At 35.1% G+C, this 72,089-nt stretch overlaps 4 protein-coding genes and 1 pseudogene across 7 annotated transcripts; 3 read left to right on the top strand and 2 right to left on the bottom strand.

Moving 5' to 3' along the window:
- The first annotated feature begins 3,002 nt into the window (after window positions 1-3,002).
- On the top strand, window positions 3,003-5,610 carry LOC142522667 (uncharacterized). Of its 2 annotated transcripts, none has more exons than XM_075626188.1 (4): window positions 3,003-3,167; window positions 3,382-3,549; window positions 3,640-5,247; window positions 5,350-5,610. In XM_075626188.1, the coding sequence occupies exons 2-4, from the start codon at window positions 3,485-3,487 to the stop codon at window positions 5,456-5,458; spliced, it is 1,782 nt and encodes a 593-aa protein (XP_075482303.1). In that variant the 5' UTR covers window positions 3,003-3,167; window positions 3,382-3,484; the 3' UTR covers window positions 5,459-5,610. The 2 variants fall into 2 exon arrangements, with proteins under 2 accessions (XP_075482303.1, XP_075482302.1); XM_075626187.1 differs by having other exon boundaries at window positions 3,634-5,247.
- Window positions 5,611-15,998: 10,388 nt separating this feature from the next.
- Window positions 15,999-17,169, bottom strand: LOC142522832 (uncharacterized). Its single transcript, XM_075626389.1, has 2 exons — window positions 16,684-17,169; window positions 15,999-16,608 (listed from the first exon to the last, which is right to left on the bottom strand). Exons 1-2 carry the CDS (start codon window positions 17,023-17,025, stop codon window positions 16,135-16,137), a joined length of 816 nt encoding a protein of 271 aa, XP_075482504.1. The 5' UTR covers window positions 17,026-17,169; the 3' UTR covers window positions 15,999-16,134.
- Window positions 17,170-33,729: 16,560 nt separating this feature from the next.
- On the top strand, window positions 33,730-35,862 carry LOC142523293 (cinnamyl alcohol dehydrogenase 2-like; annotated as a pseudogene).
- Window positions 35,863-56,172: 20,310 nt separating this feature from the next.
- On the top strand, window positions 56,173-59,825 carry LOC142522603 (WPP domain-interacting tail-anchored protein 2). The gene is made up of 5 exons (XM_075626097.1): window positions 56,173-56,397; window positions 57,090-57,643; window positions 57,719-58,851; window positions 58,979-59,167; window positions 59,445-59,825. The coding sequence occupies exons 2-5, from the start codon at window positions 57,106-57,108 to the stop codon at window positions 59,691-59,693; spliced, it is 2,109 nt and encodes a 702-aa protein (XP_075482212.1). The 5' UTR covers window positions 56,173-56,397; window positions 57,090-57,105; the 3' UTR covers window positions 59,694-59,825.
- Window positions 59,826-63,609: 3,784 nt separating this feature from the next.
- LOC142522175 (S-adenosylmethionine decarboxylase proenzyme-like) lies at window positions 63,610-66,279 on the bottom strand. Of its 3 annotated transcripts, none has more exons than XM_075625330.1 (4): window positions 66,148-66,279; window positions 65,995-66,065; window positions 65,065-65,212; window positions 63,610-64,966 (listed from the first exon to the last, which is right to left on the bottom strand). In XM_075625330.1, exon 4 carries the CDS (start codon window positions 64,788-64,790, stop codon window positions 63,708-63,710), a length of 1,083 nt encoding a protein of 360 aa, XP_075481445.1. In that variant the 5' UTR covers window positions 64,791-64,966; window positions 65,065-65,212; window positions 65,995-66,065; window positions 66,148-66,279; the 3' UTR covers window positions 63,610-63,707. The 3 variants fall into 3 exon arrangements, with proteins under 3 accessions (XP_075481445.1, XP_075481444.1, XP_075481446.1); XM_075625329.1 differs by having other exon boundaries at window positions 65,065-65,217; window positions 65,999-66,065; XM_075625331.1 differs by having other exon boundaries at window positions 65,065-65,217; window positions 65,999-66,050; window positions 66,148-66,271.
- Window positions 66,280-72,089: the final 5,810 nt, after the last annotated feature.

Genomic DNA, 72,089 nt, shown 5'->3' with positions numbered 1-72,089 from the left:
AATTTGTCTGCAGTTTGTGTAGAACAAAGAACAAACTATGATCCATCTTGTCCAACAGATTTTGATGATATCGAAGTGATAAATCAACTAGATACGGATCACGTGTCATTGCAATTGAAAGTAAATTTTTGGGAGAATGACAATCGACTGTTTGAGCCCACTGATTCTCATGAAAAAACAAGAAGGAAGTTGGATCATCTTCTAAGTCAGCCTCTGAGAACTCAACTGAACCAACCGTTCAAGATATTGTTCAAAAAGCCTCACTGAAAGCAAGTACTGAGCCTTTTCTCAGTCAACCTGCAAAAAATATAATTTCTCAATATATCTCACTTCCAGTAGAAGTGTATTCTCCATCAGTTGAAGAGATTCGCTTGCAAACACTGAAGAAGTTGTGTAATCCATTGCACGACAACAACTTGAGAAATCATCTATGATTGATCAGCTTGATATTATTCAAATTCCAGAAGCAGAAACCATCCTATCTAAGGATGTACTTTATGAAAGGAGCTGATGTTGAGACAAGAGTCTGATGAAGCAGTTTTTGTCCAATCTATTGAAGAAGAAGTGGTTGAGATATCAAATGCTGATCAAGTTAATCTTGTAGTGTTGTCTAAGTTTGTGAAGGCCATACCAGAAGCTGTTGAGGATATATCAGTAATCCCATAGAGAGAAACTAATATTTTTGCATAATTAATTGAGGCAATCAGTCAGGTCTGAAGTCCAAATTGAGAATTTTTTAGTCAGATTGACTGCGAGATATTGATGATAGAGCAGGCTGGTCCTTCAAACAGTCAGGTTTCTGATATGAATCTTGCCATTTCCAAAGAACTTCTTAGGATCGAGCCTTCCTGGCCAGATTTAGATCTTTGAGATGGAAATACCTTGGAAAAAATTCACTCCAATTAAACACACATCTCCTCAACCGTTAGCAATATGAAAGAAGCAACTTGAATACTGAGGAAGCTCTAAACTTTTTTAAGGATAAAATGCTCAAGGAAGTATCTAACTTGTCCAGAAGCATGACTTATATCTTCAGTCGCTTGGATTAGATTAAGAAGAATCAGGCAGCTGCTCTTACCCATCTTGATAGATAAATTCAGAAAAACAACTTTCAGATTTGCACCAAGATTGATGAAGTCCAAACTAATTTCAATGAAAAGATTGATGGAGTAAACAATCAATTATCTACTGTTCTTGCCTACTTGAAAGCACTTTCTGGTGTTGAAAAAAAGAGGAAAGAAAGGACAACTACTGAATTCTCTAGTTTGGCTCACAAGAGAGAACAAGCTAAGCCAATTGATCATTCCAAGAAGCCAACTGACTCTAGTAACAATTATTCTAGATCTCATACTGATTATCACAGAAGATAAGGCCCAGAGAACAATTTATATTTGTTTGTTGAAGAAGTTTAAATTCTCTTCTATCAATGAATTCAATATTTCGAATTAAGTGCTTAATTATGTCAAACACCAAAAGAAGGAAATTGTTAGAATATTTATGTTTTGGTTGATTTAAAAAAGCTGTTGATAAGCATAGCAAAACTGAATTTAAGAAGAAAAATGAATATTCATAAGCAAATATTTTCCGTGCTAATCAGATCCCCACTGTGCCTAGCCAAACTGGTAGTTTATTATTCGAAGGCAAAAAAGTCACTGATAGCCAAATTGATCAAACAATAATTGATTAGAATAATCATCGTCAATGGACCAGTTAGTCTAAAAAACAAACATTCTATGATCATCTGCTAACATTTCTGAAAGAGCATATGCTAGTGAATTATAAGATAAATTTTTCTGTACTAACCATCTTTGAATGTCCGAATCAATGCGCACTACCCGAAGTGTACAATCTGTCAGAAAGGACGATGTTATGACAACAAAGACATCTCAATTTGGAAACAGATATGAGATTCAAAAAGACGGCCATTACAAGTTTAACCTATAAAAATACCAGTAAGGCGAGCTTTAGAAATGCTCCGAGAAATCCTTTCCTCGCAATCAAAGCTTCCCGAGTCCAAAATATTTTTTGAAAGCCCAACTGATCGAAGAAAGCACACGCTGATAGTTTGTAATATGATCATTTAAATATCAATTTTACTTTGATTTCTTTGTGAAATACTTGTAATTAAGATTAAAAAGTTTTGCTGCTCATTAGGTTAAAGAGTGAGTACACAATAAGAGTTTCAGTTAGGGAGTGATAAATCATTATGAAGTATGTGGTTTCAAAGTATTATAATTATCGAAGTCTTCTAGTGTAATCCTTCCGCAAAGAAGAAGGGTGACGTATGAGTGTTGAATTCTCTGAACATCCAGAAACAAACTTATGGGATTTACATTTCAGTCGACGTATTTTGACTTTCCATATGATAGCCCAATTGATTTTTACCTTCAACCATTTTGTGTTCAAACCTTTTTAGTCAGTCTATTTCCGAGCATTAATAAATTGATAGTTTACTGATACTCAACTAACAAGAATTTCATTCTAATATTGCTAATCCAACCAACATGTTTTCATAATTTGTTGAGATTATTCATTCACCTTCTCTAAATCAATCTACGATCCTCACAGTGTATAACAAAAAGTTTGATTGTTTTTTAATATAAGATTTTATATTATATTACATTTTCAAATTTTTAAAAGAGCATCATCGTGTGTGTAAATTGATATTATTATTATTATTATTATCATTATTATATTAGAACTTTAGTCTCAATATTTTTTAACATATTTCCAAAATAATTTTAAATTTTTTATTCATCTAATTAATGAATTATTTTTGAATTTTTGAAAAATATTTATATATTCTTATAAATTTTGATATAAAAAATAATATATAATTCTTTAAAATATATATATTTTTAAATTTTTCTAATTAGTAATATTGATATTAATAGTTATCTGAAATTCCATAAATAAATATTTTTTACGGGTGAAATTCTAGGAAAGAATATAAAAGAGAGTTGACTAGTTTAAAGTGGTGGGATGGCTCGCAAAGAGTTCTTTGAATCCTACTTCCTCCCATTAGCTGTTCTCTCACCATCTCCACAAATCTTTCAGGGCGAAACGTGCATGTATCTGCAGGTCAATACGGCGAGATGACGTTGTATCTTCGTTAGTTGGCTGAGCTTTCTCAACCATAATATTCTCCTCTTTTACCGACAAAAAAGGTATCTTTCTCACAAAAACTGAGCATATATTAGATGAATATTTATTAGTATCATTTAGATTTTGGCTCGATCGATTGTCATGCTTGTACGCATTTTTTTCTGATTTATTTGCTTTTTTTTTTAAATCAGATTAAGCTGGTATTCTTGAATTTTACCATTTCTTGTTGGCCCATTTTGGGCTTCTTTGATCGATGGCCATTCTGGTATATTGCAGTGAAAAGGGTTCTTGCAACTCTGTGAGTTTGGTGAAGGTGGAGTCTTTCTGCGGCCATTGATCAAACAGGTGTAGAAGAAGTATATTTGAGAACTTTCTTAAGATGTTTGCTTCACAGCTTTTGAGAATTCTCCAAACTATGCCGAATGATGTGAAATATGAAACCTGGTATTGCTTTCATCTGCTTTTGATTGCCATGAGAAGTTGTTAAGATTTTGACTCCAAGCAAGATTCTTATCTGTTTGAGTGTAGTGACAGGGCGTTTGATCCGGATGAACGAAGCTCGAGTGTGAAGGGAAGCCGAAATTCGAGGTTTTATGATTCTGAAAGTTTTGGGAGCAAGGCTGAATCTGTTTCCTTTGGAAACAGAGAGATGTACCAGAAACGAGAGTTTGTGGAAAATTGCGGGAATGAGCACTGGAGTGCTAAATCTATGAATGGCTTTTCAAAAGATCATGAAGGTGGAACTAAAGATTTTCCAAGAAAGGAGGATCGGCATGGGCTGTTGTATCATCTAAGCGGTGAAAATGGAGATTCGGATTCCCTATCCTCCGAAACAAAAGAGGAAGACAAGTCCTGGAGAAGTAGGGAGTTCGAATGCTCGCTGATGGTTGAAAAATCGGAACACCGAAACGAGGATGACGTCCAAGATTCTGGGCATATATTAATCTCAGCTTCAAGTTTCCTGGATCCATATCCGGATTCAGATCCTGATAAAATAAAGCTGGACTTTGATTTGCCTGAGTTAGAAGTTTGCTATAAAGAGACTAATTATCACATTGTGAAGGACGCTTGTGCTGATGAAATCATGCCTGAGGAGGACAATATTTTGATTGAAAATGGTAACTGTGGGCACTGTGAGGATCTAGAGGTGCGTGTGGGTGAGGAACCCGTTATTTCGGATGGATCAACCGATTGCTTTCTGGAAAACACGAAAAGGGTCACTGCAGATGAATCTGGGAGCAAAGAAGAAACAAAAGACGTATTACTTGAAGAAGGCAAGCCTAAATCACATGCAGACAGTTCTTTGGAAAAGGATACTGATAAGGATCATGATGCAGACGACTCGATACAGACAGATAAGAATGTGAACGGTGCTTTAGGGGAGGAAACTTTCATCGTCAGCTCCCTTCCAATTCAAGAATTTGGTACTCGGAGTTTCCTCAGATCTTTCCTCAACTCCCTGGACATTGAGGAGAACACCATTGTTCAAACTCGTAATGATAAGCAGGTTTCGTTCGGAGAATCGGTGTCTGAAAGTTTTGCTGTTTCATCAGCAGAACAGAAGGAAGAAATCCAATCTAGAAGCATGTTATACAGGAGTAGGGTGGAACGCAGAAGCATCACGTTTAATTTCAATTCTCCCCTACCGCTGATACCTGGCGACATGATCGAGTCGCAGGATTTGCATGAGCATGAAAATCCGTGGGGAACTAGTAAATACAGTACCGGAAACATCCCTGACCGATCGCTAGATGCATATTACAGTAAATCTTCTTCCACTAGCCCCGTGCATTACATTATCAACGAGGATACGAGTTATGAAAAATGTCAGGAAACATCCACTGACAAACAAGATACAAGATCTTTTGATCTTTCTACCGATGACCATGTTCAGATATTCAGCAGCAAGATTCCAAGTCCACCAAATAACAATGGGCAAGAAATCGAGCTACACTTTTCAAAGCACGAGCGTGGGAACTCTGATAATGTATCAGTTGTTAGCCAAATACAGTATGATGAAGCAGATTCGAGCCATTCCGCAGCCAGTTTTATTATGTTCTCAGGGCCGATAGCGTATTCTGGGAGTTTATCTCTTCGATCTGATGGAAGTGCAACCAGCACCAGATCTTTTGCTTTCCCTGTGTAAATCTTTAGTCCCTTTCCACTATGTTTTCTTACCCTCTCGTTGGACTGTTCATTGATTTCTAACTTAACTAACCTGAAACTTTTCCATTTCATTTGTAGATTACAATCTGAAGGGAATCGGAGTCCAGTGAGGATGGAAAACACAGATTTGAGACATTATCAGAAACACAAATATTGGAGATCAGGCCTTCTTTGCTGCAGATTCTAACCAAGTCTTTCGGTTTAATTTATATTGTGATTTAGGAATCGAGTACTGCAATATATTGCAGCGTTTTTTTTTTACCGAACTAGTGCCATCGCAAGTGCCAAGCATACCTACAGTTTTGCTATCAATTACTACATACTTATACTCTTATATCATCCTACATTGTTTCTGCAATTTAGTATTATTTCAAGTTCCTTTTCTTAGAAGCTCACTGAATGTATAATGCTCTGCATCAGTTCGAGAATGTATTGTGCAGATCTATTAAACATTACATCTAAGTTCGAAATCGTTTAAATGGAACACCGAGTGGAACGAGATAGATGTGTTGATAGATTTTGTGAAGTCCTTTAAAAAAAATGTAAAGCAATGGCAACCTTCTTTCATTTCTTGATTAAATTATCTCCAATTTTCAGGCTCATTTTTTTCTTCAAGCAAGAATTATGTCCTCTCCAAAAAAACAGGCTAAAAATTCCCTTGAATTCGTGGACCCGAAACTGATACTAAACTCTTTAAGTGAAGTCGATACGACGTCATTGGACTACGATAATATTATGATCAAAACCTTAGTATTTCTTGCAGCACCTGAGAGTACCCTTTAGTAAAGAGTTTAAGGTAAAATTAATTCAACTTTTGTCAGTACTAAAACCAACTAAGCATTTCGAGATGCACACTTGACATATGAAAGAGTTGTATTTGTCAAAAAACCAAAACCAGAGCTGTGGTCCAACCACGGTTAGGTAACCAACGATCCATACAAGTTGTGTGAAGGTTCCCAAAAAGGGAAGTATAAAACTATTATTTTCAAAGTGTACTTATTTTGAAATTCTCCATTTTGTGTTTTGTGTATGTTTTCTTGCTCAAGTGAATTGTTTTTTTGTTTTGTGTATGTTTTCTTGCGCAAGTAAATAGTGGGATTTCTTCCTTTTGCTAAACTGCGAAAACCGCAAAGAAAACAATTCATTCCTATGGAACTGCCAACCTTCTTTGCTGCGTTTTGTGTGGCTCTCCTAGCAGTTATGGTTGTACCTTGCGCTTCAGATGAAGTACACAAGCGACTAGCTCTAGGACAAGGTATAGTGAATACATCTTATAGTGTTGTGTATCTATGTTATTCACTCAGTCTTTGCTACTTATGCAGATTATCATTTCAAGTTTGCTGCTATGCCTTTGTTTCCAAGGAAGCTCAAATTAAATGAAGAGCAGATTATGGGAGTATGACAATTTTTTCCTTAGATTTTCTCTCTGTTTTTCGACACGTACGGAGGAGCTTTATGTGACTACAACCTAAGAACCCAAGTAGTGAGTAACTATTTGGTGCTGGTTTTCTTGATTCTGAACAGGTGAAAGGGTTTGCTAATCAAGCTTTTATGCCACACAACAAGCTGAAGGAAGCTCCATCAGGCATGTTTCAATATTCTTGACTACCATTATCCCATTTCTTAACTTACTATTTTCAAAATGAACCCAAGAACTTGAATGAAAATTATCTCAGTATGCTTGAGAGATCAAATTTCGAATTTTCCAAAAAAAATAAAAAAATCATATATTAAATTTCTGAAAAATTTTATTCAAGAAGGCAACTTGCCTAATACTTGGTGCACTTCATGCCTTCATTTTCATTCACAAAATCAACTTGATCACATTCTGGTCTTGTGAAATTTGAGGCCTGTTATTATTTCTTGGGATAATAAGTAAATTCATATATTTTTAAATTTTTTTGAATTCATACTAGAATGCATATATCTATAAATATATAGATATTTATATGTATATATATTGCTTGACATGTCCAGGTACGATATTTGGTAAAAGAGAAGAAAGAGTGAAAGTGCCTAGATCAGAAAACTTGAGCACAATGGACTATAACTGGGTTAGAAGCAGACTCCCTATACACAACTAGCTAGCTTGCAACTTGCTCCCATTGCTCTATAAAACATTAGCTTTTTAAGCAAAACCCAAAATTTTGTTTGTTAAAAACTGAAAGACAGGAGGAAAAACTAGTGTTTCTAGATGTGTATTGAAGGAATATTTTGTATGTTCAGTAGGTAATTTTCGATTTTGTCGTCTTCATTGTGTTTTTGCTTTCTAATGTACCCAAAGTATTTGGAGGGCAAATGAATCGAGCAAACTCGTGAGTTTTGTCAATGCTCGAATTCATCGGATTCAATTGTAGCTCGAAGGTTTTTTATATTATTTTTAATATATGTTGAGCAACTATATATATAAGTATCATGTTTAACATGAACAGTAATAATTGTGTGTATCAGATAAGTGTTGTCTCGAATGTTGTAACACACCGTATGAAAACATGCAACGAAATAATATAACACATAAATAATTAAAATAAAACAGTGATAATTATGCACAAGTGAACACACTTGTACGATGCATTTGGACAAAATAATCATTAGAAAAAAATCAAATTTACCAAAACAATACTGATGAAAAAAATGAAAAACTATCTTCCTTAACAAGTCAAGTAAGTAAATTATAACATAAAATCTCAATAACAAAAATAAACAAAACACAAGAATGCAAATTTGTGTGGCCGAAATTCGGAGCAAGAAAAAATTCTTCGATCAACATTTGTATGTGTGTTGTTTTCATGTGTCCCCAACACTTCATGGCAATGCAGTGACGACGACATAGTGAAAAAATAATACTTCTTTTTTGCGAGTTCTTCATAAAATTGTTTCGTGTATTGCTTGTCTCGCTTCTCTGGCACCTTCGAACCTCGCATCTCTTATGCATAATTTATTTTTCAATATATATAAACTTGTGTTGATCTTGATAGAATTCTTTAAATAGTTTCCTACAAGATAAAGAAAATAGTTTTTCATTAGGAAACAATTTTTTTAAATATCATGGATAGAATCTAAAGTTTATAAAACTCGATATTCTATAAAGAAAAAATCTTATGCAAAATCTTATCAAAAACGAAAAAAATATAGGAGATAAATTGTGTGTTGCGAAGAAAAACACATTTCTTTTCAATCTCCTCCTTTTTGCTTTTATGGACAAAATAAGTACAAACAAGTCTATTCAAAGTGATGTAACTCCAATAAGCTCCCCCTGAATTTGATTATATTAGCTCGGGTCTTGTTAGTAGTGTTGACAAGATGAGTGCAAAAACACTCATCAGTTTAGATTTAACAAGAGCATTAAGAAACGACTAACACCTTAAGCACACAATAATCAATAAAACTAAGCACAACTACAAAGATAAGAAGTAATAAATGATTAATGATCAGTTTCTTCTCTCTTCAGTATCTTCATCCTCCTCCACTTCAGTACCTCCATGAGTGCCAGAGGGTCCATCCTCTGAAGTTCGTGCTGCACTGCTATCTCCCCTTTTTGTCCAGAATGGGCACTCATGTCCAATAAAAGCCTGTAATGAACCACTTGGGCTTCATACTGAACGATCAATTCTTTGGCTTGAACGATTTTCTTAAGTGCAAAGTCAATCTGGGCTTGTAGAACGGTAGGGGAAAGCTGGATATAGTCAGAGGTTGAGTATATGTTTCCAAAACCAAAGAAGATCCAGCTTCCGATTGCCATTGAAGAGGGTGGGGGAAATCTTCAAATCTTCAGTCACCATGGACAGATGCTCATCGATGTCTCGGATGAATCCTTGTGATTCCAGGATCCCATATATAAGCGAAGATAAAGGTAGCTTGGTTAAATTTAGTCATCCATCAGTAAAATGTAGCACAATCTTAAAAATGATCTTCCTAAAGTTAAAAGTACTGCTAGTGCCAATGGAAAACATCACAAATGCTTGTGGCATGGTGACCATAGTCGAATTGGTTGATGGTGTCCAATTGCGCATGACTGTTTTGTGAAGCACATAGTAGAATGAAGATAGGTTGGCAGCAGAGATACGACTTTTATGACCAGGGAATTGGGTCATCAACTGTACAGCGAGTACAACAGTATCCTCATTAATGTCAAGTTGAACCACTTCCTCATCCTCGACGGGGGTGTTGTATAAAGAATTGATGATGTCGGGGTTGAACTGAAAGGCACGATCTTGGACAAAAACTCTGTCAAACTTGGCAGATCTCTCATCAATCATGCTAGATGTGAGGTTGACTAAGAACTCTTAGACGGGCTTGCGGCAGTATGGAGCAACTGCAGAAACAATAGACAGTAGTCCTTTGGTTTTGAAGAATTCAATAAAATTATATCTCCCGTAGACATCCGGATCAATATTCTTCTTATCAACAAGCCCTCTATTACGGACTTCCCTAGGTAGAACTTGTGAGAGAATGCAAAGTGATGGGTATTAGTCTAAAAAATGGTTTATTTTTGTAAGTTAGGCATAATTAATTGTGTAGAGATTGGATTGGGCCATAAATTAAGGATTAGGCCCAATAGAGAGCACAAGATAATCTAAGCTCATGGTTCAACTAGGAAGCCTATAAATAGGAGCCATCCCACCATTTTAAGGGGGAATTCACATTATCTCATTATATGCTCCATAAGTATCTAGCTTTTGAGAGTACATATTTTGGGGTGTTTGCTAATTTGAGAGTGGAGGATTTTTTTTGTTGGGTATCCCTCGATATCTCTAACCTCAATTCGTGACATAGGTGGCGACCCCGAGATTTATTGGTGTGGACGCGAAAGTAGCGGATATTCTCTCATACTAACGTGTTCACCCGGGCACATTTATCACCTGAATTTCGTGTAGCATCAGTTTGGCGCCGTCTGTGGGAAAAACTGCCACTTGATCACTGAGAATGCAAACACGGTCGCGTACGACTCATGACGCTCCAGAGGAGCATGGGCGCCCTCCTCCAGCTCGCCCGCAGCAGGAGGAGTTCCTGATCACGTCCGAGGTTCTGAAGGTGATGATGGAGGAAGCAGCGTCTAGGGCTGCAGCCGAAGCCGTGGCGCGATACCTCGCAACTCGGCAGCAGTACAACGAGAACAGGGGAGCGCACGGTGAAGGAGCCCATTCGCATCGTTCAGAGAGAATCTTACCAGAGAGAGAGGTAGTCGGGACCAACGACGTGCCGCCGACAAACCTAAAGAAAGGGACTGCACTCCAAGATGACGAGGCTCATAGCCAGGCACCTCCTTCTTATCAGAAACTCCACGCCAAGAGAGGAGAAGAGGTTGCAATTGCAATTTCACCTGCACGACGTAGCCCTTTCACCGCAGCTGTACTAGCAGAAATGCTGCCGGTTGGATTAAAGATAGCAAACCTACCTGAGTATAAAGGAGAAGGGGATCCACAAGATCACCTCGACAAATTTTATGCTAAGGCAGACCTTTATGACATCAGCGATGCTGCTTACTGTAAAATCTTTCGAACTACCCTATCAGGACAAGCCCTTACTTGGTTCAACAAGCTACCCCCGGGGACAGTAGGCAGCCTGGATGAACTCACCAGACGTTTTCTTCAACAATTCTCCATTAATAGGAAATATCCCAAGACAGCATCTTATTTGTTCACCATAGTCCAAAGAGAGGGAGAGAGCCTGAGAGAGTTCGTACAGCGATTCACTCAGGTCGTTCATGAGGTCCCGCACGTCAATCACGATTTACTGGCAGGAATCATGCAGCAAAACCTTCGTCACCGGAGATTCAAAGAGTCAATAGCGGGAAAACCCCCTAACACTTTAGAAGAATTACTTGAAAGAGCAGAAAAGTATATTCGCATCGAAGAAGCAGTAGAACCTCGTTATCTTGGGAAAAGAAAGAGAGAGGATGAGAAATTTGGAGACAAGAAAGAAGAAAGGCGGGTAACTCAGAGCCCTCATCTCCAACACATCCCGCTGAACTCACGCTTGACGGACATATTAGTAGTAGCCGAGAAGCAAGGTCTTTTGCAGCCCCCACGCCCTATGAAAGAGAACTCGAAAAGACAGCAATCTGACAAGTATTGTCGTTTTCACAAGGACAAAGGCCATACCACAGAAGACTGTTTTGTCCTACGAGCAGAAATAGAGAAACTCATCAAGCGAGGATACTTGGGTAGTTTCGTGGATAAGTCACGAAATCAGCAGGACAATAAGCGCCCAGAGTTCCAGCGCAAGCCCAGCCATCTGAGAGGGAACAAGGACCAAGGGAAACGATCCGAAAGGATAGAGGAGAACCTGCCTACTGAAGGAGTCATCGCTGTAATTTCTGGAGGCCCGCCATGTGGGGATTCAAACAGGGCGAGAAAAACCTTGGTTCGCGGAACTTCCATCTGCGGTCAATACAATATCGCACACCATGCTCGAGATAGTCCAGTCAAAGAAAGATATGGCGTTCGGTGACAGTGACCTAGAGTTCCCTCGTGGGGAACACAATGACGCCTTAGTCATCTCCGCCACCATTTCCAATTTCTGGGTGAGAAAGATACTAGTAGATTCAGGAAGTTCTGCGGACATCATTTTCTATAGCGCTTTTGTAAAACTTGGAATTGACAATGCCCTACTAGCCCCGGTAAATACCCCTCTAGTTGGATTTGCGGGGGAGGTAGTTGAGGCATTAGGAAAGGTTACGCTTCCCCTTTCCTTGGGGTCTTACCCACTAAGAACCACAAAGATGGTGAGGTTTCTCGTAGTTAAGTCTCCGTCAGCATACAACATTATTTTGGGACGGCCTAGCTTAAATTTGTTTCAGGCAATAGGCTCTACGTATCACATGAAACTTAAGTTCCCCACACCCGAAGGAGTAGGGGAGGCAACCGGTGATAGCCGATTGGCGAGAGAATGTCATGCCATCACCTTGCAGGGGACAACAAGTCACCGAAAGTGGCAGGCTGCCTCAAAGGACTCATCACCCAGAAGTAAGAAGAAGTTGGAGCATCATCCGGAAAACAGCGAGGTTCATGTTGTTGAGAGCGAATCGGGAAGAGACGAGAGACTTAAAGCCGCAAAAATACTGAAAAGTATAGAAATAATACCAGGAAATTCCGAGAGCAAGGTCAAGGTTGGAACGGGCCTGCCAACTAATTTAGAAGAAGCCCTGACAACTTTTCTAAGAAATAACGCAGATGTGTTTGCCTGGAAAGATGAAGCACTGCCCGGAATACCCCAGGAGTATGCACTCCACAAACTCAAAGCAGATCCAAAGATAAAACCAATTAAACAAAAGAAAAGAACGTTCGGTCTCGAGAAGAGCAAACATATCAGTGAAGAAGTAGAGAAGCTGTTAACAGCTAAGTACATCCGCCCTGTCATGTACCCAGAGTGGTTGTCAAATGTCGTGCTCGTTCCGAAGCCAGGAAACAAGTGGCGTTTGTGCATAGACTTCACTGATCTGAATAAAGCATGCCCTAAGGATTCTTTCCCGTTGCCAAGGATTGATTCATTGGTCGACTCCACCGCCGGGTGCGACATGCTCAGCTTCTTGGATGCATATCAAGGCTACAATCAGATTCGGCTAGCACCCGAGGATCAGGAAAAAACAAGCTTTGTAACTGATCGAGGGATTTACTTCTTCGAGGTGATGCCATTCGGATTAAAGAACGCAGGGGCAACTTACCAACGGTTGGTAAACAAGATGTTTGAAAAAACAATCGGGCGCAACATGGAAGTATATATAGACGACATGCTTGTCAAGAGCATACGGGCCTCAACCCACACCAAAGATCTCAGAGAATGCTTTGGCATTCTAAGAAAGTATAAAATGAGGTTGAACCCCGAAAAGTGCACATTCGGGGTCGGAGGAGGGAAATTCCTAGGTTATATGGTCTCAGTTAGAGGGATAGAAGCTAATCCCGAGAAGATCAATGCAATTTTAAACATGTCTCCTCCGAAGACGTTGAAAGGAATACAAGAGTTAAGAGGACGGATCGCCGCTCTTAATCGATTCATCTCTCGGTCGGCAGATAAAGGCCTGCCATTCTTCAAAGTGCTCAGACAAGGAAGTAGATTCGAATGGACGGACGAGTGTCAGCAAGCCTTCGACAGCTTGAAAAAGTACTTAACCACATCACCCTTACTTGTAAAACCATGTGAAGGAGATACGTTGTTCCTTTATCTAGCAGTCTCGTCCGAAGCAGTCAGCGCAGTGCTAACCTTAGAGGAAGGACGCGAGCATAAGCCAGTATATTACGTGAGCAAAACATTGCAGGGAGTAGAACTTCGATACACCAATATCGAGAAATTGGCCCTGGCACTAGTCATTGCAGGAAGGAAACTACGTCCTTACCTCCAATCTCATCAAGTAGTAGTGTTGACCAACCATCCCTTGAAGAAGGTACTCTCCAGCCCTGAGGCATCTCGTAGGATGGTCAAATGGGCGGTGGAGTTGAGCGAGTACGGATTGGAGTACCAACCGCGCCCGGAGGTCAAGGCCCAGGTTCTGGCAGATTTCATAGTAGAAATGGAGATAATAGAGGCAGAATGTTCCAGCCCCACTTGGACACTGTTTGTTGATGGATCTTCCACTGCATCAGGAAGTGGAGCCGGAATATTGTTAGAAAATCCTCATGGAGACAAGCTTCAGTATTCCATAAGGCTTCAATTTTCGGCATCAAATAACGAAGCAGAGTACGAGGCTATTATAGTAGGATTAAAGCTAGCCTTAGCTGCAGGATCAAAGAGGTTGATAGCGCACAGTGACTCCCAGCTTGTGGTTAACCAACTTCAAGGGACTTATGTGGCTAAGGAGGAGAAAATGGCCAGGTATGTGCTCCGGGTTAATGAGCTGCTCTCGCGTCTAGAGAACTATGAGATAAAGCAGATACCCAGGGCCCAGAATGAAGTAGCAGATAGGTTAGCCAAGATGGCAAGTTCTATGACAAATATTGACAGTAGAAGGGTCACTTTTCTAGCCGTTACTAAGGAAGAGGCGGAGGGACCAACTCTTGACATTCTATGCACTGGAGAGGGTGAACCGAGCTGGAAAGATGAAATCATCAGTTTCCTTGTACAAGGAAGCGTACCACAAGATCCTTCTACAGCCCGAAAGCTTCGGATAAGAGCCGCTCGATTTACAATAGTAGATAATGAGTTGTACAAAAGGGGCTACTCCTTACCATACTTGAAGTGTCTTGCTCCCAGTAATGCTAACTACGTACTTCGAGAGATTCACGAAGGAATTTGTGGGAATCATTTAGGAGGAAGGGCATTGGCCCATAAAGCTCTGCGACAAGGGTACTTTTGGCCCACAATGAGGCGTGACGCAGAAAAGTTGGTAAGACACTGTCGTGCATGCCAAGAACACGCGAATATCAATCATCGGCCAGCTACGCTCTTGCAACCCTTAGAAAGCCCTTTGCCTTTTGCACAATGGGGAATGGATATCGTGGGACCATTTCCCATAGCTACTGGGCAGAGAAAGTTCCTTCTTGTGGCCGTCGATTACTTCACAAAGTGGGTAGAAGCTGAACCTTTAGCTAAGATAGCCGAAAGAGACGTAATAAACTTTGTGTGGAAGAATATAATCTGTAGGTTTGGAATACCACAAGCCTTCGTCTCAGATAACGGAGCACAATTCTCAGGTTCCAAATTAAGAAAGTGGTGTGAGGGGTTTTCCATCAAACAATTCTTCACTTCCGTAGGAAACCCCCAAGCGAATGGACAAACGGAAGTTACAAATCGTACTATCTTGCAACACCTCAAAACCCGATTAGGAGCGGCCAAAGGCAAATGGGTGGATGAACTGCCGAGTGCCCTCTGGGCTTATAGGACTACGTCACGCACCTCTACCGGAGAATCACTCTTCAACTTGGTTTATGGGGCAGAAGCAGTGGCTCCCGCAGAAATAGGAGAACCTTCCATGAGAGTCCAGAATTATACTCTAGCGGATAATGAAAGAGCGATGAGGTTATCTTTGGATCTCATAGAAGAGCTTAGGGAAGAGGCATCACTCCGTGCAGAAAGGTACAGAGCGCAAATGGCCAGAGCATACAATAACAAGGTTAAGCATAGGTCATTTCAAGTAGGGGACTTAGTCTTGAGGAGGGCAGAAATCTTGCTGCAGGTAGGTAAACTCGATCCAAAATGGGAAGGCCCGTACAAAGTAATTGAGATAATCAAAGGAGGAGCATATCGTCTTCAGCAACCAGATGGGAAGACCTTACCAAGAACGTGGAACATTGCGAACTTAAAGAAATTTTACGTATAGACTACGTGTTTCTATTTGTTTTTACTTAAAGAGCAGTCAGTGATAGGATGTTATTACCTGAGTTACGTTTATCAATAAATTTAAAAGTTTTCCTTGCAATTATCATCTTTTCGTTTTACTTAATTAAAGAACCAAGAAAAAAAATGTGTGTAACGCGCGCGAAAGTCATCGCGAGACCCAAGATGTCATAGAGAGCCACCCAAGCATAAGAGGCTTGGCCAGCCCAGCGGGAAAGTGCTCAGACACTATAAGAGGTCACCAAAATAGAGTCCCGGGATACCTACGCTAGGGTAATAACTTCCCGTCGAGACCACAGAGGCTTAGTTATGCCCAAATTCATATTTAATTAAGCAGCAAGCATAAAGTATGATAAAAAAAACGAAAATTAATGCCCAGATGACATAGTAAACAAAATAAACTTCGACTAAGCAAAATAGTTATGCAAAAGTACGATCTTAGAATAAAGCTCAGACAGGTCTAGTGGCGAAGGCAAAAATCATCCATCCTCGATAGCCTCGTCAGCAGGGAGCAAGTGCAGCGCACCAATGACCTCGCAGTCAACATCCCCCGCTGGAGGAAACTCTGGCAGAGGGTCAACCTGAGCGGTGTCATCCAACTCTGCCACATGAGGTGAAAATCTTCATAATCACCTCCTCAGGAACCAAACCTGTCAAGCAGAGCTGGAGACGACAGTCTCGCACCACCTCGTCACGGAGACCAAATGCGTGACTGTAAACCTCATCAGCATAAGCCGGAGAAGCACGAAAGGCTGCTAGTGCCTTCTCCTCAACACCCGTCACAAAGGACTTCCCAGTCTTAGAAGCCATGAACATCCCGCCAGTCTTCACCTCGGTATGGTGTTTGTCATAGAGGGAACCGAGCTCTTTACGCAATTCCTCATCATCTCTGGTCTTTTCTTCACATTTCTTTGTCAAGCAAGAAAGATCGTCTTGGAACTTCATGTTCTCCGATCGAAGACGTTCATTTTCTTCCTTTAATTGGGAGAGCTCTCGGCGAAATCGAGCCTCCTCAGCTCGACCTCTCTCCTCTCGAGCCTGATAAGCACAAGCCAGAGACACAGCCTGAAAAGCAAGAGACAGTTGGTTACATCACATAAACGTCCCTACAGAAAAGTCACTGAGGGGCGGGGAAAGCACCTGGCAACCTATCAAGGCTAGGCAGTGGGATAGAGCAGCAGGGGGCTGAGGGACCAAATGAGCCATGTCATGATCACATATCATCTCCCTCCCCTTTCTCCATCCCATATCAGGGTCATCTATATCCCAAAAAGACCCCACTTTCTCCTTAGCATTAACTCCTTCCAAGAATAGAGAGTTCTTCCGAGAGCCTCGAGAAGACGATATCGGATCTCCGCGACCTTTCTTAAAGTTTGGTGGGGTGGCCACTTCGCCCTTCCTCTTGCCATCGTCATGTCCTCTAGTACACTGGTCCTTTCTTTTATCCATAACAGTTCCAGAAGCATGGTTGTCAGTGGACATAGGATGAGGCCCCTGACGAACTTGAGAGCTAGACCCTCCTCCACGACCAGACTAGGGGTGCGACCCCGAAGAAGGGATAGAAGATCGAGGAACGGGAGGGTAGCGCCGGTCATCAACTCTTTTCTTCTCTCCGATAGAAAGAGACCTCCCCATAGTGTCTTCGCGAGCCTGAAGAGTGGCCAAGTTCACGCACAACCCTACAAGAAAAATAGGGGGCAATGAAGCATTAAAATTTCATAACTCAAACGTAAAAGTTAAAAATAGTGAAAATCAACGATGTGCAAAAAGGCAATTAAAGCAACAAAGAGATACCGCGGGTTAACAAACTCTTAGGATCAAATATATAATCAAAAAACCCCAGGGTTTGGCACTGAACTTGCAAATGTCGATGAATCATTCTCATTTTCACAACACTACAACTAGAGCTCCAAGTTGAAGGTACGTCCCAACCACTATCCTTTACAAAAAGAAAGTGGGATCGCCAATCCCCTCGAGTCGAGCGTAGTCTGACCATGAACTTGAAACCAGCACGAGGTTGGAAGTAGACGGAGTAGTCAGGTTTAAGGCATCGTACTGAGAAAAGATAATGGAACAAAGAAGTAGTAGCCTGAATTTGAAACTCGTTTGCTCGATGACAGAATCCCAGAAAATAAGTAAGTGAGTTTGGGGACAATTGACTGAAGCTTACACCTAAGGTACGAGTCACCTCGACTAGTAAGGAATGAGGAGGAATGGAAAACCCGCTATTAAAATGGGCAAGGGTCACGGTAAAATACTCTGCGGGTGGGTTGTGATAAGAATCCCCCAAGCTAGGAGCCTTAAACTCATAGTCACAGGAGATTTCCAGTTTACCACTCAAGCACTTCACATCCTGAGGAGTCAGAAGGCTCCGATCTAGGTCCCCGGGAATAACTTCTTGGTCAGGATTATCACCAAACGAGGAACCACGAGGGCAAGGTAATGGCACTTGAGGGATAGGAGGGAAAGAACTCTCGAGATCATCCATTAAAACATCATCACCCAAAGAACCCAAGTCACCAAGGAGGGTCAGGTCACCCAAAGAACCCAAATCGCTCAAGAGGGACGGAGTGTCAGAGTGATAAGAGTAAGTATCTGAAGCTTCACCCCTACTAAAATCACTCGAAAGGGAAGATTTGTGCATACGACTAGCCATTAGTAAAGAGTACTCCTTACCACGAGGCGCGCACCCTGCAAGAAGTTTAAAAATTTATCAGATAACCCGAGAGAAGTAGCATTAGGTGCACAACCCGTATCATGTTGTAAAGATTAGTCAATACCCCAACCCAAATCAAATCCAATCCACAAATAAACCCAGCCCAATCCCTAGCCCAAATCACCCCAACCCTAAATCCAATCCACAAATAAACCCAGCCCAATCCCTAGCCCAAATCACCCCAACCCAAATCCAATCCACAAATAATCCCAGTCTAATCCCTATCCCAAATGAATCAAACCAGCCCAATACCCTTGCACCAACCCAACCCAATCCCTAGCCCAAACCACCCCAACTCAAACCCATTACATAAATAAAGCCCAGCCCAATACCCTTGCACCAGCCCAGCCCAATACCCTTGCACCAACCCAATACCCTTGCACCAGCCCAGCCCAGCCCAGTACCGTCGCCAGCGTAGCGGCTCTGCTTGAATTCGTGCACCCCGATTGGAGCAGCTCCGTAAGATCGGCTCTACTAGCATCTGCTGGGCTGAGTAGCAGCGAAGATGACTTCTCACCAGTATATACAGAACGAGGCTCACCGATATGCATGGATTGCGTGAGATCTTTTTAAGATTTCCGGTTATTTTAGACCCACTAATGCATAGCACCACCTGGAACCAGGGCCGAAGCCTTGGTCGGACCATCTTGCGACATATAAGTCGCCTGAGTTTTCCCAAAAATGGTGGCTTACTGTACGTATTTCTTTGATCTATGGTGATGTTCACAGAAAAAGAGTCCCCGGGAGCCTCACAAGATTACGAACAGTAAAGCAAATGGAAGGAAGAAGAAAGACTATTATTTCATGGAGCACAAATTCGAATACATAAAGGAAAAGCATTTGTAATATATATTATATAGTATAATATAGTACCAGCACCAAAGACCCATAAAGAAAGGGAATAGAGCAGAGAGGATACCTGACATGACGGCGGAAGATCAGGAGAGGAGTGAGGCGTGTGGGCCCCTTTTATAGGGGAGTAGGGCTCAACCTAATTGCAAAATTAAAGCAAAGGATAGAATAAGTTTTTTAAGTTACTGTATTGTTATTTTATTAGGAGCGTAGGAAGAAGCTTTTTCTTCTAATAAATTGTTACTCTCGATCACCTTCAATAAAATGTAGGTGTTCCAGAGTGGGGGGCTTATGATGGGTATTAGTCTAAAAAATGGTTTATTTTTGTAAGTTAGGCATAATTAATTGTATAGAGATTGGATTGGGCCATAAATTAAGGATTAGGCCCAATAGAGAGCCAAGATAATCTAAGCTCATGGTTCAACTAGGAAGCCTATAAATAGGAGCCATCCCACCATTTTAAGGGGGGATTCACATTATCTCATTATATGCTCCATAAGTATCTAGCTTTTGAGAGTACATATTTTGGGGTGTTTGCTAATTTGAGAGTGGAGGATTTTTTTTGTTGGGTATCCCTCGATACCTCTAACCTCAATTCGTGACATAGGTGGCGACCCCGAGATTTATTGGTGTGGACGCGAAAGTAGCGGATATCCTCTCATACTAACGTGTTCACCCGGGCAGATTTATCACCTGAATTTCGTGTAGCATCACAAAGGAAAGATCATAATCTTCATGTTGTCTTCCGTGTCGACAAAATTTCCCTCAACACCCTCGTTCTCAGCAGTAGTATCATCACTAGCATCAAATTCCTCATCATCAAGGGTGGAAGAGGAGCTATCAGACTGGTCAGACCTGTTGTCAGAAAATTCTCGTTACATTTCAGCATCAGATTCATCTTCATATTCTTCAGCAGCTTGCACAGATGCAGAGCCCTTTTCTTTTTTCAGATTGACCAAAAACTTAGTGAGGGAAACATTCTCCTCGTTAGGAGCAATCTTTCCTCTATCCATAAATTCATAATCAGCGTCCTATGAATCATCAACATAGGTGTACTCTGGGTCAACTAACGACGGTCTAACTGATGATTCACCCTTGTGGCAAAATCTTTTCGAAGGAGTATAATAAGGATTGTATCTTGTTTGGAGTTTCGATCGAAAAACTTGAGGTGGTGGTGGAAACACTTGAATCACCATCGAGAAGTCTGGAAATTCTCCATGTCAATCTCATTTCCAGATTCACCTGGAGCAATTGTTTCAAGAAGAGTAGGAAACTCTATTACAGGAACAATTGGCATAGATGGTGTCTGGGCAGCTTCCTCCGGTGTTGTCACAACTGGTGCAAAACCACCATTGTTGCCCATCTCTCTATAGATATCTTGAGGATCAAAACCTGATTAATAATTTTACAGAAAATCGAGAGGGTACGCAACGAGAGCAATTTTGAATTGTGAAGAACAAAAATCTTAGGTTTAAACAAATCGATGCAAGATATATGTTAACCAATTTATCTGTTGAACGGTAAATAATTACCCGCAAAGCACTCTTTCAATGTTTGGCAGATTATTTACCAACGGTAACAATGAGTTAACGGGCAAAATTTTATTTTTTTTAGGAAAATATTGCAACAATTAAGGAAATAATCCAGCGTAATTTATTTCGAAAATAATATCCTGATTTAAAAATCTACGTCGGTTTAACTCCACTAAAGAGATTCAAATAAATTTTTTCACCAAATGTGGCATGTTGAACACTTATAACCTCCTAAGCAGAAAATATTAACAAACATATGTATATGCATGCCTAATTATTCCAAAACATAGTATGCAATAGAATAGAAACATAATAAGGTGCTTGTGATATGTTCACAAGTGAGATGCTTTTCACTGATGTTCGCAACGTCTCATAACAGCACTTCCAATTTCAAAAAGGATTTTGATTTTCCTGCACACAAAGAGGATATTCAACAATATATATCCAGAAATGGTAGCTCTCACACTAGAAGAACGATCTTTTTTGGACTCCTCTATGAAACTCTTTCTATTTTTTTTTTTTGTTATGATTTCTGTTTTTGATTCAGAAGAGGTAGATGACACACTAAAAGAACACTATTCATTTGGGCTCTCTTAGGTAGCTTTCTCATTCTTTCTTCTGATACAGACTAAATTGCCCTTTTTTTAATTGCTCAATCTTCTCAAGTCACTTTTCGTATGGAACAAGATCATGGAGTACACGAACATCCCTCAACTAATTTGTGACTTAGGCAAAGCAAATCTCACGACCAAATGTGTTGATTGAAATAGAACTGAGAAATTGAAAGCACATCAGAAAATTTTTCAGCATAGTACAAACATCACATATGACAAAATGTGTGAAAAATGCGTAATGCATAATATCCTAAAAATGCACATGCATGCTAAGTGTTGTCTTAGATGTTACAATATATAAGACAACATCCGTGAGTGATCAGAATGCACACATTCTTAGAGATTTACTAAGATTAAAAAATCTATCGAAATCTAATGCTTTTGTGGATATGTCCGCTAATTAGTTATTAGTCTCAAAAAATTCCATACGGATCAAACTTTACATTATTTGTTCGAGAATGTTGTACTGAATTTTTTGAAATGACATTTGCGCTTAAATTATCACAGTACATAATGAGAGTCTCACTTTTAAGACCATAATCTTCAACTATTTAATTCATCCATATAAGTTAAAAGCAACAACTTCCAATTGCCACATATTCAGATTCAGAATTCGAGAGTGACAAATAGTTTTGCTTCCTATTATACCATGAAACTAAGTTATTTCCAAAGTAGAAACAACTTCATGCACTGCTTTTTCTGTCATCTAATTCCCCCAATCGTCATCGCTAAATGCTACTAGATCAGTATTGCTTTCCTAGTATACCATAATCTTATATCCAAAGTTTATGCTATGTACAATAAGATATGTTTCACAACTTTTAAGTGCATAATTTTGGGATTTGATTGGTACTTAGCACACATACACTGAACATGATATCATGACAACTTGAAGTTAAATAGAGTAGACTGCCAATGATGTTGCGATACAAGATGTTGTCAACACATTCAGAAACATCGTCTTTGTATAGTTTCTCACTCGACCCCATTGGAGTTCTCATGCATTTAGTTTTATCATGAAATAATTTATTACTAAATTTGTGTATATTTTATTTGACACAAAAAGATTCCATAATGCATTTGCTTTATTTTAAGGAAAAGGAAGAAATTTAACCCACCTACCATGCTCATTAATTTCGAAGACATACATTCAACAAAATTATCTACAGGCCTTTCTGAAGAAGCACAAAAAATTATATCATCCACCTAAACTTGGCATATGAGTATATCATGAAAAGATTTTTATCGACCCCACCTCGTTTCAAGACAATTTCAAGTAGATAATCAGTTAATCTACTATGCCATGCACGTGGAGCCTGTTTCAGTCGATACAATGTCTTCTTTAGCTTGTAAACATAATCCAAGTTATGTGAATCCTCAGTCCTTTTGGTCTAATGTGACATGCAATGGCAGAAAACTGTCGAATAGATTCAATGCAAGCTACAGGAGCAACGGTTTCATCAAAATCCACCCCCTCAACCTGTGTATATCCTTGAGCAACCAACCGAGCTTTATTTCTAACAAAATCAATTTTGTTCCAATCACGTTAACTTGTTCAGGCTTCGGAACTAAACCCAAAATTCATCTTTTAAGACTTCATTAATGTTTTTTGGCTCAATGTGTGACTCAAAGTATGAGTATCTAACCTAACAATATACGGAACTCATGCATACTAGTACAATCGTCTTTTGGTAGTTGCCTTTTTCCTTTATTCAAGTTTGCATGTCTCCATGTATCTCTCCAATAATTTGTGACAATGGATGATTCTTCTATATTTTGCTTGGAATATATGTTCCATCATTGTTCATACCATCATTAATTTGTGGTTCCTCCTCGGATTCTGTCAATCTTAGAGGTCGTATTGTGCTAAGTGTTACAACATCTGGTATTACACATGTATTATCAAATGGCATAGACACTTCCAGCAAATCATCTACATCATCCTTGATCGCCATTCCTTTGAGATACGAAAAATCATAAAATACAACATTAATGGATTTCATAACCGCCCCTGTTCTTAAATTAAACATTCGATAGACACGACTATTTGTAGGATATCTATGAAACAAGAACTTATTGCTCTTGAGATCAAAATTGGACGGTTGATCTCTATTATTTAAAATATATCATATGCATCCAAATACATGAAAATATTTAATATTTTGTCTCTTTCCCATGATTATCTCATACGATGTCATATTCGAACCATTTCTCAAATATACATGATTAGAAATATGGCATGCAGTGTTTAGAGCCTCAACTGGAAATCATTTTGAGATATTTTTTGAACTCAACATCACCCTAGCCATCTCTTGCAGGGTACAATTTTTCCTATTAGCAATACCATTTTGTTGGGGAGCCTTTGGGACAGATAACTCATGAGTTATATCTTTCTTATCACAAAACGATGAAAAACTAAGAGTTCTCAAGTTTCTAACTATTGTCGATTTTTATTTTGCTTACCTTCAAGTTATGGAGGTTAGTAATCTTTGAAATTGAACTTTTAAATGCAATTAAAGATTCTGATTTTTCCCTAAGGAGACTTACTCACGTGAACAGTGAAAAATCATTGACACAAACAAATGAATATTTTTTACCTCCATAGCTTCCCAATTCCAATATTAGACCCATAATATCCATACGTAGTAGTTCAAGGCAATGTGTTATGCTGAAGTGTTGCAATACGTGACGTGACACCTAAGTTGGCTTACTCTTTTGACACACTCGACAAACATAAGATACTCCTAAAGACAAATGATGACTTTGGCAGCTGCCTGAAATTTATTCCAAAGTCATCATGATAAGTAATGACAAGAAAAGTCATCATAATAAGTAATGACTAGATAAACACATAAAATATATATTTGAAGCCAAGGATTAAAGATGGAATTCATTCAAACACTAGAAATGATTTTCCTTCAAATATAAAAAATGTACAAAGTAGTTAGTTGGAGGAAATATAAAACAGATATATAAGTCATTTTTACAAAATCATAATAACATCTATCATGAATTTCAAATTGACAAATCAACAAGAGAATACCAGAGAAATCTTTTTTTTAGAATACTATGAGAAATTATTGTGAGTACACACACTACATTATTTTTCAAAATAAATAAAATCATATAAATTTGCATAAATCTCGAGCATAATAAAATAGTATTGGGCTAGCAGGGATCACCACAGCCATAGGGCTGGATGTCTGCTTCCTAACATAACATAATTCCTCCAAAGATGTTGGAGAGGTTCCCGAACACGTTCTATGGTGATATAAATCTGGCCGGACATGACGTGTTAAATCTTGTGTTTAGAAGCCTCAAAGAATTCGACATGCATAGCAATGAAGTTAGAAGATATTTCAATGTTATTCAAGTGCTAAATTATGAAGATGAGGCCAAATCGATACCCCGGACCTGAGAGCCCCACGCTAGGGCGGTCAAATATTACCGCCCCAGCGCCAAAAACACTATCTAGAAGGCGAAGTCCAGAGAGCCTTGCACTAGGGCGGCCAAACTATACTGCCCCAACGCGCCCTGTCCAGAATCCTTCGCGCCAGGGCGACCAAACTTTAACTCCCCAGCGCACCGCCTGTGTGGAAAATACCTAGGTACCTAGTTTAGAGTCTTAGATTAGTTGGTAACTTATTTTTGATATGTTAATAATATATACAAGAAAATTTGTGATTGTAAATAATTAGATTATTGAGTTTTATGATATCTTGTGATTTTTTCTCTCAAATTCAAAGCTTGGCTTTGTATATACCTTTGCATGTTTCTCAAATCAAACTTATCAAAGTTTAATACTTTGTAGCGTTTGTCGATTGTTCTTCAATCAGATTGTCAAATACGAGTTCTTTGAAGGTTCGCTTGAATTTCAATTGTTTATCTCGTTAATATTTGTTGCTAAATTCTTCGTAATTTAGAGGCGAATATTACAAACTTACTTGTTCAAAAAGATCGAGACAACACAACTGTTTCTCTGTTTCATTGAATCGAGGGCGTGACTCCGTTTTTGAGCGCGTTTGCTTTTCGTGGTCGAAGAATCACATCATTTGGTATCAGAGCTTTTGGTTCCCTTTGATTCAAGTAAATATATCCTTTTTATTATCATATATGTGTTTATCCTTCGTTTGTTATCAGATCTATTTTACTCTACGTTTTTCGTCTTTCGTGGATCTTTGATTCTCGAAATTTTGTGATTTCTTTTCTTTTTTTTTCTAGTGCTCAAAGAATCCTTGTGTAATTCCACAAAAAAAAAACAGAATACCAAAAATTCGAAATTTTGCCATTGTTTGGTTTTGCTATTTTGTTCTATTCTCTTGTAGGATCCATATTCAAGTGTCTCTCACAATAAAAAAAAAATTCAAATTTCTTGTTTTATGCAGTCCGAGTAAGTCAATTTGCAAGTTTCGTGAAGTTTGAACTTGCGAGTTTGATGCACACAAGCTACAGAGCCAAGAGCGTACCCTACGAGAGAACTCAAAAAAATCGAGTGAAATACTTGAGGGCGAGCGTTTATTTCTTGGAGTGACGTGCGAGGTTTTGTAGTGAGGACAAAAAAAAGATGAGGAAAAAAAAGAAGAGAGTCGAGAGAATTTTCATTGGAGTGACTAGTGAGGATTTTTGGTGAGGAAACTTTATCTTTTATTGTTTTATACTAACATTTTCTCGCAGGTATAATGATTGAAGAATGTCAATTTCAAACAATGTTAAAGGGTTGGATAGAATATGAGAGAAGGAGTTTAAGTATTTACGTGAAAGGTATAGCCGGTGTGAGGGAGAAGTTGGGACGTATGATAGGCAAGATGATGAGGATAGACGGCGTAGAAGATTTGGGGGGAATAGAGCGTTGCATTTGGATCGTGATGATGATAGGTAATGTGAGGAAAATAAAGGAGTAGAAAGAAGAGGTGAAGGTGATGTGCATAGGGAGTTAGTTGGCATCCAATTGGCAGACGAGCTCGGAAGACAAAATTATTCCTAGGCCAATGAAGGAGTCGAAACGTGAAGCTAGTAAGTGTGAATATCAAGGTACATTTAAAACTCAGATTCTCGTACTTGTGATATTATATGTTGTTGGTGTTTTGAGGTCGGGCATGATATCAGCCAATGTCCACCTGAGGAGGTGACCATAACAAAATCTCCAGTTGAGCTTAAATCTCAAGTGGAGGTTGATGGTGTGGTTGAGCTTGAATCTCAAGTGGAGGTTGTGGTTGTTGTTGGACTTGAACATAAAGTTGAGGTTGTAGTGGAACCTGAATTTGAAGTTGTGGTTAATAGAGTTGATGTGATGGTATTGCGCTAGTTGGTGAGTTGAAGTTGTTGAATGATATACAACAGAGAATGAATCATTAGGTGGGAAAAAATTGCCTAATTTATCTATTATGGAGGAGGAGAATAGGAAAGAAGAAACTTTGTTGCTCACATCATTTGAGGAAAAAAAATATTTCTTTTGATCAATTGAAAGTTAATGAAATGAGTGGAAAAAAATGTGATATGGTCGAAAGAAAGATTGAACAAAAAAGTGAGGTGACTATAGAGATAAAAGCAAAAGATAAAAAAGAAAAGGAGGTCAAATAAAAGAAAAAAAATAAATTAAAGGCCCAAAAGAGTCAAAAGAGTGAGATTGAGAGTTATTTGTTCTTGCAAAACCCTATTATGTACCTTTGTACAAAGTGGTTTATTCTCGTTGTAATGAAATAACCGGTTCAATCCCAAGCAATGTTATTTCTTCTTTGCAGGATTTTGGAGTTGTCATGACAAGGGGACAAAGGAGTCTTATTGAAGGGAGAACCCCATGGTTTGAACCGGAAGAATTCAAGTGCAATCGTAATGAGGTAAGGTTAGTTGTGAACGAAACAACCGAGAGGTATGATTTGCTTCCTTACCTTAATTCTTTGATGTATCGTTTTTCAAAGCTTGGAGAAAGTGTTGAAAAATTGGTGGTTAAGTGGCCGAATGTAAGTTTATCCATATTCATTGATTGTTATGGATTTGAGAACATGGATGAATTGCATGTATCTACTATGAATTTTGATTTCTCATGAGTTACTAAGCTAACGGGATTTGTTTGCTACAAGAGTTCATATGCATTAGACTTAGATTCTTGTGTTGAGTTAAAAGGTTGCTTGGATAGTGCATTTAGCGTGTCCTACTTGCATGACATATATTTGATTGGTGATGGTTGTGAAGACTACATGATTGATTATGATAATTCCTTCAGTAATGATGAATATATGTTTAAAGAGAATAATTTTTTTATTCTATATTCATTGCATGAGCTACGTGATTGTGAAGAGTATTGTGGATCTTTTATCTTCGATAAAAAGCACGATTATATGTGTTTGTTGCATATGAAGAGGTATATTGAGTGGGGTTATGAAACATGCATCACATATAAAAGAATGACATTTCGGATAGATTCTTATATCGTGCATGAATTACGTCTTATTCCTAGTGAGCTATGGTCGTACACGTGTATGGATTTCATTTGTGTGTTAACTAGGTCTAAGAAGGGGAGGAATCTGATTTTTGTGATACTTAATAATATCTTATTGTTATTATTTGGTGTCATATGTTATTTGATGTTTGATGTAATTGATGATTACATGGAGAGGGCAACCAAGGAGTTGGGATTCAAAACGTTGATGGCGCATGTGGGCGATGACATCTACAATTTAGTGTTGAAAGGTAAGCGTGTTGATAATTTAATTCTTTTTATTACTAACTTGCTTGTTTTTGCGTAGGTAGCTACGATTTGAGGACAAATCTTTTTTATGAAGGGGAATATGATATGAATATGGCCGGACATGACGTGCTAAATCTTGCGTTTAGAAGCCTAATAGAATTCGGCATGCATAGCAATGAAGTTGGAAGATATTTCAATGTTATTCAAGTGCTAAATTATGAAGAGGAGGCCAATTCGAGAGCCCGGACCCGAGAGTCCCGCGCTAGGGTGGTCAAATATTACTGCCCCAACGCCAAAAACACTGTCCAGAAGGTGAAGTCCAGAGAGCCTCACTCTAGGGCAGACAAATTATACCGCCCCAGCTCGCCCTGTCCAGAATCCTTCGCGCTAAGGCGGCCAAAATTTACTGTCCCAGCGTGCCGCCTATGTGGAAAATACCTAGTTACCTAGTTTAGAGTCCTAGATTAGTTTTATCTTATTTTTGATATCTTTTTGATTTGTTAACAATACACAAAAATTTATAACAAATCACAAAAATTTATGATTGTAAACAATTAGATTATTGAGTTTTATGATATTTTGTAAGTTTTTCTCTCAAATTCAAAGATTGGCTTTGTATACACCATTGCGTGTTTCTCAAATCAAACTTATCAAAGTTTAATACTTTGTGGCGTTTGTCGATTCTTCTTCACTGGGATTGTCAAAGACGAGTTCTTTGAAGGTTCGCTTGAATTTCAATTGTTTATCTCGTTAATATTTGTTGCTAAATTCTTCGTAATTTATAGGCGAATATTTATTATATGAATCTGGCCGGGCATGACGTGTTAAATCTTGCGTTTAGAAGCCTCAAAGAATTCGGCATGCATAGCAATGAAGTTGGGAGATATTTCAATGTTATTCGAGTGCTAAATTATGAAGAGGAAGCCAAATCGAGACCCCGGACCCGAGAGCCCCGCGCTAGGGCGGTCAAATATTACCGCCCCAACGCCAAAAACACTGTCCAGAAGGCGAAGTCCAGAGAGCCTCGTGCTAGGGCGACCAAACTATACGGCCCCAGCGCGCCCTGTCCAGAATCCTTCACGCTAGGGCGGCCAAACTTTACCGCCCCAGCGCGCCTCCTGCGTGGAAAATACCTAGTTACCTAGTTTAGAGTCCTAGATTAGTTTGTAACTTATTTTTGATATCTTTTTGATTTGTTAACAATATATACACGAAAATTTATGATTGTAAACAATTAGATTATTCAGTTTTATGATATTTTGTGAGTTTTTCTCTCAAATTCAAAGCTTGGCTTTATATACACTTTTGTGTGTTTCTCAAATCAAACTTATCAAAGTTTAATATTTTGTGGCGTTTGTCGATTGTTCTGACAATCCGAGTTCTTTGAAGGTTTGCTTGAATTTTAATTGTTTATCTCGTTAATATTTGTTGCTAAATTCTTCGTAATTTATAGGCGAATATTTATGATATGAATATGGTCGGACATGACGTGCTAAATCTTGCGTTTAGAAGGCTCAAAGAATTTGGCATGCATAGCAATGAAGTTGGAAGATATTTCAATGTTATTCAAGTGCTAAATTATGAAGAGGATGCCAAATCGAGACCCCGGACCCGAGAGCCCCGCGCTAGGGCGGTCAAATATTACCGCCCCAGCGCCAAAAATACTATCCAGAAGGCGAAGTCCAGAGAGCCTCCCACTAGGACGGCCAAACTATACGGCCCCAGCACGCCCTGTCCAGAATCCTTCGTGCTGGGGCGGCCAAACTTTACCATCCCAGCGCGCCGCCTGCGTGGAAAATACATAGTTACCTAGTTTAGAGTCCTAGATTAGTTGGTAACTTATTTTTTATATCTTTTTGTTTTGTTAACAATATATACACACAAATTTATGATTGTAAACAATTAGATTATTGAGTTTTATGATATTTTGTGAGTTTTTCTCTCAAATTCAAAGCTTGGCTTTATATACACTTTTGTGTGTTTCTCAAATCAAACTTATCAAAGTTTAATACTTTGTGGCGTTTGTCGATTGTTCTTAACTCGGATTGTCAAATACGAGTTCTTTGAAGGTTCGCTTGAATTTCAATAGAGGCTTCCAAACCCGTAACATAATTTGGCCACAAGATAAATCGCACACCTCAGAAATAATTATTTTGTGTGTCATACATACTTACAAACATCATGAATCTCGTTGGATCATCCTCGGACATGCTGCCCTAACATACTAAAATTTATACCCAAGACAGCTCCTAAGGTGCATTTTGACACATACGACTCCCGAATTAAATAGAACCACTTAGGACGTACCAATCGACTTGAGACTCGACCCATACATAAAGCACATCCTAAGCTACTACCCAAGGCCCTAAACCATCCCCGAACCATAACCTATCCCCGTACCATGCTCAACGAACAATATAGACACAAACTGCCCAAAGAATGACGTTATGGCTCTTATGTGTTTCATACGACTTTCTATCGATTCTAACTCGAACTAACCCCAAACCAAGCCCTAGACTCGAACTTTATACATCACTTAAGCCTCTGATCCAGCCCGTTCCAGCCAACAAGGCACCACAGGCCCTTGAACAACCCAAAGTCGTGGCCCTCCTCGCGAACACCCTCAAGCGCGCCCACTTGCCACTCACGGCACCAACCTATGCTGCTCAATCGGACCCTAACCAACCACTACCAGACCTACCCCAGGACCCTAAGACTCTTCCTATACCCTCACCATGAGCCCTGGTCCAGCCCTATACTGAGCCCGATGCCCCACAGCCGAGATCGCCCATATGTACGGCCATGCACACTATTAATTCTATGTTGTATCAGCAGCCCTTTGCCCCTTCATGGTCCACTTAACGGCATCTAAACAAACTTCAAAACATAAACATATGTAGCAACAATCCATAGAATCGGTTTAGCGAAGACGATGATCAAAACTCGAAGAAAACGTTGAAGTTCATGCAATATATATATCGAAACGAATTTTAGTTCTAGCGTACATATAATCAAACCAACAAGTTTTCATGCATATTTTATATCAAAATATAGTATATAACATGATCGATGCATAAATTAAAGGTTTAGACATGCCTTTCCTTTAAAACACACGAAATATCAACAAACGAATGCGTGAGAAAACGGAGGCCGAACAGAGACGGATTGCTGCGTTTATTGGCTTCAAAATGGCTGAATTAATCAAGGATTGTAGTGTGATGATGGGATAAGCTTGCTGATGGAAGAAAAATTAAAAAAAATTCCAAATCTAAGCCTTAAACTATCGGCCAAGTGTGTGTGAGTTTAGTGCATGTTTTTAGGTGTTTTTGTGTGTGTGTGTCGTGTGATAGGTTATGATTTAGGGTAGGATTCTCTTTCTTATATTTAAATAAATATTATCTAATTTTTTAGTTTAATTAAAATACCATTTAAAATTACTAAATTAAGCCCTCACAATTTAAATTACTAATTAAGCCCTCCAACTTTTGAAATTAAGAGTCTTACAAATTTAAATTCTACCCATAATTAAATAATACCTAATTTAATTAATTAAATCATAAAAATAATTATTAAAATATTTTATTTCGAGTGGACGCATTTAAATCTCCTATTTTTTGAATTTTTCAAAGTAAAATACTTAACATACTCTTATTTCACTCGATAAATTAAATTTAGCTCCAAAATGCTAAAATTTTATAATTCATTTAAAATACTTCGTTTCTTCACTTAAAATGAAATTATAACTTAAAATTTTAACATCTTAATCGTCTCCGATTTTCTTTTCTGATTCGGTATCGAACGTTCGTCTATAAAACTGAAACTCATGAATACATCTTAAATATAATAAAATTGATTTAACAAAAAAAATTATACATTTAAAATAATTTAACATATAGCATGCATTACTTGGATTATTAACTAAATAAATTAATTCGATCATGCATGAGATTTATGTGTACTAGTTTTTAGGCACTACATAATATCTGTGAGAGTTAAAATCGAATTTCTTTCTTTTTCTTTTCTTTTTCCTAATGAGAGAGATGTGATTCTAAATTGGCTGACCTTGCATAGCACATATCCTAAAGTAGGTGTCTTGTGAGACGGTCTCACGAATCTTTATCTGTGAGACGGGTCAACCCTATCGGTATTCACAATAAAAAATAATATTTTTAAATGGATGACCTAAATAAGAGATTCGTCTCACAAAATACGACCCGTGAAACCGTCTGACACAAGTTTTTGCTCATATCCTAATATTCATATAGTAGATATCTTATAACACAGGCTCACAGATCTATTTTTGTGAGATAATCAATGCGATTCATACTTAAATTTAGAAATAATATTTTTAATTAATTGGATCGAGCTAGATATCTTTTTCACAAACATTTACTATTAATACAATCTCATAAAAATTTTGTGATAATGATATCATGTATATCCTAACAAGTATGCCCAAAAAAATCCATGATATTATCACCCGGTGAGAAAAAAACATATTTCTTTCAATAATATAAGATCATCTCCAACCTATTACACCAAATACAAAATACATCTCCAACACATCAATTCTTAACTAAAAAAATTATTCTCGGAATATTGTCTATTATTTTATTCCCAACAATTAATTTATTTTACAAATATTTTCAAACACAATAATTAAAATATCAACAATATCTAAATAATTTAAATATTGATATTCATTATTTTTTAAAAAAAATTACAATTTTATCGAAATAACTATATTATGGAAACTCAAAATCAACACTTTATAATTAAATATTACAACAAATAAATTCTAATAAAAAATTTGACTCTACTGCAATACTGTAGCTTTGACCAAGCACTAAAAATAAAGTCGGGTTGGAGCAAAAAATCCTCCTAACACTGTTTTAGTAAAGAAACTAATCGACTAACATTATGTTTAAAAATTAAATTCAAACACAAGTCAAATTGAATGGGCTGTTGGCACATTTTCATGCAAGTTTCCTTCTAACGTATGCGTAAGTATCATAATGAAATTGAGATGCCATTGAGTATAAAATATCTTAAACAATAATTAAAATTATATATTTTATTATTTATATAGGTTTAAATTCGATTGTAGGTACATATATTCCAAGTAGTAGGTGATGTAGTGGACATATATTAAAATTAATTCAAGAGATTTGTTATGTCTAAATAGCTTTTTTTTATTCAAGATTTTATAAAAAGTATGTCTCTTACATATATTCAGTCTCATATATTTATATAAATATATGAAATCGATCTACCTGATCTATATATAAAGTAAAAAATCAATATTTTTTATGGATCGGATTAGATAAGATATTCGTCTCACAAACTTAACTCGTGAAACAATTTCATATGAGTTTTTGTGTTTTATAAACTCAAGTCAATCCAAAACATAAATCCCTAGAAAATAAATAATTAAATTTAAGAAGTGTTTGCAATCACTAATAAATTTAATTTTTGCCGTTTGAATTAAAATAATAATAATTTTACGTGTTTCTTAAATAAGATTTTAATTTCTGCTCAATTTAATTGAAATCTAAAAGTTAGTGGAATGATGATTATATTTCTACAAAAATGATGATAGTAATAAATTTTTTTATTATAAATATTAATTAAATTGACTGTAATCAAATAGGCATCACATTTTGTTTCGAACTCTGTGCCCCCATTCGTTAATTTACACAAAATTTAATAAGGTAGCCCAGTTTGATTTACATGCAATTTAATAAGGTCGCCGGGTTTGATTTGATTTATATGCAACTTCTGAGCTCACCGCCTACGTCGTTAAAGCTTCCCTCCAAGAAGCTCATTAATTTAGCATAAATACCGTCGTTTGACATCTTCATCTATTGTTCTTGTATTCTTTGACACACTCTTTTCTTGAAATTCGTTTTCCTACGAGAGGAAAGGAGATTGCATTGACTTATAATGGCGAAATCACCGGAAACAGAGCACCCAGTGAAGGCTGTTGGATGGGCTTCAAATGACACTTCTGGGGTCTTAGCTCCTTTCAAGTTCTCCAGAAGGTACAGATTTGAGTTTACATTTGTTTTTCAAGATTTTGCTAGAACTGGGAATAATGAAAGTTTGAGCTTTTTTATTTTATGTTAAACACGTGTTTTTTTTTTTCGGCGGTTTAATTTAATTTACGACACATTTGTAGGGCTACTGGGGAGCATGATGTGCAGTTCAAAGTTCTGTATTGTGGCGTGTGCCATTCTGATCTTCATATGGTCAAGAACGAGTGGGGATTTTCTCTATATCCTATCATTCCTGGGTAAGATTTATACTTTGTTTATGTGTTCGTGTGTAAATATTTTGTGGGTATGCGTTCTTGATGTATAAAGGATCATGGGTTCTTCACTCTATATCTTATTGTTCTTGGGTAAGATTTATCCTGTTTTTGTGTGAGTGTGTGTGTTGTGTGTTAATGTGTAAATATTTTGTGGATATGTTCCCTTGGTGTACAACGGTTTATGGGTTTTTTTTGCTGGTGACGATTTGGTAACTGTGCAAATGTGGCTTGATTTGATATATATACTTAATTTTCTTGATATAGGCATGAGATTGTGGGGGATAGTTACCGAGGTAGGTAAAAAGGTGGAGAAATTCAAGGTCGGAGACAAAGTAGGCGTAGGTTGCTTGGTCGGATCATGCCGCCAATGTGATCAGTGTGCTATTGATCTTGAAAATTACTGTCCCAAACAAATACTCACATATAGTATGCCTTACTTTGATGGGACCGTTACATATGGAGGTTATTCTAATATCATGGTTGCTGACGAGCATTTCGTCATTCGTTGGCCTGAGAATCTACCTCTTGATATCGGTGCTCCTCTCTTATGTGCTGGGATCACGACTTACAGCCCATTAAGGTACTTCGGACTTGACAAGCCGGGGTTGAAAGTTGGTATAGTTGGTCTTGGTGGCCTCGGCCATTTAGCCGTGAAGTTTGCTAAGGCTTTCGGGACTCATGTGACGGTCATCAGTACGTCAATTAATAAAAAGAAGGAAGCTATTGAAAGTCTTGGCGCAGATGAATTTTTAGTTAGCCGTGATCCTGAGCAGATGCAGGTTTCTTTCTTCTTATTTCGGTGGATCTCTTTCTTCTACTCTAGTACAATGTAAATTTACTAACATCAAATTTATTTGATTTTGCGCGCCCATAGGCTGCAATGGGAACGTTGGATGGAATCCTTGATACCGTGTCCGCAACTCATCCCCTGGTACCGTTGATAACTTTGTTAAAGCCCAATGGGAAGCTTATCTTGGTTGGTGCTCCAGAAAAGCCACTTGAGTTTCTCGCCTTTCCCCTGCTTCAAGGTGAGAATAAATGTCTGTCAGGAAAAAATTAAGAGTAGAAGTCGTTAAAGAGTAAACATATATTTTCATGGATACCCTTGTGAAAGAACTGAAAATAACAGCAATGAAAAAATTGTCTTCGTTTCTGTTTGAGTGTTGTATTTCTTACTCACTTGTTTATTTTGTCGACTTTTGTTAAAAATATGGAAAATAGGGAGGAAGACAATATCCGGAAGTGCAACCGGAGGACTGAAAGAAACTCAAGAGATGATAGATTTTGCAGCAAAGAACAATATACTACCAGAGGTGGAGATGATCGATATAGATTACATAAACAAGGCTATGGAGCGTCTCCTGAAATCTGATGTGAAGTATCGATTCGTCATTGACATTGAAAATTCGTTGAAAGCTGAATAAGACCATGTGAAGATTTTACCTCTTGATAGGTTATAGTATTCGAAAAATGGGAATAATCGATTTATGTGTTGTGTTTTCTCAACTTTTTGGTTTCGAAACGATGAGAGTCTGCTACACTGAGTGATCTAGTTGTATCGAGTTTATGATCGTCCTATGCATAATAAAAGACTACATTTCAATTTCTATCTTGGTTTTGCTTCTTGTTTTCATCTACCTCGTATGTGTTCTTTGATATTTGTTCATCACCGATTTTATGATTTTAGTGCGGAAGCTTGATATGGATGGAATAGCTGCTTGCTTCGAAAATTGTTTGGTGAACAATATATATATTGATTTAATAAATAATAACAAGTATAATAACCTTGAGTTTGACTCTGAAGTCGTTCCATGCCTTATCTTCAGTACCGACCGAAATGTAAATTTGAGGCTCGTTTGATAAGAGAACCCCAGATCTTTAGAATTGTTTTGAGAAAATGCAGATTGATTTATTCATTCATTAAATTAAAAATGTTCAAATACACGAGACTCTAACCCTAACAAAACAACCAAAAGACTCCAATCCTAACGAAACTTGAAAAAATGCAAGACTCCATCCTAACCAAACAACCAAAAAAGATAAAACCAAAGTTTAAACGAAAGAAAACAATTAAAAACACCCATCTGCAAGGAACGATCTTGCAATTCCATATGATATCTCAAGGGCAGTATCTCGATCTTCCAATTCCATATGACATTTACTTTATATGTATATTCATGCAAGAGGAATAGATAAAGTATTTGAATATATTATAGTAACATGAGGTCCACAAGTCACGTTGATCATGAAATTAATTAGATGTGTATTGTATAATCTAAATTCGTTCTTAGTCAATTCAGCAGCCTATAAAATAAGGATAAAATGTCGCTCGAGTTCGAGACTAGTATATGTGATTTTAACGCCACGTTCATTGGTATGAGCATGAAGATATACAAACATATAGATTGATGATCATATGACGAGTCACTGAAAAACCCTTATTCGGGCTTTTCAAGTGATTATAACTTATCGAGTGGATTAAGAACGCAATTATGGTTGTACATCATTAATCATTTGACCCGAGACAACATGGGGGCTCTGCGTACTAGCGACGTACTTTGATTCGTTTACCGACTCTATAAGAGTCATCAGGTGACAATGTCGGGTGTAGTTTGGATATACGTAGGAGCTGATGCATTATAGTCGGGATTCACCACTTACCTATAGGTGTGGATATCCTATGAACGCAACATACAACCCCCCGTTATACAACAGTCTCCAAGTGTGCTTGTTCCCCCTTCTTCCTTACCCACAAGTCTTTGTGAAACAATTCCGATGAAAAGAAAATATGATCTGATGGGTTAATAGTGCAAGGAATAAATGACCAAAGTATGACATGTGCTTTAGGGAAATGCGTTTCCCAAGTTGCATATATGATGTCATTATGATTACTCAAAGATAGATCACATCATTATCATATTCATTTGCAAATCTCGATATATCAATGGTTGCAGATTCGATCGGGATATATGAGTTGAAGAGATCGTACTGTACGTTAACCATAACCTATTGGTTCTTGTAGACACTATCAGTGATATATAGGATATCATGGGACGATGCTACTAGACGTTCTTTCCATGATATGATGGGTGAAATGATACTTGAGTTCTGACATTCAAATAATCAAGATGTTGATGAACAAAATGGGGTTAATTAAGGTACGTAAACTATATAAGAGACATGAGCTGACAAAGTATATCCATGAACCATTAAAGTCACACAAGTATTAGATTTTATATTCTCGTTGAGATAGTCAAATTCATGGAGATGAATTTGATTATTAAGTTTGATGGAGATCAAACATATTGCTTATAAAGGAGTTTATAAATGTATTCTCTTTTTGGAAGTTGTAGAAGTTAGCTTGACTGCTAATTTTGTAAGGAGAGTGTAACTTTCTAATTTAGTGAAGGAGTTCCAAAATAACTGCTAAAAATCAATCAGTGAAAAATTCTGATTTTTAAAATTTTCATCTTCATTATATTAAAAAGTTTTGTACCTTCGTAAGCCGAAGAAAATATAGTCCAAAATTTCATCCAACTCTCTATCTCCTCTCTAAGAAATCGCCCCACTTTTTGGAGAAGCAACCTTCAGCCGATCACCTTCCACCACCGCCAATCGTCGCGAATCCGTTGTGATACCACCGAAGCACCACCGTCCTTTGATGATCAATTCTCAACGCAAAATCGTTTGGACTTATAGTGCGATATAAATGAAGAATCTGTTTTTCAATCATGTAGCTGATTGAATACATCAAGAGGTAACAACTCTAAACATAAAAGTTCTCGTTCGTATTATTCTTATTATTTATTGTTTAAATAGTGTTGAGTTGATCGTCTCTAATCGCTTAAGAAATTCCACAAAATCAGATTTTTTAAACCAAAAAAAATATTTTCTACGAGTGGGCATCGACTTCACATATGGGCAGCGAAATTAAACAAGTGTTGGATGGAAGGTGCTGCCTTCAATCTAGGCTAGGAGTTCAGTTAGGCAGTAGCGTAAGTCCTAAGTTGGGTGGGTTTGTACAAGGTGTTGTATAAATCAAAGTCTTCTGGTGGATCCTACCCGAGGTGGTATAAGGGATGACGTAGGATCAGTTGAAGTCTCTGAACATCCATAAACATATCTTGTGTACATAGCTGTTTAACTATTGTTTTACAACTGATTTGATCAATTCGAGCTGTTATCAGTTCTGTTCTCACCATAACTGAACTGATACATGCAAGAACTGATCCACCTTATTTCAGTTATTCAGTTTACACAAGTTAAAAGGCTTTCAAATTAGTCAGCTTTCTTAACGAATGATTTTTTTCGAATGTCTTCCGCTTGGTTAAACAAAACTCGATCTAATTTATCGGTGTTTATATTCTTAGAACACGAGCTATTGAAGCTCATGAATAATATTGTGTTTGAAGCACCCTCGCAGGTGTCAGAACCGATCCTTCAAATAATGACTGAGAGCCTTGTCCAATATACTAGCTTTGTGTTAGGATTTTTTTATTGTTATATTTTTAATATTTGATAATTGTAAAAGTGGACTTGTTTGTGGCCCATTTCACCATCTTAAATTGTACCTTAATGTGCCAGGGAAATTTAATGTAAATATTAGATTTAGTGGGAGATTAATATTGGAAGATAATGAGCACATATCATCAAGAGTTGGAGATCAAATACATATAAAATAATGGAAGCTTTTTTAATATTGCAATTGCATATTTGTATTTGCCTAGGTTTTGGACTTGGATCCATGTATGACTCTCGTGGATCTAATAGCTCTCGGTTATCAATCATCCTTTATTATTTATAACGCATGTGATGCATTATAAATAATCAGTATGTGGGTCATTACTATTATAATAACAAGAGTTGCATGAATCTGATAAACATACAAACAAACATGATGTGATTTTAAATTAAAAATCGATGATATATATTTTAAAAAATAAAATCTCTCATTTTAAATTAGATTCAAAATTTATATCGAGTCCATAAAACAAAAATGAGAAGCGTTTTAAATTTTTCTTGCATTTCATTAACGATAGTTTCATAATGAACGCTACTCGTGGTTAGTGCCTGGCTCATATTATTGGGGATGTATGGATGTCAAAAATCTGTGACATCTACTTATATACTTGATGTCAATTGGGTAGAACTCCCTTGAATTCAACTCATATTATCGGGGAGATCTCATGATGATCGTCCACTATGATTCAACATTGACGGGTGAGGCTCGAGACATGAAGATAAACGGCATCATACTATTGGATCCTTATCAAATGCAGGACAAATTATGTAGAGGTTGCAAGAGTTGCAATTAAGCTTGAACTTTTTGAAATTATGATTGGTTGATAATATTCGATATCGTAATTTAGCAATTTGACCATGCGTACTCAATAAGAAATTAATATTTCTTGTTTTCATCCGAGGATGGTAGAAATGTCAAAATAGTGGGAGGTAATTCATAAAAAAAAGTCCATATTTTATGTCGTATAAAGTAGTTTACAATAGTCAGTAACATTTATCCAGTTTCCATTTTCAATATATTTATGATTTCGTATCCATAATCTATTATTCTCTATCAAAACAAGCTAACTAGACCAAACTATCATTACTGGCTAAGAAATTTAAAAATTGTTTTAAATTCGGATAAATTACCATATGTGATCACTAAAACTCCTCCAAAAAATGCAGCAGCCAATGCCAGTGATGAGAAATTAGCAAAATTTGAAAAATAATAGGACCATGACTTGCAAACTAAGAACTTTATGCTAGCTTCTACGTCAAACGAACTTCAAGGATGATTTGAGGATGTTGTAAATGATGCTGACATTTATAGACACCTGGAAGAGTTGTATGGTGTACAAACACGTCCATTAAAGCACAATGTTGTCAAAGAGATTATGACCACACATATGCAAGATGAGGTCTCGGTTGATGAACATGGTGTAAGGATGATTGGGTTTATCGAAAATCAAATGGGCTTGGACTTTGTCATCCCAAATAGTTGTCTACGAACATAATACTGATGTTAGTGCCAGTCTCGTTTGATGAGGTTGTGGTGAACTTCAACATTAATAAGATAGAGACTACTCTTGAAGAGCTAATCAATATGTTTACGACATTTTAAGCCACCATAGAAGAAGAAAAGCTTGTTTTCCTAGTTGGTTCCTCATCTGGGACGAAGAAAAGCCCACAAGGGAATGGAAAAAGTGTTTTGCCCCTTCAAAGAAGTGTTCTCTCATGTACGACTGTCTTGGAGCTTGTTTCAAACCGTACAAACTTTTGTTTAGTCGACACACCATATCCTCCTTGTCTTTATCTCTGAGTCCTTGGGTTACTGCATATATATCTTCATCTAGATCACTATGAAGAAATATAGTCTTGACATCGAGTTGTTCTATCTCCATATTCATACTAGCTACAAGTCCTAGAACAACTCTAATAGAGGACATCTTCACCACTGGTGCAAAAATTTCATCAAAATCAACACATTTATTCTAGCTGAAACCCTTCACAACTAGCCTCCCTTTGTACCTTAGCAATGATTTATTTTCTTCACTGTTCAACCTGTAAACCCATTTATTTTTTAGTGCGCTCTTATCTTTTGTTAGTTTTAATAAGTTGAAGGTGTGATATTAATGAAACGATCTCATGTTTTTTATCATCGCTTCGATCCATTTATCTTTTTGGGTATTTGATGTAAATTCTTTGAAACTCTATGGTTCTCCACCATCAGTTATCATCACATACTCATGTGGGTTGTATCTCGTAGAAAGTGTTCTTTATCTGGTGGACCTTCTGATCTCTGTTTCTGAATATTGAGCGGAATGGTTGTTTTGAGCATCAATTGGCTCAATTAACTCATCATGCTCAGTTTGTATATCTCTCCAGTGATCCTGAAGGGGGGATGAACTGGATCTATATTGTCAAGAATTTATGAATTCATGTTTGTCGTTGTTTTTTCTACATCAGAACCAATTTCATCTTTGAGGAATACAACATTCCGGCTTCTAACGATATTTTCACAACTTTTAAGTGCGTAAGATACGTTTCACAACTTTTAAGTGCGTAATTTTGGGATTTGATTGGTACATAGCACACATACACTGAACATGATATCACGACAACTTGAAGTTAAATGGAGTAGACTGCCAATGATGTTGTGGTACAAGGTGTTTTCAACACCTTCAGCAACATTGTCTTTGTATTGTTTCTCACTCAATCCCATGGGAGTTCTTATGTGTTTAGTGTTATCATGACATAATTTCTTTACTAAATTATTTGCGTATGTTATTTGACACAAAAAGATTATATCATGCATTTGCTTTATTTTAAGGAAAAGGAAGAAATTTAACTGACCTACCATGCTTATTAATTTCGAAGATATACATTCAACAAAATTATCCACATGCCTTTCTGAAGAAGCACAAAAAATTATATCATCCACCTAAACTTGGCATATGAGTATATCATGAAAAGAGTTTTATCGACCTCAACTCGTTTGAAGCCAATTTCAAGTAGATAATAGGTTAATCTACCATACCATGCACGTGGAGCCTGTTTCAGTCGATACAATGTCTTCTTTAGCTTGTAAACATGATCCAAATTATGTGAATCATCAATCCTTTTGGTCTAATGTGACATGCAATGGCAGACAACTGTGGGGCAGATTCAATGCGAGCTACATGAGCAAAAGTTTCATCAAAATCCACCTCCTCAACCTGTGTATTTCCTTGAGCAACCAACCGAGCTTTATTTCTAACAAAATTCCCCGATTCATCGGTTTTGTTCTTAAAAATCCATTTTGTTCCAATCACATTAACTTGTTTAGGCTTTGGAACTAAACCCAAAATTCATCTTTTAAGACTTCATTAATATTCTTTGACTCAATGTGTGACTCAAAGTAGGAGTGTCTGACCTGACAACATACGGAACTCATGCATACTTGTACAATCATCTTTCGGTAGTTGCATTTTTCCTTCATTCGAGTTTGCATGTCTCCATATATCTCTCCAATAATTTGTGACGATGGATGATTCTTCTATATTTTTCTTGGAATATTTATTCCACCATTGTTTATAACATCATTAATTTGTGGTTCTTCCTCGAATTCTGTCAACCTTAAAGGTCATGTTGTGCTAAGTGTTACAACATCTGGCATTACACTTGTATTATCAAGTGGTATAGACACTTCCAGCAAATCATCTACATCATCCTTGATCGCCATTCCTTTGAGATATGAAAAATCATAAAATACAACATTAATGGATTTAATAACCGTCCCACTTCTTAAATTAAACATTCGATAGACACGACTATTTGTAGGATATCCAAGAAACAAGCACTTATTTCTCTTGGGATCAAACTTGGACGGTTGATCTCTATTATTTAAAATATATTATATGCATCCAAATATATGAAAATATTTAAGATTTGGTCTATTTCCCATGATTATCTCATATAATTTCATATTAGAACCATTTCTCAAATATATATGATCAGAAATATGGCATGCAGTTTTTAGAGCCTCAACCCAAAATCATTTTGAGATATTTTTTGAACTCAACACCACCCTAGCCATCTCTTGCAGGGTACAATTTTTTTGTTTAGCAATACCATTTTGTTGGGGAGACTTTGGGTCAAATAACTCATGAGTTATACCATTCTTATCACAAAACGATGAAAACAGAGAGTTCTCAAGCTCCTAACCATTGTCGGTTTTTATTTTGCTTACCTTCAAGTTGTGGAAGTTAGTAATCTTTGAAAGTAAACTTTTAAATGCAATTAAAGAATCTGATTTTTCCCTAAAAAAACTTTCTCACATTAAAAATGAAAAATCATTGACACAAACAAATGAATACTTTTTATCTTCATAACTTTCCAATTCCATTGGATCCATAATATCCATATGTAGTAGTAGTTCAATGCAACGTGTTATGCTGAAGTGTTGCAATACGTGACGTGACACCGAGTTTGCTTATCCTTTTGACACATTCCGCAAACATATGGCACTCCGAAAGACAAATGATGACTTTGGCAGCTGCTTGAAATTTATGCCAAAGTCATCATAATAAGTAATGACTAGATAAACACATAAAATATATACTGGAATCCAAGGATTAAAGATGGAATTCATTCAAAGACTAGAAATGATTTTCCTTCGAATATAAAAAATGTACAGAGTAGTTAGTTAGAGGAAATATGAAACAGATATATAAGTCATTTTTACAAAAGGTTTACCTGATCATAATAACATCTATCATGAATTTCAAATTGACAAATCAACAAGAGAATACCGGAGCATTCTTTTTTTTTTTTAGAGTACTATGAGAAATTATTGTGAGTACACACACTACATTGTGTTTCAAAATACATAAAATCATATAAATTTGCATAAATCTCGAGCATAATAAAATATTATTAGGTCGGCAGGAATCATCACAGCCCTGGGAGTGGATGTCCGCTTCCTAACATAAAATAATTCCTCCGAAGAGGTTGGAGAGGTCCCTGGACACTTTCTCCGATTTCCAAGCCCGTAACATAATTTGGCCACAAATTAAATCGCATACCTCAAAAATAATTATTTTGTGTGTCATACATACTTACAAACATCGTGAATCTCGGTGGATCGTCCTTGTACATGATGCCCTAACATACTAAAATTTATACCCAAAACAGCCCCTAAGGTGCATTTTGACACATACGACTCTCGAATTAAATAGAACCACTTAGGACGTACCAATCGACTTGAGACTCGACCCATACATAAAGCACATCCTAAGCTACTGCCCAAGGCCCTAAACCATCCCCGAACCATAACCTAACCCCGTACCATGCTCAATGAACAATATAGACACAAGCTGCCCAAAGAATGACGCTATGGCACCTATGCGTTCCATACAATTTCCTATTGATTCTAACTCGAACCAACCCCGAACCAAGCCCTAGACTCGACCTTTAAACATCACTTAAGCCTTTGATCCAGCTCGTTCCAGCCAATAAGGCACTACAAGCCCTTGAACAACCCAAAGTCGTGGCTCTCCTCGCGAACACCCTCAAGCACGCCCACTTGCCACTCACGGCGCCAACCTATGCTGCCCAACCGGACCCTAACCGACCACTACCAGACCTACCCCAGGACCCTAAGAATCTTCCTATACCCTCACCATGGGCCCCGGTCCATCCTTATACTGAATCCGATGCCCCACAGCCAAGATCGCCCATGCCATACACCCTATTCATTCTATGATGTACCAGCAACCCTTTGCCCCTTTATGTCCACCTAATGGCATCTAAACAAACTTCAAAACATAAACATATGAAGCAGCAAGCCATAGGATCGGTCCAGCGAATACAACGATCAAAACTCGAAGAAAACATTGAATTTCATGCAATATATATATATATATATATATATAATCGAAACGAGTTTTAATCAAGTTCTAGCATACATATAATCAAACCAAAAAGTTTTCATGCATATTTTATATCAAAATACAGCATATAACGTGATCGATGCATAAAGTAAATGTTTATACTTGTCTTTCTATTAAAACACATGAAATATCGACAAATGAATGCGTGAGAAAACATAGGCCTAACAGAGACAGATTGTTGCGTTTATTGGCTTGAAAAGTGGCTAAATTAATCATGGGTTGTAGTGTGATGATGGGCTAAGCTTGCTGATGGAAGAAAAATTGGAAAAAAAAATTCCAAATCTAAGCCTTTGACTCTCGGCCAAGTGTGTGTGAGTTTAGTGTATGTTTTTTGGTGTTTTTGTGTGTGTGTAGTGTGATGGGTTATGATTTAGGGTAGGATTCTTACTCTTATATTTAAATAAATCTTATCTAATTGTTTGGTTTAATTAAAACACCGTTTAAAATTACTAATTAAGCCATCACAATTTAAATTACTAATTAAGACATCCAACTTTTTAAATTAAGATTCTTACAAATTTTAAATTCTACCCATAATGTAATACTTTCTAATTTAATTAATTAAATCATTAAAATAATTATTAAAATATTTTATTTCGAGTGGACGCATTTAAATCTCCTATTTTTCAAATTTTTCAAATTAAAATACTTAACATACTCTTATTTAACTCGATAAATTAAATTTAGCTCTAAAATGCTAAAATTTATAATTCCTTTACAATACTTTGTTTCTTGACTTAAAATGAAATTATAACTTAAATTTTTAACATCTTAATCGTCTCCGATCTCTTTTCTTGATTCGGTATCGAAAATTCGTCTAAAAAACTATAACTCATGAATACATCTTAAATATAATATAATTGCATAACAAAAAAAATATACACATTTAAAATAATTGAACATAAAAATGCATTACTTAGATTATTAACTAAATAAATTAATTAATTCAGTCATGTATGAGATTTATATGTACTTTTTAGGCTCTACACAACATCTCTGAGGGTTAGAATCGAATGTTTTTTTTTTTTCCTTTGTGTTTCCTAGTGAGAGAGATGTGATTTTAAATTGCCTGACCTTTAACTTACGTAGCACATATCCTAATATTCATAGAGTATATCTCTTGTTACACGAACTCACAGATCTATTTTTGTGAGACAGTCAATGCGATTCATACTTAAATTTAGAAATAATATTTTTAATATTGGATCGAGCTAGATATCTATTTCACACTCTTAATACAGTCTCACAAAAATTCTTGTGATAATGATATCATATCTATCCTAACAAGTATATCCAAAAAAATCCATGATGTTATCGCCCAGTGAGAAAAAGACATATGAATTTGTTTCAATAATATAAAGTCATTTCCAACCCATTACATTATGTGCGCGTAACACCAACTTCAAGCTATTGTAATTCCTACACCAAATACAAAAAAATTCTCCAACACATCAATTCTTAAGTAAAAATAATATTCTCAGAATATTGTCTATTATTTTATTCACAACAATTAATTTATTTTACAAATATTTTCAAACACGATAATTAAAATATCAACAATATTTAAATAATTTATATATTGATATTCATTATTTTTTTAAAAAAAATTACAATTTTATCGAAATAAAACAATATTATGGAAACTTAAAATCAACACTTTATAATTAACTACTAGCAACAAATAAATTCTAATAAAAAATTTGACTCTACTGCAATACTGTAGCTAGCTTTGACCAAGCACTAAAAATTAGGGGTGTCAATCAGGTCGAGTAGGTCGGGTTTCGTGTCAATCCGCGAAATTTTTTATTTATTTTTTCAACCCGAACCTGAAGCAACCCGAAAACCCCCAACATGAACACGAACCCATCTAACCCGACTAAACCCGTCTAACCCGCTGACCCGAATTTTATTTAATTTAAAAAAAAAATTAATGAAAAAAATTCGAAAAAAAAATAATAATAATATTTTAATTTAAACACATAATAAATATTAAATGATGAAAATTTATCATATAAATATACAATAAATTTTGTTCAAACATACAATATATACAAATATAGGTAATATTTTTAAAAAAAAAAGTTTTCGGGTCAACCCGAAACCCGTCTAACCTTGCACTAACCCGAACCCACCCAACCCGAACCCGACTCGAACCCGAAAAACACCAACCCGAACCTGATTTTTTTCGTGTTGGGTCGTGTCGGGTTGACGGATCGTGTTGTATTTTGACACCCCTGCTAAAAATAACGTCGGGTTGGAGCAAAGAATCCAACACTATTTTAGTAAAGAAACTAATTGACTAACATTATGTTTAAAAATTAAATGTAAACAAGTCAAATTGAATGGGCTGTTGGCACATTTTCATGTAAGTTTCCTTCTAACATATGCGTAAGTATCATGACGAAATTGAGATGCAGTTGAGTATAAAATATATTAAACAATAATTAAAATTATATATTTTATTATTTATATAGGTTTAAATTCGACTGTAGGTACATAGATTCCAAGTTGTTGTTGATGTAGTGGAAATATATTAAAATTAATTCAAGAGATTTGTTTTATTCAAGATTTTATAAAAAGCAGGTCTCTTACATATTTTCAGTCTTGTTGTGAAAAAGTAAAAATTTATGGTAAAAAGTAAAAATCTCAAACTCTCAAAATTTACCAAACAACACACTTTATAATATTTTTCTCTTTACTCAATTGTATCAAATCTTTACAAATGGAGACCTATTTATAGGATTTTTTTGGAAAAACAATCCAAAAACAATTTCATCATTACATACATCATCACACACTAATTTTCAATATTCAACACCTAATTTTACCTAATTTTCAACATTCAACATTATAATTTTCAACACAACTATTTTTCATATTTTCAACACTCCCCCTTGTGATGATGATCATGATACGATGATGTCTTCATTACGTGATTTTATACTGCCTCGTTAAAAACCTTACTAGGAAAAACCCATTGGGATAAAAACCATAGTAAGGGAAAAAGAGTGCAGTCACGTAAACTTCCCCTCATGTTGACATGAACAATTCTTCACAAATTTCGTAGATTGCGCATCCCAATATTATATATATGCTTTCTGAATATTGACGTAGGAAGCGCCTTTGTGAAGAGATCTGATGAATTTTCACTTGATTGAATGTGACGAACATCAATACATTTATTCTTCTCAAGCTCCTTGGTGAATGCGAAGAACTTAGGAGGAATATGTTTAGTTCTGTCGCTTTTTATGTATCCTTCTTTCATTCGAGCAACACATGCAGCATTATCTTCATATAGTATCACAGGCTTCTCGTCGAATGATAATCCACATGAGATTTGGATATGTTGGCTCATTGATTTTAATCACACACATTCACGGCTTGTTTCATGTAGTGCAATAATCTCGGCGTGATTTGATGAAGTTGTTACAAGCGTTTGTTTCTGTGAACGCCAAGAAATTGCAGTGCCTCCACGAGTAAATACATATCCAGTTTGGGAACGTGCTTTGTGTGGATCAGATAAGTATCCAGCATCGGCATAACCAATTATACTTGGATTAGCATCTTTTGAATACAAAAGTCCCAAGTCTGTCGTTCCTCGTAGATAACGGAATATATGTTTAATTCCGTTCCAGTGTCTCTTTGTTGGATATGTGCTAAATCTTGCCAACAAATTTACGACAAAAGATATATCAGGCCTTGTACAATTTGTAAGATACATAAGGGCACCGATAGCACTTAGATATGATACTTCTGGACCAAGAATATCTTCATCATCTTCACATGGACGGAATGGATTCTTTTCTATGTTTAATGATCTAACAATCATTGGAGTACTTAAAGGATTTGATTTATCCATATTAAAACGTTTAAGGATCTTTTCTGTATAATTTGTCTGGTGAACAAATATTCCACATTCTTTTTGTTCAATTTGTAAACCCAGACAATACTTGGTTTTTCCAAGATCCTTCATTTCAAATTCTTCCTTCAAGTATGACACAACTTCTTGAATTTCCTTATTCGTTCCAATGATGTTTAAATCATCAACATATACAGCAATAATTACGCATCCGGATGTTGTTTTCTTAATGAAAACACAAGGGCATATTGAATTATTTACATATCCCTTTTTCATCAAGTGATCACTTAGTCGATTATGCCACATTCGACCGGATTGCTTTAACCCATATAATGATCTTTGTAATTTCACAGAATAACATTCTCTGGGTTTTAAACTTTGTGCTTCAGGCATCTTAAATCCTTCAGGGATTTCCATATATATATTACTATCAAGTGATCCATATAAGTAAGCTGTAACAACATCCATAAGACGTATTTCTAAATTTTCAGATACCGCCAAGCTAATCAAATATCCGAAACGTAATTGCATCCATCACGGGAGAATACGTTTCTTCATAATCAATTCCAGGCCTTTGAGAAAAACCTTGCGCTACAAGTCGAGCTTTATATCTTACTATTTCATTTTTCTCATTTCTCTTTCGAATAAAAACTCATTTGTATCCAACAGGTTTTACACCTTCAGGTGTAAGGACTATAGATCCAAAAACATTATGTTTATTTAGCGAATCTAATTCAACCTGGATGGCATCTTTCCATTTTATCCAATCATACCGATTTTTACATTCACCAAAAGATTTTGGTTCATGATCTTCATTACCATTTATGATGTCGATTGCCACATTATAAGAAAATATATCATCAATTTCTTCTATATCTTTTCAGTTCCATATTTTTTCAGTATTAATATAATTGATAGTGAATTTCACGATTCTCGTCAGTTTGTGGTTCTGACAAAACATTTTCATCATTATGTGTTTCTTCAGTAACATCATTCTTTATTTTTTGATCATCATGTGTTTCTTCAGGAACATCATTCTCTATTTTGCGATCATCGTGTTTCTCTATGAATTTTATTTTTCGAGGATTTTTATCCTTGGAACTGACTGGCCTTCCACGCTTCAGGCATTTAATGACATCATGAGTATCTTCAATTTGTTTCTTCGGAATTTCAATTCGAGCAGGGACATTTGCAGCATGTATATATGATTTAGTTACCCCTTTTGTGTCTGCAAATGAATATGGTATTTGATTTGCTATTCTTTGCAAGTGCACAATTTGCTGTACATCTTTTTCAAATTTTTTTGTTCTTGGATCCAGATGTAACAATGATGATACATACCATGTAATTTTCTTTCATACCGTATGTTTTTGTTCTCCTCCTAACATTGGGAAGATTTCTCATTAAAATGACAATCAGCAAAACGTGCTGTGAGCACGTCGTCTGTCTGAGGTTCAAGATATCGAATGATTGATGCACTATCATAACAGATATAAATTCCAATCTTTCTTTGAGGTCCCATTTTCTTTCGTTGTGGTGGTGCAATAGGCACATACATCATACATCTAAAAATTCTCAGATGAGAAATGTCTGGTTCTTTACCAAATGCAAGCTGCAATGGGGAGTATTTATGATATGCACTTGGTCTGATTCGAATTAATGCAGGAGCATGTAAAATTGCATGTCCCCATATAGAAATAGGAAGCTTTGTTTTCATAATCATTGGTCTAGCAATCATTGCAGACGTTTAATCAATGATTCAGCCAATCCATTCTGTGTATGTACATGAGCAACAGGATGTTCAACAATGATTCTCATAGACATACAATAATCATTGAAAGTCTGGGAAGTGAATTCACCAGCATTATCAAGTCTAATTTTCTTGATTGTATAATCGGGAAATTGATTCCTCAATTTTATTATTTGAGCAAGTAATCTTGCAAATGCAACATTTCGAGTTGACAATAAACATACATGTGACCATCTGCTGGAGGCATCAATCAATACCATAAAGTATCTAAATGGTCCACATGGTGGATGAATTGGTCCACAAATATCACCCTGAATACGTTCAAGAAACATTGGTGATTCAGTTTGGATTTTGGCTGGTGATGGTCTTATAATAAGTTTTTCAAGAGAACATGCTTTACATTGAAACTTATTATTATGAAAGATCTTCTGGTCTTTCAATGGATGATCATGTGTATTTTCTATAATTCTTCGCATCATTGTTGAACTAGGATGTCCTAATCGATCATGCCAATTGGTTAATATTGAAGAATTATTAACTACCATGTTTGATTCAATGAGACTTATATGTATATAATGCAATCCAGTATGGAGCATTGGTAGTTTTTCAATCACATATTTCTTTCCTGATTTATATGTGGTAAGACACATATATTTCTCATTCCCTTCATTCATTGTTTAAGTATCATACCCATGGGAATATATATCATTAAAACTCAACAATTTTCTTTTCGATTGTGGTGAATACAAAGCATCATTGATCAAAAATTTTGTATCATTAGGTAACGAAAATTGTGCTTTCCCACAACCTTTAATCAAGTCTACAGGACCTGATATTGTATTCACCATTGTTTTTGTTGGTTTTAGTTTCAAGAAATATCTTTTATCTCGGAGGATAGTGTGCGTTGTACCACTATCAGGTATGCAAACTTCAGCTTTGTTCATGGCATTTTCCATATTTGAACTTCAAAAAAATATGCAATGAAATAAAATTACTGACAATACATTTATAAAAATAAAATGCAATACAGTGATAGTGGAAAAGTTGACAGATAAGTCACCCTAATTCATATGTAAAAATATAACACATGATAAAACATTATCATACGAGTACATAAAAATATTACATATTTATTCCACCAGCAAATTGATCATTATCCGAGAAATCAATCAGAAAATCTCCGGCATCAAAATGAGTTGAATCACTCAAAGGTTCACTGTGTTCAGTGAAGTTGGTCTCCTTTTCTTTCCCCTTTATTGATTCTTTATAAAGTTTACAAAGGTGCTCAGGGGCTCGACAAATACGGGACCAATGTCCTGGTGTACCACATTTAAAACAAGAACTTTCAAATCTTTTTGAGTGATTTTCATTAACACTCATGTTCTCATGATTTCTTTTCAGTGGGTGGTTCGTGATGCCCTTTTGAGATGAGTTATAAAAATAACTATCTCGATTGTTTTCAAAACCACGGCCTCGACCACGACCACGGCCAATTCCACGTCCACGTCCACGACCTCGACCTCGACCTCGACCTCGACCAAAACCTTGTCTTTGAATTTGATTTTGGTTTTCAGGTTTAAATTCATTTTTACTTACAGCATTTACTTCAGCAAATGTTGTTGATCCAGTGGGTCGGGACTAATGATTTCTCATTAACAGCTCGTTGTTCTTTTCCGCCACAAGAAGACAGGCGATGAGCTCAGAATATCTCGCAAACCCACGCACTCTATATTATTGCTGTAGAGTTATATTTGATGCGTGAAACGTGAAAATATTTTTTCAAGCATTTCCGATTCTGTAACCTCATGTCCACAAAATTTTAGCTGCGAGATTATTCGATACATCGCTGAATTGTAATCACTTACTTTCTTAAAATCTTGGAATCTTAATATATTCGATTCATCACGGGCGATCGGAAGTATAACTTCCCTTATATGTTCAAATCTTTCTTTTAATCCTTCCCACAGAGCCATGGATCTTTTTCGATGAGATATTCACATTTTAAACCTTCATCCAGATGTTGACGCAAAATATTATAGCTTTTGTCTTTTCTTGTGATAAAGATATACCATTTTCTTTAATGGTCTCGCTTAGACCCAATGACTCAAGATGCATTTCTACGTCAAGGGTCCTTGGCATATAATTTTTCCCCGTAATATCAAGAGCAATGAATTCGAGCTTTGCCAAGTTTGTCATGGTGGTACTAAAAAAATTTACGATGCATTTTATTAGTTAATGAATATTGCAATACAAAGTAATGGATAAACAACAAGTACAAGCATTCATAAAAATAAAGAAAACACACGAGGAGGATATTCTCCAATAAATACAAGACTCGTGAGTATGATAACCAAAATAATTAAAAATATCCTTGAGAAAGTCATCTTCTTTTTTCTTCGAAAATTTGATGAAGGATAATTTTTAGAGAAGAAGTGAAAGTTGGAATGATTGAATGTGTTTGTGAGATCATATTTATAGGGCAAAAAATAGCCGTTTTGTTACCGTTGATGTACAAAAAAATAAATGTATGCATTTGTATAACTTTATGGTAATAATATGATGTATATAATATTATTCATGTTTAAATAATTATGTATATCATATCACATTATTATAATGCGGTGTCACAAGTTATTTTGTTTAAAAACCTTATAGGCTTTTATACTTGTCGTATCTCTTACCGGGAGTGTGGGATGTCGTCTTAACATCCTCCCAGGATTTATAACAAGTTTTTGAAAAATTTATTTTTATTATTTCTGAATAACATTATATTATATATTAAATAGATACACAATAAATAAATAAACAGTAAAATAAATATTATTACTTTTGTTACCTTTTTCTTATGTTTTGGAGCTTGGAAAAATATGGAGGACTTTTAGAGTTTCGTGCTGATAACGTGTTATGAAAAAGTAAAAATCTCAAACTCTCAAAATTATCAAACTACACACTTTATAATATTTTTCTCTCAACTCAATTGTCTCAAATCTTTACAAATGGAGACCTATTTATAGGATTTCTTTGGAAAACAATCCAAAAACAATTTCATCGTTACATACATCATCACACACTAATTTTCAACATTCAACACCTAATTTTACCTAATTTTCAACATTCAACATTATAATTTTCAACACAAATATTTTTCACATTTTCAACATTATCAAATATCTCACAACACAACAACAATAAAAATAAAAATGCATTATCAAATATTCGTCATATATCGATACCATAATTTCACCCCTTCAATATTTCAACTAAATCACGCCAGAAATTAGAGAGGGCGTAAGAGAAGCCATTAGATTTTATTTTTTAAATAATTTAAATTCATTATCTTCAATTTAAAATAATATTTTAGTATGATAATTTGTTAAGTTACTTCACGTCAATATAACTTAGTGATGAAAATTTTCAGGGAAAAAATAATGCATCGGTGTATTTTTATTAATTTATTTTATTTTTGTGTTTCAAATAACATTTTAGTATAATGATATACAAGTAAAATTAAAAATGTAAATGTGACTAAGTTGTGTGAATTCATCTTTATTTCATCAAGGTTTTGTGTTCAATTCCTTCTATTGACATTAATACTAATATTTTTTATTTGTCAACTCGACAAATGTGCTAACATCGAGCGTACGAGCAACATAAACGAGCCGATCTCGAGCTCGAGTTTACTAGCCACCTAAATAACCCGAGCTTGAGCTGGAGAGCCTATTGATGAATATGTTTGCGAGCTCACGAGTCGAATATCCTTAGGCTTGAGGTTGGTTTGACTACATTGTCAAGCTCGAGCTTTGTTTTAACAAAACAAATTTTTTATCGAGTCAAACTTCGAATACCTCGCGTGTCGTTGGCCAATGATTATGTTTTCTAGAGTTGATTTGTGAACGGATTTTATTATTCTTGTCCGAGAAAGATGTGTAATCCAACTTTACGTAATGGTTAAATAACGTTATGCATCTAATAAAATGGATGAGAGAAGGGAAATACAATTATGGAAATAATCATTCCATTGATGTTTATCCCAAGTTGCATTAAATACTCCAAACATTATATTCTAAATGCACCACTAATTTTTTTACCACACTCTATTATGTTTCTTACCGCGTGTTCGAGTTCGTAGAATAAGTGAATGCTTAATCAATAGTGTAGGAGTTTAATTCTCCCTACCAACATTCCATGTTTACCTGGTGTGGTTTATCTGGATAACGTGATTTGCAGGCTATTGCGTTAGTTTGATGATTTATTCAGTGTACACCAAATGATAGTAGTTATGGATTCTAACATCATAAAAAAAATATAGTATAATTGATCTTTTTTTTTTAAGTTAGGATTGAATTTGTAACTTTGTTTCAAACTTACGCTAACAAAGTGCAACTTTATCTTTCACTTGCATAGTTGCATACCACATTTCAAAATTGTGGACCAATATTTAGGCACACAAATAAAGAGACGTGCATTATCAAATAATAGTTCATTTAAATGAATTATAGGACAAACAAATTTAATGTATAATTTGCACCAAAATTCATATAATTATATAAAAACACATTATGCATATTTAACCATCAAACATGAATCAAAAATGATTTTCACTAAAAAAAAATGCATAAATATTTGCACTTTATGAAATTTAGTGCAAGAGAAGTAATGTGATCTTTATTTTCGAACAACTTTTAAATTATTCCATATATATGTGTGAATATCAGGCATTCATATAAACATATGAAAAGAAATAATCTACCTATCTTTTTATAATTCCATTAATTTTATGTGACTATACTAAGATGATGATTTTTTATTTATATTTTAGAAATTAGTTAAAAGATAAATAAGATTAAAATTTTGATTTTGTATCCAATGTTTTCATAACCATATAGCTTATCAAACCGACTTACGTTAAAAAATAGTTTAACTGGTCGAAACAGTTCAATCGGATGGACCGATTCGACAAGACTATTGAACTGAAAACTGTTATATCATATAAAATAATAATATAATAATTAAAATATTTTAGATTATAAAAACATAAATGTGTATATAAATAATAAAAAAATATATTTATCAAAATTTAAAATCTAAACAATTTACTTATAATAAAATATAATTATATATATAAATATTTTAGAAAAATAAAAATAAAAATAAACTCTAATACTATTAAAATAATATTTTTAACAAAATTAAAAATTCAAATAATTATACATATACAGCTAAAAATAAAATTTAAAATATAAGAAATATAAGAAAATAATCAAATTCTAAACAAAAAAAATAAAAAAGAGATCAATCAATCGGAACGATTTTTAACCGATATGCGAACGGTATGATCCGGTTCTTGATCATTTTCATCGCTTTTGATCGGTTTGTCCGTAAATATAATTATCAGACTTGGTTCGGACTAGACCTAATACCTGTTCCAAATCGAACTTGTCGAACAAATCAATCCAGTCCGATTTTAAAAACACTGCATGTATTTTTGCCAACTTGCAATTGTGATACATTTTATTATTAGATTTTATTTTTAGTCTCGTATTTTTCAATATTGACAATATTAGTTTGTTTTATGAAAATGTTGATGTTATTATATACATAAGTATTTTAAAAAAGTTTGAAATTATAAAATAAAAATTAATATTAAAATTTGATAATATAAATAACTAAATTAAAAATAATAAATAAATAAATATAAACAATAAAATTACAAGTTTCCCAAAAAATATGCAACATTTGAGTTTTATGACCTTTTCTCTTGACATGCTTTCAAGGCGATCAATGTTTATTTACCAAAAAAATACCATTAAATTAAATTCAATATATCTAAGACCAAAATGATTGATAATAATCGCAGGCAAATGATCATCAAGCTACCATTTTTAATCATGTGATTACATCCTAATTAAGTTCGATTGGGACAATCTTGCCAAGTTGACCGCTTGGTTTTCGTCTTTAATCTTGTTCCGACGTTTTGGGTACGAACTTCGAAGTCAGCCCCGCAAACTCTCTAGAATTCGGAAATGGGAGTTCTTGAATGAGACCCGCCATTTGCTCATTAAACCGAGGATTCAAGAAACCCACAAATTATTTTCTCGAGGTATGCAATTTTTACCCCATAGAATTCGAGTTTCTTCTGAATTTGAGTGCGGAAAGGGAAGAATCTGGTTTCTTCGGTCATTTTTTTGAGCTGGATAATTGTTGACTTTGGTTAAAGAATGTTACTAACTGCTGTATTTGTAGGTGAAAACCTTAGAATTGATGTGTTCTATTGATTTGGTTGGTCATTTTCTTGCGAATTTTTGGTTTCTTGTAAAAAGATGAGCAGCTTGGTTTATTTTTTGGCCTTAAAAAATGTGATTCTTGATTCTTTTTTACATATTGCCCATGTGCAAATTGTGCAGCTAACACTCTCATTTGTGTGTTAGTGTGTGTGGCACTGGTGATTTGGAAAAAAGGGGTTTCAGAGCATATTATATTTTTTCCACTTAGATTTGCTAACTATGGGTGGACTGGAATTTCAATTTCGAAAGAGTAATCGGAGCTTTAAAGTCTCTAACTGCTAGTGCCTAACTGCCTGTGTTGAACCTTGTGCTTTCTCAGGAGACCATAAGCTGTTGCTCAAATTTCACAAAATATTTATATATCTTTGAATCCTGCAATGTGTTGATTCCTCCTTGTCTTATAACTGATGTTTGAAACTCAGAAAACTTTAGTTGAAGCCCGAATTTTTGTTTTTTGTTAGGACTGATTCTCTTTTGCTGATTCTTGTTTTTGATTTGCGGTGTCCAGCGTGAACATTGTGACCATGGCGGCAAATGACTCTGCTGCTAGTGCTTCTGATATTGCAATTCCAGACATGCAAAAGTTTTGGCACGAAGGTCTACCATACAACTCGAAGGACGCTGGCGAGCTACAAAATGCCTTGAAAGTATCTTCTGAAGTGGATATGACTTTGGCCTACTCTTCTGACAAGTTGGCCACTTTGGAAAATCTTTTATTGCACATCTTGGTGGGGGAGAATGATATTGGCATGATTGATACTGAAGATGATGAAATTTCGGCAGAAATGATTGAGAAAACTTTTACATTTGATTTACTGACTTCTATATTAAATCTCGAGTTGCGAGAACTGGACAATCTTATGTGTGGTCTTCAAGATCTAATAGTCGACTCCCTACATAAGCTATCTTCTTCAGGGCAATCAGTGGAATTAGTTACTGGGATGGTAAGCAAATTGCATGATTCGGAAGAAATAGTAAAACGGTCACAAGAACGGGTTTTGGAGATGAAGATTCAATTGGCCAAGTTGCAGATGTTCTCAATCTCATTTAAACCAAATGGATGTAAGTAATACCATTTGTCCTCTCGAGTTACCAATGTATTTTGTAAACTATCTAATAAAATATGTCTGTAAACAGGGAAATCCGATGTTATTATGGGTGCAAAAGAAGAATTTCAACAACCAAGCGCAGAGTGGAAACCACAAATACAGACAGTTGAACAAAGACGCATCTTCAAAATGCTGGAAAAATCTCTAATGGGAGAGCAGGAACTTGAGAAAGAGTTAATAAAATCTAAACAAAATGAAGAAGACCTTAATTTGAAGACCCGGCTAATAGAACAAGTATCAGTTTGCATGGAAGAGGCGGCAGAGGTTGCTTGGGGGAGATTTTTGGAGGCGGATAATACAGCCGAGGTGTTGATGGGAATTGCGAAAGAAATGCTGGGAAAACTTCAGATTCTTCAATTGAATCTTGGCAATTCTATCAAGAGAGAAGAAGAAACAAAATCGAAACTCCAAGATTGCATAAATCAGTTAAATTCAAAAGAAATTTCAATCCAAAGACTCAATAGCAATGTAGCCACTCTCCTTGCTGATAATGCTGAGGCGACGCGTCTTAGAAAGAGAGTTAAAATTCTTGAAGGAAAACTTGATAAAGCTGAGTCCCGGCTTAAGGAGGGGGATTTATCCAATGAAATGTGTCGACAGAAACTTAAAGAAATGGAGGATGAAATCGAGTCTCTAAAAGAAAGCATATATGATTCAGAAACTATGGCTGGAAGGGCAAAGGAGAAAATAACACATTTAACACAATCAAATCTGGAACTTTCAGAAGAATTGGACTTTCTCAAAGGTAGTAGTGACAGCAACACTAAAAAAGCGAGTTTATTTGAGAAGCAAGTATTGGAATTAGATCTCCAGCTGCAGCATGCGAGGTTATCTTCAGAAGCAAGCTTAGAACAGCAGAACAATTTGTATAATGCAATATGGGATATGGAAATATTAATTGATGATCTGAAACAAAAGGTCTCGAAAGCTGAAAGTAAGGCCGAGAGCACGGAGGAACGATGTATTGAATTGTCTGTCACAAATTCAAAACTTAATGAAGAACTTGATTTTCTGAGATCCCGGATCGAATCCATGGAATCATCTTCGAACGAAGAAAATGCTGAAACGAAAGCAAGAGCAAAGGACATTAACATCAAAGCCAATTTTATAATGGATACAGTCGTGCAACTAGCTGTGGAGAGGGAACGCATACAGAAACAGGTGCACTGATTTACAGTATTTCTGATTTCTTGTTGCTGTTATAACGTGTTTGCATTTCTTCATATACATCAAAATCTTTTATTGGAATAAAAATTTTGAACAAACTAAAGGACTTGAATTAGTGCAGCTGACCTCTTTGACCAAGGAAAACAAAATGTTGAGAGCAAATATATGGAATAATCAGAAGCACGAACCTGCAACGACCAAGAGCTGTAATGACAAAGGGTTCCTATCATCCCAGGTAGATTTAGTTGATGGAGAATCTTCAATAGCTTCAACAGTTACAGTCACTGAGCTCTCATCCAACAAATTCCAGGTTGGTTCCTCCTTATGTGATCCCTTTAAACAGTTTGGAGTCATATTAACTTTTGATCAAAACAAGATGTTTAGTTTACAAACCCCACTTCTACATGTCACAAATTATTTTTTTTTTTTTTTTCTTTTTGAGATCATATGCTAATTGGAGAAGTCTCTGATAGAGGGGATTTCTGAAATTATGATGCTTAGTGATCATGAGGATTGTGGTCATTCATTCGAATCAAGAATGTGACTTTTGTGTGTTAGAAAATGACCCCATGAAAAATGTGAATCAGGAAGACAAGTCATTCAATGATGTCTCGGTTACCAGTACCACTTCTATACATTGGAATGAAACGAATTCAACCAATTCCGCAAAGCCCAGAGCAGGTTTGATTCTAAACTCAGAAGCTGATGGCAAGTCATCGACCGGAAATTCCCGGAGAACTCTTTTGTTCATTGCTCCTCTTATTGTGTTGCTCTCAGTTTTTGCAGCACAATTGTTTCGAAAGAAACTTGCCACCTTTGTACTGATTGAAAATTAATAGTTTGTATTAGCACTCTTAAGGATTCCATATAAATTGTCCCTTTTCTGTATATGGTTCTTGAAGAATTATGGTTTTGTTATTTTCCTGACTTTGGTCGTGATAAAAAAAAGTCGGCATAGATTTGTATTATTTGTGGTTCTTGTCTATAGTATCTATACTAGCAATTAGAGTACCTACTTTGATATAAAGTAATTATGCTAAAAAATCCGTTCAATTTTATTTCAACGTTTTATATAAATAGAGATTTTATTTTATGTATGGCAAAAATTTGCGTGAGACGGTCTCACGGGTCGTATTTTGTGATCGTATTTTGTGAGACTGATCTTTTATTTGGGTCATCTATGAAAAAGTATTACTTTTTATGCTAAGAGTATTATTTTTTATTGTGAATATCGGTAGGGTTGACCCGTCTTACAGATAAAGATTCATGATTTCGTCTCACAAGATATGTACTTTTTATGTATTTATTAGTATTTTAACACGTCACATCCACATTTCTCTCAACTATTTCTTATATATTTAATCATCATTTAAATTTTAAAAATTACTTTTAAAACAATTATTTGAAAAATAAACATATATTATATATAAACAAATAAACATATATTATATACACCCAATATTGTGTCAAGTAGTTAGCATCTATAGCACTCGCGGGATTGTACGAATCATATTTTAAACAAAAAAATTTGATGAGAAATTCAATGCTACAAATATAATCAGATTTATTATTTTTTATCACCATTCTAACCTTCTTTTTAACCTTGTAAGACTTGAACATTATTTTATATTAAGGTAAAAAAATTTGTGAGATGGTCTCATGGGTCGTATTTTATGAGACGGATTTCTTATTTGGGTCATCCATGAAAAAATATTATTTTTTATGCTAAGAGTATTATTTTTTATTGTGAATATCGGTAGGGTTGACCCGTCTCACATATAAAGATCCGTGAGATCATCTCACAAGAGACCTACTCCTTAAAAAAATAAGGGAAAAATACTATTATTTGTTTTTATTCATAGATTAGTACTAAAAACAAGCGAACTATATTGAATATAGAATAATAAAAATATAAATGACATATTATTTGTTTGGTAAATATATATTTTTTAAGTTATCCAATCATAACAAGGTTACATAGCTCACTAGTAAGGACTTAATAAGTATCCTACATTTACACATTTATTTGTAAATAAAACTAATTAAAAAAATCACCCCATGAACTGCCGGTTAGGGGTGATAACAGCACATTTTGGGCGATTTTTTCACTAAATTCAAATTGAATTACAATGTACAGTGCGATTTCAAACATTTTTTTAAATTACGATTTTATAATTAAACTTTAATGCGCAGTTTTGGGCGATTATACGGTTTTTTAAGATATTTAAAAAAAAAGTAAAAGCCAAGAAGTAATGAATTCAATTTTCACACATAAAATAAAGCAAGATGGGTGAATAATAAATATGTCAGCTAATTAATTTTTATTATAAAGATAACAATATAAACCAATTTTTTTAAAGGTCAATCAATTCCTAAGAAAATATAGTAGAATTCTGTAATAATGAATTTAGGAAATGAATTATTAATTAGAAAATATGTTGGGAAATAATAAGTTTCGTAGTTTGACAAAATCAGTAACCGAACTGAAGACCAGAACTGAACAGGAACCGAACTGATAGCACAGAACTGATCTCATAACTAAAGAAGACTTACCGAACTGAAATAGACTAAGTAGAACTGAAGCAAATAAACTAAAGTTCTCAAAAATATAAATAAGTCTTAAAACTGATGAATCTGAGATTGACAAACTGATTGATATCGGAACTGAAGACCAGAACTGAATGTGTTATTCGCAGAACTGATATAGCTAAACTCAAGCTGAAGCTAACAGATAGCGTTGAAACTAAACGGACATCAGTTAGAACTAATTATCAAAAATAGGCCAGCTGAACTAATCAATCGACCATTTTTGACTCTTGATTAGTTGGTCACGTCATCAGTTACAGGTTGAAATTTCAGTTTGGCAGCAGTCGGTGCATAACAGTATGATACATCATATTATTGTCATAAAGATGTCTACATGGACAAAAAGACTATTCAACGGACACCATTAATTAATACTTTCAATGTGACCATTGAAATCGAAGACTGTAAATAGCTAAGGAGTTCAGTTGTGTCTAATGACGATTTCATGTGAATATCGGTTACACAACTACTCAAACAATCAATTACCAGTGAGTTGCGATTCATTCTTAAGTTTACATCCAGTTTGCAAATCGCAAATTAAAGCTCACACTTCACTATTTGCAGCAATCAAGCTACTCATTTTAGCAATTCAATTATCAACTGATAAGTGTAAGAAAAGATAAGAGTTTCGGTTTTACAGTGTTTAAGTCCAAACTGAAGTGGGTTATTACATCTTTATTGTACTAATCAAAGCCTTTAGTGAAAACCTATTCTTGAGATAGAAAGGGTGACGTAGGAGCATTTAAACTCTCCGAACATCTATAAAAATCTTTGTGTTCATTTATTTTACTTTTAGTTTTTACAGTACCCTAGCCAAACTATTCAAATATATCTTTCAGTTTATTTCTGTATTATTTTAGTTAACTGATTGATATTGACATAAAAGATTTCGATATCAGTTCCTGAAAGAGCTGATTCACATTCGAAAAACAATCCAAAAAACTAAAGTGTTTATTTAACCCTCCTTCTAAACACTTTATTTTATTAACCGATCTTAACAAGTGGTATAAGGTCGATTAAATTTTGTCTTTGAATACTTCCAAATATATACATCTGATAACCATGACCTCCTTAAACAAGATTCCTATGGATGGACAACATAACAAGTTTGGGACTGGGGCTGGCAAATGCTTGTGGATTTCATTTGGGCAAAATGACAAACAACATTAAGTCGCAAGGGTGACACAACGATGGCTGTTAAAACCCTCACAACCGAATTTTTTAAAAAAAGGCGGAGAGTGGCTTTTGTGTGGAAGAGAGCAGAAGCAGATTGATGGTTGTCCCGATTGGGTCAAGAAAAAGAAGTAACGGGTTGAGATTAAGTGCTTATGGTTGAATAATTGCAAATGTTGAAATTATCGTGAAATTTGGATGTAAGTAGTAATTTGAATGCAATGATTTTGGAAAACTACATAGTTTCATAAAGATTTGGTTAAGAATAAAAAAATGAGCGGTTCAATATTTTTAGTTTGGATTTTGAATTGCACAAAGGTTTTTTCTGTCAAAGAACTTCGCGTTCATGTAGTCAATTTGTTTTAGTGGGCTTTATACACAAATTGGTGTATTCTAATACTTGAGTCGTTTTCACTTTGAACTAATATATAACGCATGTGATGCACAAAGTATTATTATATCTAATTAATAATTAAAAATAGTAAGTCTGAGTGCTTGAATGGCTCAAAAACAAATCAACTAAATTGATCATAAATCATACAATTTAAAAAGCAGTTAAATTTAAAATTTTAAAAATTCTAATAAAATTCGAAAATCAAAGTAGAAATTTAATGAAATAGCATAATCAAAGTATACATTTAAATATATTTTATATTTTCAATGTTCTCATATTAAATTTAAATTTAATAAGAATTCGAAAAGTCTTGAAAATATTTTTTAATTTGGTAGGGCGAATACCAAAATCTTGATTTAGCGGCCACTAAGGGATGAATCATAAGAAAAATGGATCACAAGATTTCATTCTATTGTATACTTGCCATTATTTGTCATATTATTATTTCCCTGTAATAATAATTTCATAACAATAATTCTTAGGATGTGGGGAAGCCTAGGGTGGCTCAAGCCTTCAGCATTTTCGTTTGGTACGAAGAAAAATCATAGCAACCAAAGTTATAATAGCTAAAAACAATAAATCCATAGATTTCACGCATATAGAAGAAGTCGCGAATGTAGATTATCCAGAGCAGTGACACAACATCTATGGGCAAACCCATAATTTTATTGAACAAGAGTAAAGTAAAAAGTAAAAGCTACTCCTTTTCTTCTTCATCACCGTCTTCTTCTCCACAACATTTCAGGGTCGATCTAGGAGAACCGCAGATTTCAGTCTTCACAAACTTCTGGTAGATTATTAATCCAGCCGCTTCTAAATTTTCTTGGCTTTTCCCGTCGTGCAAGTAACCTTTCAGATCAAGCATGAAAGCTTGAGGCATTGGCTTAGAACCAACATCAGCATGCAAAGAAATGGAAAACTCTTTAGGCTCGAAACAAGACAAAACCCTCCCAATCAGCGGGCCAAGATTCACAGCCTTAAAATCATACCCAGATGCTTCAAAGCTGGCGTAGCTAAATCCGTCTTCTGGGGTAACATGGATAGTAGAGATTGCAGCTCCTTCAATGGAGTTCATGGAATAACCACATGGATCAAACTCGAAGTCACATATGTCAGATTCAGGGAGAATGTTTCTTATGCCTGACTCGCAAGTCGCCAGAGTTGCGGAGCTAGATTCTTTCTTATAGAAAACAGATGCTTTCTCCTTGTCCAAGCCAGTCATACACATCTCTAGAGTGTAAACAGGGTTAAAATACTCAGCAGAGCTTGCACACGCAGAATAAACATGCCATTTCTTTCGTTTGTCTGAACCGCCCATAACATAAGCTTTGCCCCTTCCAGAACCAAGACTCGCAAAATAGCCATCTAGGACAGCTACTTCTTCAGAAAAGTTGCGATGAGGATATGACTGAGCCCCGGGGAAAATGAAGCTTCCACGGGTATACCTTACAGTTCTAATTGAAAGGGAGAGGGATTTAGCCAACTTCAGAATGGGAGGGATTGATAGAAGCAATTTTGTCGTCCCACAAGTTTTTATGATGATTTTGTAAGCATACACAAAGAGGCTAGACTCAGAGAGAACATATGAGTCAACATACTCATTCGACAGAGAAGCAACTATGGTGCATTCAGCAGGTCCCAAAATCTCATCCAACTGTGGTTTCGCAAGAACACGAAGACCCTTTCCTTCAGGATCAGCAAAGATGCTAGGCTCAAAAAAGGCGATTTCAAGCCTCTTTTCAAAGCCTTCGAAACCAATAGCAGAGACAGGTAGAGCCATTTTAAGAAACAGGAATTTCTTATAACAAAGGATGCAGAGAAGAAGGTAGCAAATAAGCGAAGAAAAGGAGTGCAGGAACAAAATTGAAAACTAAATCACTAAATAGCTTATTTTGATCACGTCAATGACGTGAGGAGGGAACTAGTTGAGGAATATCAGGATGGCTTGCGAGCGCACTGCAATTGGAAGAAAAAATTTGAAGGCAGTTAAATTAATGGCATATTATAGAACCATGTCCTAAAAAACATGCTTTTGTTAAAATCAAGGAACTCACGTTGGAGTATGCAGCAGATCTGAACTTCTTGATGCCTCCGTTTGGTCGAACGTCTTCAATGCTGTATCCGAGGGGAGCTTCGTAAAATAAGGATTTACTACTACTGGACTTTTTCTTCCCACCTTTAGCTTCCATTAGATCATCAACTCTAGACTGCATAACCAAGGAAAAGTTGTAGGATGAAAATTAATATTGAAACCACATATAATAGCATAAAACAGCACAAACACGCACAAATCCACAAGATTAAGATTGTTCAATCAAAAGGATACCATGGCACACACATGTTTCCGAACAGATATTTCAAAGATCGAGCAGGTTGGATCTGAACTTAGAAAATCGATGAAGTAGAATACATATGTAGCGAAGATCACGTGTAAACTTTCATATGTCATAAAATAAGTCTGTGGCTATAAACTCACCAATAAAACAGCTTTGTTGAAACTAATAAATTCATTTAAGATTGAAAACAAGTCTGGCTAAAAATCATCAAAAAGTTCATAGCGATGGAAGAAACTTTTTCTATTGGATTTCACACAAATCCGGACATTATAAACATATATAGATTTCAGATCAGATATACAACATAAATCAAGAAACATAAAATTCAAAAAATAATTTTCAAGATCTCAAAAATTGGAATTCTATGTTTTCAATACAAATATTCATCGATCTACAATCAAAAACCAACAGACCAATTTGAATTCATATACAACCACAATTAAATCTACAAGAACAATAACCAATAGAACATCTTTGATTCACATGTAAATTTACAAGAACAATAGCCAAGATTACCCATACGATAAATTCCATTTCCAAGAACATAATACATAACCAAAAATTCATGCATCAACTGAAATAAAAAAATAAAAAAATCTAAAAAAATAAAATTCACAAAACCAAATCAGATTGGAATCTATTCTATACTCACATCAAAATTTTGATTTATTCGTAAAAACTATCACCGCAGAACCACGATTCACCTCAAATAGATATCCCTGCAGTCAAAAAATAAACAAGAAGGGGATGAAACGATTCCGAAAGATTATATCATCGTTCAATCATTCAAAAAATACTCACGGAAAATTGAAATTGTTTACGGCGGCCGGAGAACACAATGAAACCCTAGAAAAAGTTACAACCGATTTCCACTTTTTGATGTTTTTTTTTCTCTCTTCCTTTCTTTCCACGAACTCAAAGGATGCGGGGTTATTTATATGGGAAAAAATATATATTTGCCATTTATTTTCTTTGATATTACAGACTTACCCAGCGAACATTCGCTTTGATTTTCTTCCATATTTCAATTTCCTTAATTATTTGGTCTCCACTCTCTTGCCATATTTTTTTATATTAATTCTAAAATACATTTTTTATAATATATATTAGTAATTTTTTCCAATAATATTTTGTGGTATAAAGAAAAAAATTATAGGAATTGAAATAAAGATTAGAAGCTTGGGAATATATTTTACAAGAGTTTTTATATTAATTAGAATGATTTTTTAATTAAAATTTTTTTGTTATTTCAAAAAAAATTTTTATACTGAATTCTTTATAATTAAGAGCAATATTTTCGTCTAAACTTGGATAAGATTGAAATAATATTTCATTGCATAAAACTGAGATGATTTTCTATATTGTTAAAATTCTCGTACTAGGTTTATATTAAAGTAAAGATTTTGTTATTATTTTTTATCTTTTATAAAATATATATTCTTTCTAATTAAGTTCAAATATTATTAAAGCAACGATGATTCGTTGCTTTAACGCAAACCGTGAAGATTCGCCAGTATCGATAATATGGCAAATTGCAAATTGCAAATTGCAAAAAATTATACTCTTTCAGCTATTTGTTACTCATTTAGCTTTATTTTCTTTTCAGAAAGTGAAATTTCATTCTTTCCCCTTTTTCCCATATCTTCTCATTATTTTATTATAACTTTTTTTTATTTACGTCATTTGTGAAATGGTCTGACGAATTTTTTCCGTGAAACAAATCAAATTTGATTAATATTTAAAGTGATTTTAGCATAAAAAAAACTTTTTCACGAATTGGATCGTCTTGAAGATTAATCTTATAAAATTGACATATAAGATCATTTCACGTGAGTTTTTGTGAGAATTGAAATAATAACAATGAGATTTTTTAAAATAAATTTTAATATTTTTTTTATCAATTCTTCGTTGGCATATTTTCAAAAACATATATTCTTCAATATTAAAAGCAAAACGTACGCAAATTAGTTTTAAATTTATTAAATATGTTTAAATAAAAAAATATATAGATTTCAAAATGCATAATCGTTGGAGGATATATTAGGTATTTTGTAGAAACAAGACCATACGTTGCGTATGAACGAAGGAAAAGTCCAACGAATATCCAATATCCACCCACTTGAGGACGGCATAAACTTCGTGACGGGTTTGAAAAATTAAATATTGGATATAGTATAACTATTTTATCAAAATACGTGATAATTATAGCGATCCATATCTTCGTATTTTTAACGAGAGTAGATATTTTGTGAGACGATCTAACGAATTTTTATCTGTGAAACAGATCAACTCTATCAATATTTACAATAAAAAGTAATACTCTTAGCATAAAAATTAATATTTTTTTATTTATGATCTAAATAAGATATTCGTATCATAAAATACGATCGAAGAGACAGTTTCATACAAGTTTTTATCATTTAATAAATTATATCCAATGTTGTTTTAAATTTACTTTTAACAAGACAGTTTTGGTATTCATGTCGGGTCAAATCAAGTTAGAGTCGAGTAACTCACAGATATATTGACTCGCTTGTACCTCTAAATTAAAACAACAAAATATGAGAGAGAATAGACTTGGACCTCTTAAACAAAATTAATACAATATCATGCTTAGAACACAAAATACCTAAAATATTTCTCAGATCAACCACATAATTTTATAGTGCATTTAAACCATTGAATTGAATTTATGTGAATTCCAAACACACTCCTTGTAATGCAAATCAGTTTCATTACTAACTGTGATGGATATCAAATCTATTCGAGACGAGACGAGACTCGTTTGAAACTCAAGTTTACAATGCTTTCTAAAATTAAATCATTCTATCTGAAATAAATCGATCTATCGGTTTGACAAGAAATCTTTCGAAATAAAATGATACTCTCCGACTTTCAAAAACAGAATAGACTAGAGCATCTGCAATGGCATCCACTTGTTCTATGATATATATCATTCGAAACAAAAAGAAGATAAGGCCTATTATTATATTGACTAATACTTTAAAATTAGGCATGAAGATAAGATGCTCAACTCTTGGTGGGAGAAAGCATTGAAAATATTGTAGGCTGCATTTGTTCTTTTATATTAGTCATTAGAGTAGGTCTCTTGTGAGACGGTCTCACGAATCTTTATCTGTGAGACGAGTCAACATTATCGATATTCACAATAAAAAGTAATATTCTTAGCATAAAAAGTAATAATTTTTCATGGATGACTCAAATAAGAGATCTGTCTCACAAAATACAATCCATGATACCGTCTCATATAAATTTTTGTCTAGTCATTATTACTAAGAAAGGTCCTAAAATTCTTTGATTCCCTTAGGTGGGAGAGACGTGAGTTTGATATCTATGTAAATCAAACTGTCGCACCTCTCCTAACCCACCATTAGTTGTAAAAATTTTGCTAAAAAAATTTGTCCACTTGCATTGGTCCAGCCAATAATTAATTAATTATTTGAATATAAAATGGTATAACACTTCATGTATACATATTTATGTGAAAAAAAAAATTAGTTTTTTTTTAAAATTATTTTATTTCACCAACTATTTTTTGTTCGTGGTTGGGAGATTTTTCACAAAAAATTTATATGTATTTTTCGAAACATGATTGGGCCCTTTGGTGCTAACATTTCCGTGGAAACAGCGAATTTTGTCGGCAATGTGATTTCTGTAATATAAGATGCTTTTTGACAGCTGCAACGAGTTTCGAAGAAATTGGCAGAAGAAAATATAAAATGTCAAAGATGGAACCTACTCGAACTAGGAATTTGTTAAATATATAACAATTTTTTAATTATGTTTGGTTAATTTGATGTCATTGAACCACAGATCTACTAAAATATTTGTTGGAGTGCAATAAATGTTTGGCAAAAACTTGTGTGGAACGGTCTCATGAGTCGTATTTTGTGAAACAGATCTCTTATTTGGGTCATCCATAAAAAAAATATTACTTTTTACACTAAGAATATTATTTTTTATTGTGAATATCTGTAAATTGACTCATCTCACATATAAAAATCTGTGGGACCGTCTCACAAGAGATATACTCTAAATATTTTTATTTAAAGAGATATTGACACGTGACATTTGAGTAGTTGTTATATCTGTTTTTCAAATTGCTAATAACAAAAACATAGAAGCAGGTAACGAAAGCAAACTTGTAAGGATACAGACAGAGCGGCATCCTCAAGAATCATCCTTATCTGATTATACCCACTATAATAATCTATAAAAGAAAAATTTTCGAACTAAAGTCGATTACTAAGTATATCCATGTTCGGCATAGGGAAGTCATCCTTTGGACATGCATTGTTGAGGTCTCGATAGTTAACAATCAAAAACAGTATATGAAAATGAGCATACTATTGAAATTATGAATATCGTGCATGAAAGAACAACAAGAAAACAATAAATCAAACCGATGCCTGTACGAAGTACAGTTTTCATACAACAAATTTGTCCCCTTCAACTGTGCTTCGAGGATCTGGACGGACAACTGTTTCCCAGGATACAACGGCAAAACCTTGCAACATACTTAGCACGAAGTAACAACATCGGCGAAATGTAAATGTATCTTTATTTTATCACCAAAAATTAACTGATGTCAAATGAAAAACTAACAGTATGAAATGCAAGAGAATGCTTGAAAGAGATCTAGCGTGTTTATAAAAATCATTTTTTTGTATATGAAATGAGAAAATGAACACACTATTTATAAGCTCCAAAATGAACATCAAGGGTCATGCAAGATTAATTAACTCAATTAATATTCTAATTAACTCAAGAATATGAAGATCTAAAAATCTTCAATTAACTCAAGAATGTGGAAATTCAAAAGACATTTCTACAATTATGAGCCATAATTAACTCAAAATGTGAAGAACTAAAAGACACTTTCACGTTAATTAAACATAATTTTTATTGGAACTTTAAATATTCTTCAAATTTCCAACAATATCTAGTTATAAATTTTGATTAAAAAAACAAAACCTTAATTATACAATTTATATAAAAACTAATATCGAGAGTTCGATTTTAATAGATTGTAATATATAAAATAAAAGCATACGAATGTTTTGTTTTCTAAATTAAAATAAATAATAACAATACAACCCAATTTGCTAATATCGAACTTTTAGGTCATCTCCAACCATAAATTCTATCTTGGTGCAAATTTTGCACTAAAATAGTGCGATTTCTGCACCAAATACAACATCCATCTCCAACTCATTTACTTCAAATCTTACACAAAAAAGAATATTTTCGAAACATTCCTTTTATTTTACATATTTTAATTATTATATTTTATTTATAATATTTAAATTTTGACTAATGATTGATTATTAATAAATTTAAATAATAATATTTAAGTTTATAATTTAATTATATAACATAAATTAATTTATATATAATATGAGTTAATATACGAAAATTATTTAAATTGAATTATGTGTTTCAAATTGCATTTGTATTTAAATTATCATTTTCAATTTAGTTATGAATTTTATTGTTATATTAATTTTTGTATTTGTATTAATTTATATTAATTAAAAATCATTAAATCAAATTAGTTTTAAAATATTAATAATTAACATAAATAAATATTTTAAAAATCAACAATTATTTTTTTAAATTTTTTATGATTAAATATCTATTTATTTATAAAATAAAATAAATATATAATTATTATTTAAATAATAATTATAATTTTTAATACAAATTTTTATAATAAATACAAATAAAAAAAATAAAAAAAAAAGACCCATGCGTCAAAAACAGCGCAGCCCCCATGGGCGATAATAAATCTGCACTAAAATGGTGTTTTCGGAGATGCTCTTAAAACTTTTACGACTTGACTGCATCGACGTGTGAATTTAGAATTATTGCTCCCGACACAGAATTTTTTTTCTCGCTTACACTTTCAAAAAAGTAGAGAAATGATTGATATTCTAAATTGTCATAAAATCTGGTTCGGTCGACCCTATCCCTGCGGGCACTGCCTGCAGGGGTCGATCCAACGGCTCGTATTTTTTCGAGCCAATTTTTTTTTTTTTTTTACATGGAGGTGGGCCCGGATCACTCATGTGGAGTAATCCGGGCAGTTCATTGCCCTTGCAGGCACGGGTAGGATGAAACTAAAATCTCCAACTCCAAACCCAAATTCACTAGCAGTTCCTGTGGTCAATCTTCATCTATTCTCAGTCCCCACTTTCAATTATTTCTTTGTTCCAACTCCCTATTTTTGTAAAATGTCTAAAATAACCCTCGCTAAACACAAATTTTCTACATAAATCAAAACACATGGTTCAACGGTGGTGTGTTTACTAATAAAAAAAAAAGTCAAGATCAACGGAAAACCGTATCTTTTAAGGTTTAAAAAATGGTCTCAAATCAAGCTCAAAATCTAAAAAATATTTTTAGATTTTTAAGGTTAATAATCTTTTAGGAATATGTTTTTAAGGTTAATAATCTTTAAAAAAAATCTTTTCAATATTAATAATTTTTGACAAAAACTTGTGTAAGACGATCTCACGGGTCGTATTTTGTGAGACATATCTCTTATTTGGGTCCTCCATGAAAAAATATTATTTTTTATTCTAAGAGTATTACTTTTTATTGTGAATATCGGTGTAGGGTTGACTCGTCTCACAGATAAAGATTCGTGAGACCGTCTCAGAAGAGATATACTCATAATTTTTAGGAATATGCTTTTTTATTCCACTTTTCTTTACAGATTA

Source organism: Primulina tabacum, chromosome 13 (assembly GCF_025594145.1).
Source record: "Primulina tabacum isolate GXHZ01 chromosome 13, ASM2559414v2, whole genome shotgun sequence".
NCBI classification, from domain to species: Eukaryota; Viridiplantae; Streptophyta; class Magnoliopsida; order Lamiales; family Gesneriaceae; genus Primulina; species Primulina tabacum.
This window is presented reverse-complemented; position numbering and strand designations above follow the sequence as displayed.

Bases quoted from the DNA above. Each gene is read 5' to 3' on its own strand.
- LOC142522175 (XM_075625330.1), bottom strand. From the start codon at position 64,790: ATGGCTCTACCTGTCTCTGCTATTGGTTTCGAAGGCTTTGAAAAGAGG.
- LOC142522832 (XM_075626389.1), bottom strand. From the start codon at position 17,025: ATGTCCACTGACAACCATGCTTCTGGAACTGTTATGGATAAAAGAAAG. The intron at 16,609-16,683 runs GTGCTTTCCCCG...CTTGCTTTTCAG, and splicing joins TAGCCTTGATAGGTTGCCAG to GCTGTGTCTCTGGCTTGTGC.
- LOC142522667 (XM_075626187.1), top strand. From the start codon at position 3,485: ATGTTTGCTTCACAGCTTTTGAGAATTCTCCAAACTATGCCGAATGAT. The intron at 3,550-3,633 runs GTATTGCTTTCA...GTTTGAGTGTAG, and splicing joins GATGTGAAATATGAAACCTG to TGACAGGGCGTTTGATCCGG. The intron at 5,248-5,349 runs GTAAATCTTTAG...TTTCATTTGTAG, and splicing joins AGATCTTTTGCTTTCCCTGT to ATTACAATCTGAAGGGAATC.
- LOC142522603 (XM_075626097.1), top strand. From the start codon at position 57,106: ATGGCGGCAAATGACTCTGCTGCTAGTGCTTCTGATATTGCAATTCCA. The intron at 57,644-57,718 runs GTAAGTAATACC...GTCTGTAAACAG, and splicing joins CTCATTTAAACCAAATGGAT to GGAAATCCGATGTTATTATG. The intron at 58,852-58,978 runs GTGCACTGATTT...GAATTAGTGCAG, and splicing joins GGGAACGCATACAGAAACAG to CTGACCTCTTTGACCAAGGA.